Source organism: Neomonachus schauinslandi, chromosome 8 (assembly GCF_002201575.2).
Source record: "Neomonachus schauinslandi chromosome 8, ASM220157v2, whole genome shotgun sequence".
NCBI classification, from domain to species: Eukaryota; Metazoa; Chordata; class Mammalia; order Carnivora; family Phocidae; genus Neomonachus; species Neomonachus schauinslandi.
In genome coordinates, this window is record NC_058410.1 from 52,086,989 (window position 1) to 52,159,077 (window position 72,089).

Consider the following 72,089-nt stretch of genomic DNA (forward strand, 5'->3'; position numbering starts at 1 on the left):
AACAAAAAAAACCCACAGACATCTCTTTCCCTAGTGACTGTGAGAATGCAGGCCCATCCCAGTACGGCACTCCCCACCCACCGTGCCCCCCCATCCACAGGATGGAGCTTTAGCTTTCCCAGAGTGAGGCGAACTCCAGTCCTCTGGACTACCTAACTACAGTCTCTGGCAGGCTCCTCTGGGAAGGCCTCTCACTGGATTTGAGATGAAGGGGGTGGCATCCCCACACTCCTCTCCAAAGAAACTTCCTCACCCATCTTGCCCCTGCATTCTCTGACTTCTCACTTTTTAGCCTCAGCCTGGACCCTTTGGTCTATATATTTCTTTGTAACTTGCCCTAAGGAGACTTTGCCTCGCCTTCACTTTGGAACTGATGATTACTCACTTACCATCTCAGCTGAAACTGCAGTTTAAAAAGCTATTGTGCAGCCAATTACTAACTATGGTCTTGCACCCAGGGTCTTGGTCTAAAATAGACAAGTAAGCTCACTACTGGAACCGGAAGCTAGCCAACTCAGTTGGCTAGGAAATGTCTGCCAGGCAAATTAGAACAATTGAAAAGAGTGACAAGGGCAGAATTATAGGAAGCAATTATTTAAAGCAATAAATCTGCCCAGCTTACATTACTGAAAGACAAGACACAAGAAAATATTGAGCCTATCATAGCAATGGCCTATTATCCTGACCTGGCTATTCCTCCATGCTTACCTAATGACTATTTAACAGAATTTGACATAATGAAATTTGTAAGTGGAATTATTTTAGAAACAAAATTGCTATTTTTTATACCTTAGAAAGATTAAGGAGGAAAACAAAATATTAATTGTAAGCATCTGACATTTATAAAGCACTTTATAATTTCCAAATTGCTTCCATTTGGAGCATTTCATTTTCACTGTTTTATTTGCAGTTTACAACTAGCCTAAGAGGTGATTAGTTCAGGGATTGTTATCCCAATTTGAAAGTGGAAAAAACTGAGGTTCACAGAGGGTAAGTGATCTGCCCACAGTCACAGAGCTAGTAAAGTGATGTGAGACCTGGTGTTTTTGCTGCCCAAGTCCCAAGTGCCACCTGCTATTGTACATGGGTAAATACAGTTTTTCAAGCTGAGGCCTCTCATTCACAGCATTGAGAGGTACTTCCTAGGCTGCTGAAACTGTTAAGATATGCCCTTCATTTTCTCCTTTCACTTATCTCAGGCTACATCCTATGTGGGGCTACAGGGATCAAGAGGGACTTGAGAATCTTTACATTCACTTGAAAATGCCTGCTGCACTTTTGGGTTTTGAGTTAAGATGAGAATTACACACTCTAAGATGGAAAAATGCAACAAAATGTTGAACTCATAGATGGTTTTATCCACATACTACCAGGGGATTTTATAGTTTATATTACAGTCTATACCACACACATCTCATGTTTAATATCTGTAAGCTGATCTGGGCTTATATATTAGATATATTTTTGAGAAGATTATGTTAAATAAATAATGCTCACAATTCCCTCAATGATTTTTATGACCATAACAGAGATGGACTCACAGAGGAAAAAAAAATTGCTTCTGGCATGGAATAAAAATCACCGATTTAGAATTCCAACATTCACTTCAAGACACTTCCTGCTTTTGTCAATATGGAATCTCGGTGCTTTAATTATATTTATCACATAATGTCTGTGAGGAGTTCATCAAATTGATAGCCTACACAGTGTCTGCATACAAATTTAAAGGTACCAATACATTAAAATGCAACTTGGTGGAGATTTACAATGCAATGAAAATTAACTAACTTCATGGAACTGCATAGATACAAGACTGTAGAATGGTCCTAAAACTTACCAGCTGAAAAAAAGTACATGAAAATTCTCTATTTAATGGGGCTCAGCCTTTACCAGTGCATCTGAAGTATTACTTTGCCTTTAAGCACATTATCCCCACCACAGCAGCCCCACCACCCCAGGCCACGCTCCCAGGAGCAGTCAAGTCAAATTGTTGCTAGGGATGCTAATGAATGGGGGTTCATGTAATTACCAGTTTATTACAGAGTCTCTGACTACTTGGTATTTCGTTGGAGGGGAGAGGGTTCTAGTTTTCAGGGATTGAGTCAGTAGGAGTCTTAACTCTGAATTGCTTCATCTTAAACAACTGCTGAGGTCCTTCTTCTATGTTGGAAGAGCCCTATTGAGACAATCAGAAACTGGCTATTTTCTTTCTTTTTTTTTTTTTTGGTCAGCCTCACCTGTGAGACCTTTCTAAGTAAGCATGTCTGGGAGTTTGGGGCTGCAAATGACAGAATATCCCATCAAAAGTAGCTTAAATACCGACGACATTTATTATTTTAACAATCAGCCTCAAAGCGGGCTGCTTTGGGGTTGGTCCTGCAACTCAGGGCTGCCATTAAGAAGTGTCAGTGATGGTCACAAGATGGTTGTGGCAGCACTGAGCTGTGCCTTCTCACAGGATGGCGTCTCAAAGCAGGAAAGAGAGAGGAGGGACAGAACCCTCTCCATGTACACCTCTTTACGCGGGAAAGGGGGAAATTTCCCAGAAGCCTCACATCTCACTGTTCAGAACTGTGTCACATGCCCACATGCCAGGCCCTGCCGGAGATGAATGGATTGCTATTACTATGATCGACTCACATCAATCATGGCTCATCCTCTGGGGCTTGGGGGGAGGAGTCCATCTTCTCTGCGCTCTTTGCTGCTGCAACCTGACCCAAACTGAAGTTCTTGTCAGCATCTGTTGGGTAGATGCTGACAACATCCGCCACTATGGTCTGGGTGAGTTTAACCGAATGAAGAGTGTCTCCTAATAAGAGGTTTTGGAGTCTGTTCACTCTGATTGGAACAAGAGAGCTGAAAGTAATGCCGAGGCCAGGGGCTCTAGTCTGGTGCTAACTCCCGAGGGGGAGGCCCTGGTCCCTGGTCTCACCACTGTTCGATCCTAGCGGCCATTTGAATCACCAGGGGAACTTCAAAAGCCATCTCTGCCCAGCGCCCCAGATGTTCTGATTCCGTTGCCGGGGAGGAGAGCGCAGGGGAAAGGGTTTCGTGGTTTTTGGAGCTGTGGAGGATGCTGTAATGTGCAGCATGGAGAACCCCAACCCTAGTGAAGGCCAGGGCTCTCCTGCCTGAGGGCCTCAGCCAGGACCCAACAGGAAGCAGAGACGTAAAAAGAATCCTTGGCTTTAAGAGCAGAAAGACTAGAACTCTGCACAACTCAGAGATGAAAAAACGGATCGCACTGACTCCCGTGCTATCCTTGATATCCCTCCCTTCTGGTCCCATGCCATCTTGGGCACTTTTTATATCTACCCTCCAACTGGCCTCTCGGACCCCACTCCATTCTCCCCCCGCTCCGAGGCCACCCTACACTCAACAACCAAAGGAACTACTGTAGACCACATTCCTGGACGTGCCCGTCTCTGCTCGCGATGTCTGCCTGTTGGCCAAATTAAATCCCAGATCCTCTGCCGTCTGTCCTACCGCTTGTACTGCTACCTTATTATAATAACTAGGATTTATTCAAGGGTTCTAACAGACCCTGGGTTAAGTGCTTTTTTTTTTTTAAGGTTTTATTTATTTGACAGAGAGAAAGACAGCAAGAGAGGGAACACAAGCAGGGAGAGTGGGAGAGGGAGAAGCAGGCTTCCCACGGAGCGGGGAGCCTGATGCGGGGCTCGATCCCAGGACTCTGGGATCATGACCTGAGCCGAAGGCAGACGCTTAACGACTGAGCCACCCAGGCGCCCCCCTGGGTTAAGTGCTTTGATGACTTTAAATCAGTAAATCTTTCAACACTAAAAGCACAGATATTATCCTCCCTTTACATGCAAGGAAATTGAGGTTTAGTGTCCTCACTTGCTCAGGTCACACAGGTGGTAAAAGTGGCGGATCTAGGAGTCAAGTCCAGCTAGTCTGACTGCGGAGGCCATATCCCTACATGCACCATGTGCTCAGCCAAACCGACTACTGCCATCGCCCGGACTCTCCCTGCATCTCCCCACCTCTGTGCCTTCCCTTTGGTTGGTGCCTCTCTCCTAGAAAGCCTGGGCACTGGGCAATGATGTTTATAGAACCCTGGAAGACTGGCAAGGAGGCACTTGTCTTGGCATTGTCCACAGGAGAAACAAAGACGATGCAATGTATCCGCCCATTCCCTCCTGCCTCCTGTTTTTCACTGGTCAAGTTCATGGTGGATCTGGTTGGGACACGTCTATGGCTTTCTATACAGTGCCCCACAGCCCCAGAAGAAGAGCAGTGCCTAGGCCTGGGGAGGGCCCAGAGGGTACAGTCGGAAGGGGCAGGCTGCAGGCCTGGGCTGCATGGGGAAGTAGAGGGAGAGGGGAGTGTGCTGGTCTGGGAGGCCTGGGAGAGGGTGGAGGTCACACAAGGGCCCAGAGCAGATGACGTGGCTTAAGGCCGGAAGTGAGAAATGTGCTATGGTAGCAAGAGTCCTGAACTGGGAGTCAGGAGACCTTCATCCAAATGCTGCTTCTACCACTGCTCAGCTGGGTGCCTATGAGCACACCATCTAATCGCTGCAGTGAAATGTGGAGGTTAAACTAAATGACCCTTGAGAGACAGCCACGCTCTAGAACTCTCTAGAATGGGAGAGGCTGTCGTCAAAGAGGGGGCTGAGGGTTAGAGATTTTGGGGGTGGCTCTTTTGTGACAGCCAGATAATGAGGTCCAGGGTGTGGCTGGCTGGCTGCTTCCCTGGAGAAGGTCCGGGTGGTGGCGGGCACCGCCAGAACGGGAACAGAGGGGCAGAACCCGACCTGTCAGTAGTGCGTTCCTCAAGGCTCTTGCACTGCGCTAATGACACTTGTTTGCTGGTACCACCCCCCACAGAACCTGCCGCCCCGGAAAAAGCTACCACTCCCCAGGGCTCGAGGCTCCAGGAGAGAGAGGCCTCCTGCTTCTCTTGGGGGGTGATAGCAGGCAGTTGCCCTGTGAAGGAACTGACGAGTCTGGAGACCCTGTGGGCTTAGAGAGGGTCACCCAGGATACTGACTTGGCCACTCCTTGGGGTTCTCCAATTTTAAACAATATACTTATATACCATTGAGTTACCAGCCCAAGAATATATTATCTTGGCAATATTAACAAGAAGGAAATGTAAATAGAGAAAAGTATAATTTAACTGTGGAAATTCAGGTGATCCAGGAAATAGAGTCCAGCTTCAAGCTTAAATATTCAGACAGATGGAATCCTAGCAGGTCCCAAATCTAACGGAAAGTATTTGGGCTTCTAATAGCAACATCTTTAAGAGCTAAAGATGTTAAGCACATCTCACTGGAATGAGAATGGTCATACAATTCTTTATCTTTTTTTTTTTTTTGAGATTTTATTTATTTATTTATTTGACGGAGAGAGAGCGCAAGTGAGCACAAGCAGGGGGAGCGGGAGAGGGAGAAGCCAACTCCCCGCTGAGCAAGGAGCCGGATGCGGGGCTTGATCCCAGGACCCTGGGATCATGACCCGAGCAGAAGGCAGGCGCTTAACCGACTGAGCCACCCAGGTGCCCGGGTCATACAATTCTTTATGCTATTCAGACAAAAGTTATTACATAAATAGGGTATACACAATATTACCTACCAAGAATGCAAAAGTAATAGCCACAAAAAAATTAAAGCCTCCTGATATTCACTTGTGCACGCGCAAAGCACTTTTCTTCATCAGAGCTCAAAACACATTTCATAGAACTAAATACACATCTACACACATGCACATGTGAAACAGAGGAAATCCAAACATGGTGATGAGCTATCAATGTCAATGTCCTGGCTGGGATATTGTGCTGTAGTTCTGCAAGATGTCACCATTGGGGAAGGGGGGCAAGGGGTACGTGGGACTTCTCAGAACCTCTCTATATTATTTCTTACAACTGCATGTGAATCTACAGTGATCTGAAAATAAAAAGTTTAAAATAAACCACTTCACTCTCTCACTTCCTATTTCATGTCTGCAAGGCTCCTCAATGCAAACATAGAAGAAATGTGAGTTGGGAAATACACAGGATGATTATTTCACAATGCAGTCTGGATAAAACAATTTCTGTCTGGAACTTGGAAACCAGTGGACTGGCCTTAACTGACCAAAAAAAGTGGATTTCAGCACTGAAAGTCTCAGTGAAATTATTCTTTCCTGGCGTTTTTCTAAGTTCACACCCAGAGATTGTTAAAATGAGCACTGTGTCAATCACAGTTTTCTTAACATTTTGTTCTTAAAAATTTCAGCTTCATTGAGGTATAATTGACTTATAATTTTTTTTAACATTTCAGTGCCACAGTTTTTATTAGGGTATAGAAAGAAACAAAGTTTTCAATTTTTTAAAAGATTTTATTTATTTGAGAGAGAGAGAGCACAAGCAGGGGGAGGGGCAGAGGGAGAAGCAGACTGAGCAGGGAGCCCAATGCAGGACTGGTTCCTGGGACTCCAAATCATGACCCAACTCAAAGGCAGATGCTTAACCAACTGAGCCACCCAGGTGCCCTAAAACTTCGATTTTTAAACTACGTTTGATGTTGAGAGTTCAAGCTCAAGTTAAGAGAAGGAATTTTTGGCATAGACAGCAGTGTTCAAAGCAGCTCATTTTCTATCAGGAGTAGAGACCCCCTGACTCCCGCCCGCCCCCCTCCCCCACCCCGCCTCCTGCTGCTCCAGGCCGCACACTGTACCCACCTCCCACGCCCTTTAATTAAGCTGCTGGGGCCAAGCCCCCAGCCAACCGTGGCTGACCACGCCACGCACCACCTCCCATTTCGGCCTAGCACCCACATTAAAGCTCTGCCAGCCTTTTGCACTAAGCGGCTTAAGGTGTTAAGAAGCCACGTGACCGCATATCGTACCAGCCGGTCTCCTACAACAGCTCCTGGCAGAGTGCACTGCGGTTCCCCAGCCAGGACCCTCCCTGAGGTCCTGAGGAGCGCCAAGGAAAGCTCATCCTATCCTGAAGGGAAGTCATTTCATGTCCCCAAGCGCTCAGTACAGCAGTCCTATGCCAACGCCTAGTCCGCGCTTTCAAGGACCTTACCAAGAAAGATTATTGCCTCTGTGGGAAGTTTCACAAGATGCTCCAAAGCATCTCTTTCTTTGGTCATTGTTTTTTTCACTGTGTATTATACTTTTTGTTTATTTGGGCCACAGAGAGGAGAACCCTGAGAAGAGGATAATGGGAATGCTAAGCTAAATGGAATGGTAAGCGCCTGATAACAGAGATCTTGTCCCTCTTGCTCACCTTTGGGTATCTTCAGTGCAAGCATGGTAGCTGGAACATAGAGATGTTCAAGAAATATTTGTTGAATAAGGGAACAAATGAATGTGGGCTTGAGAATGTGATACTCGGGGTCAGAAGATCACAATATGGAACCCTTATGATCCAGGAGGTCTTTCCATTGACGGTCACCCCCAGTCTCCTGCCCGTTATTTCTGGGAGTGCCCACAGCTCTGCCATCTCCCTGTGTTTAGGAACGAGCCCACTCATGCTCCTGCATTCCCACCATCTCAAGGGCCTCTTGCTGCCCCAGCTGCAGGAACCCTTCCTTGGTTCTGCCATCCTCCCTACTGGTGCCACTTCTGGGATGAGGCAGGCTCCCCTGATTCTGTGGCACCTGTCTCAGTGCCCTGAGGCTCGAAACCAGTCCATAGGCCTGGCTCAGGATCAGACTCTCCTCCATCTCTCTCACTTCCCTGTCACTCCATCTTTTTTCCCTCTCCAAGCCGACAAATTCCTTCAGTTTCCATCAGCCAGAGCCAAAGTTCTGCAATCAACCTCTGCAAGTGGGTACCTGCAGAGGCCACCATCCTCCCAGATCTCAGCAGTCCAAGGCCAAGCCTCACATCTTTCTCTCAACCACTTTGTAATTGTGAGTGAAATCACGGGAGCTCCATGGCCTGTTTCGGGGTCTGCAAAATAAAATGGGTTTTAGCAGTCTATGGTGCTATGAGATTTATGAGAGAGAAGTGAAGACAAGAAGCACAGGAAGGAAACCTAGTGGTGGGAAGTCAGTGGTTAGCCAGGAAAGGCATGGGAGGGAGTGGTCCTCTGGGCACAGGGAGGAAACAGCCCACCCAGAAGCTAACAAGGGCAGCCCATGTAGCCAGTGCAGAGGTAAAAGACGCCTCTTAGGGTAGGTTCACCCCTTAGGTTCCAGGAGCTTCCATAGGTAGGAGAGCAGATGGGGCTCTTTTGTGCAGTCATACAGGATGGCTGGCTACACTCCAAATTTTCTTTTATTGCTTGTGCTTTTGGTGTGTATCTAAGAATCCATTGCCAAATCCAAGGTCACGAAGATTTTCTCCTGTTTTCTTTTAGGAGTTTTATAGTTTTAGTTCTTTAGTTAGATGTCTTCAACCCATTTGGAGTTAATTCTTTTTTTTGTAAGGTTTTATGTATTTATTCATGAGAGACAGAGAGAGAGAGACAGAGAGAAAGAGAAGCAGGCCCCCTGCTGAGCAGGGAGCCCGATGCGGGACTTGATCCCAGGACCCTGGGACCATGACCTGAGCTGAAGGCAGACGCTTAACCGACTGAGCCACGCAGGCGCCCTGGAGTTAATTCTTATATAGAATGCTGGTAATGGGCACGCTTCATTCTTTTGGGGGTAGTTCTCCAGTTGTCCCAGCTGTTGAGGAGGGGGAAAGACCTTGAGGCAACAATACATTGTGTCACTTCAATGTCCTTTGCTCCAGGGCCAGGAGAACCTGGGTAGGGTGTTTCAGGATAAGATCCTGAGGGCATGAGCTTATCAGAGTGCCGCCCCCCCCCCCCCCCCCCTTGCACTGAAGAAACGAAGACTGCTCCTCGCTCAGCCAGAACTGCTCCAGTGGACACCTGTGGCCGGCCTGAGGGTGGGGTGGTGACAGAGAACAGGTGGCTTTGGGGCAGCAACAAGGTCAAACGTGTGGAAGCAGCCGCAGTGCTGGCCTGAGACCATCAGGGAGGGCAGAGCCGAGGTGGGGAGCCCGTGGGAGCCCGCCAACCGGCCACCACCGCTTCGCAGGTTTTATCCAGAGAGGCCTCTGCCAGCAGAAGGAAGGATTTTGAGGACAGGAGTTTCAGCATTTCCATTGGTGGGCCCTTGGAGCCAAAAACTATTTTTGTTACTTTTTGCCTGTCCTCCCCCAGGATGGCGCAGCTTGGAAATGCAAGAGTTACAATTAATTTCCCTTTTCAAAATGTGGTTCAAAAAAGAACATTCTGTTTCCAGGACCCCGGCTTTCTGTGAGAAATTCTATACCAGCATTCAAAATTAAGCCACATTTGCCAGAATGTAAATTTCTCTCAATGGTTATTTTTTTTGTTTTTAAAGTGACTGCTTATGTCTCTAGCAGAGAAAACAAGAAAAAAGGAGGAGTAATTTATCTGAAAAATAGCGGTTTTATTTTTGGGAAGGGATTTCAGAGAGAACCCTTGTAGTTCTGTAATATTAATCTATTTTAAATTTTTCAAATGTCAAAAATACAGTTTACATTTGCTGCTGCAGATTCGGTGAACGTTTTTCATTATGCACGAAGCAGAAAATTTGAAATTAAATGTACAGCAATGTTCCGACAAATGAAGAAATCCCCTCCCCCAGGCCATCCCTTGACATAACTAGGACAATCCAATATAATAACCCTCTAAAAGGATTAATTCTGCCTAAACCAGCTCCTGAAAAAAAAAAAAAACCACATGGCACTGTCTGAAACATTCTTGATAATGTGCACATCTTTATTACATTTGCAATCCATGAGCCTGGTGCTGACTCTGGGAACATTCTATGACAATACTGAATGAGGGAGTCTTTACCCCCAGAATCATAGGAAAACCTCAATAATAGTTAAAATTACAAAATAAAAGAGCAATAAGGTTCCATTTTGCTTCTATTAAATTAATAAAATACTTAAAACATACTCGTTGCTAGAAGTGGTGTAGTTAATCTGGTTCACACATACATTGCTGTTGGCAATGCAAAACAGCAATTCTAGGCAAATCTATTCCACATATTCATAGGATTCAGTGATTTGCATTATCCAAAAGAAGGACAATGTTTTATACTTGTTTAATACAAAATTAATATAAGAATGTTTATAAGCTGGCAGCCTCCTAAATACCTAGTAGGGGTGGTTGGTGGTTAGGTAAAATATATTGTACCCACTTAATGAATATACAGGCCCAGTCGAGATGTGCAAATAATGCAATGTTAGGAGACAGGCAGCTCTGTTAAGGGGGAGGGACAGAATTGTAAACGCAGTTCCCTCTGTTAGTGGAGGTTGCATTAACGTTTCCATGATGGCTTTTTGTTTTGTGTGTGTGTGAGTTTTGTTTTTTTTGTTTTTGTTTTTGCTTAATAAAAATGTGAAATAAATTGCAGGCAAGGTTCATTTCCTTTTAGTTATTTGTAAGAGGATACAAAACGGAGCGTACACAGTACCTCATTTTTTCAACCTTTTTATTTATGCTTGGTTTGACTTGGCTAGACTGATCTGTGATGGCTCCCACTCAGTACTGAGTTACACGTACCAAGGGGTACGTGTACATGAGGCCAAGGGGAAAAATTCTCAGGGCATGAAGGCATTCACTGGAATGCTTAAGGAGAGCACTAGGAAGAACAGATTCATCCCGAAGGAAGCCAGGTTTGGCAACAGGGCACCACTTCTGGGGCATTGTTCACATTTTCTTCTCTGTAAGTGGGGTGCGCCCAACAGAATGCAGCCCAATGGTGCTTTATAACGCCAAGTACGTGCTGAGCCCCTCCTGGAGTAGATGTGGTGTTGCCCACCATCAGCATCCTCCACTTCTTCCTTGCAGAGTTCCTGGTAATAAAGAACAGGACCAACTCGAGCTAGTTTAAGCCAGAAGGGAATTTATTTAGGGACATAAGGAGCTCACAGGATTCCCAAGGAGGGCTAGAAAATCAGGCTCGAAAGCTACATAACCTGGAACAGTACCCAAATTATACAACCACACTGCTCCAGTGGAGACACGTGGCCATTGCCAACTATAACATGGACGCCGTGTGCAGAATGTCACCACACAGTTGTCTCTAGAAACCACACTGTCTTTCTGCAATGCTCCTCCACCTTCACTGGAAAAGGGATTCTGCCTGGCACCTAATTCCTTACTTTGTTCTATTCTGAATTTCAGTCTTACAGAGGTGTGTCTGATTAGGGGAGTCCAGGCAACATACCTGCACCCAAAAATACCTGCCTACTGGGGAGTTCTGCTTCCATCCTGGGTATCCAGGACTCATAATGTGGGAAATTTCTCAAATATAGGGAGCCACAAATAGGACAGATGTCCACAAAACTGTACCTAACTTTGTCCAGTGGACAAAAAAAAAAAAAAAATTTGATTAAGCCGTTATGGAAATTCCATTTTCCTTGATGCAAAAGAGGCACATGACCCAATTCTGACCAACAAGGCATGTAGAGATATCTGCTGAGGGACTTCTGAGAAAGATTGCTTAGCTCTTAAAAAGAGACACAAGGGCACAATAATCCCCTTGTTCTGCCTCTGGATAGTGGTGTGTGGGGATTTGAGGCCTGGAGCTGCCATAGCCATCTAGTGACTGACACAATTAAAATGGCAAGGCAGAAAGATGGAATTAATCTAAATCCTTGACAGCATTACTTAGCTACTGACTCAACCAACCCATCTTATCTTGTTATGTGAAATAATACTTTTCTGTATTACTTAAGTCAATGGAATTGAGGTTTTCTTTGCAGCCCGCAGGACCCAGATCGACCCACTCTGTCCAGTGTTGCAAGGATGGCTGAGATAAACAGGAACATAGGCATGATCATCTTTGGGGGCTGAAGGAGCCTGAGGATATATCAGTGAAAATGAAGTGGATGGGTAACACGGGGCCAAATTAAAAGAACCCCTTCTAAACAGCTTTCCCCTCTCAGAAGTGGACCCAGTCTCCACTCCCCTTCTGCAACAGCACCCTATTTCCTTCTGTGGCATTTCATTTCCTCCATTATGTTCAGTAATTGGAGACAACCTGCCCTATCACTGAGAAGGCTGAAGGAGTTTTTGGAAGTTCTTTCTGGCAGAAATTTCCCGTCACTCCCCCAGTACAGCCAGGGGCAGGCTCAAGACCTAAGCTCAGTCAATTACACTCTTTCCCTCAAGACTTTACATCTCCAACCACATGACTAGAGGACAGAAGATAGCAGTGGGTGTTCATTCATTCCAGAAAACTCCCACTCCAGCCCTACTACCTGGCCAGGTCAGCTGAGTTGTTCTGGCTGCCTGGTTGCCCAAAGTTGCCCTGGAGGAAGATCTGTTCCTTTTCTAAAACCACCACGTTCCCAGGAAACAGAGATTTCAAAACTCCCGGTAGCCCAGCCAGAGACATTCCAGTGTGAAAGTTTCCACACTTGAAGAAAATCTAAATTAGAACCTTGTGAAAAGTCAGTTCTACAACTGCACCTCTTTCTCTAAGGATTGCTTCAGTGAATTTTTATGGAAATATTCTTTATACATGGAATCCATCTATTTCTTCCTCTTGCCCCCACCCCAAAATTGGGGTTTTTAAATTATGAAATAAAAAGGCTTGTATGAAACAGGCTGCTAAACTTAAATTCACCTACAAATTTTACAGATGAATCAACTCTTCGTGAAACATTTATGTTTACAAATTTCAGAGAATATTGGTATCCCAGATCTTTGCTTGTTGGGGACTTGACAATTATTTGAAATATTTTTAAAAGTATTTTATTTCCAGGAACTCTAATAATGAGTACCATGTGACATCTGAGGGCAAGAGAATAAATATTGAGTATGTGGAGGAAAAAGAAAAACATTTCTTTTCTTCATGTGGAACTTTTTACTTACATAAATATTTTTAAATTGTGGTAAAATACACATAACATAAAGTTTAACATTCTAATCTTTTTTTTTTTTTAAGACTTTATTTATTTGTCAGAGAGAGAGAGAGAGCACAAGCAGGGGGAGTGGCAGGCAGAGGGAGAAGCAGACTCCCCGCCGAGCAGGGAGCCCGATGTGGGGCTCGATTCCAGGACCCCGGGATCATGACCTGAACCAAAGGCAGACGCTTAACCAGCTGAGCCACCCAGGCATCCCCATCCTAACCATTTTTAAGTGTCTAGGTTAGTGGATTTTTTTAAAAAAAACATTAGACAGTTTAATGTTTGGGGTTTATCAAACATATTCTCATACAGTTTGAAGCATGAAGACTTGTGAATTTTCTAATAAAATTAGATTCTCGAATCTGTTCTCTGAGGAAATGTTAGTTTTAAAGCCCAATATATAAAAAAATAAAAATAAATAAAAAATAAAGCCCCAAATACTTCCTTGCAGGGTTTGGCCTGGTTGAGTGACGACCTCTCTTCCATTTCCAAACATTGAAACAAATGAAGATGATCCAAGAAATAAAGAGAAACACATTCCTGATGAAAGCCACTTAATTTCTCATTTTTAACCTCCAGCTAATTACAAATACTAGATCATGTTCAGTGGATCTTGATATAATCGAAAGGAATTACACATCGATTATTATATTTTTAAAACTTTATTGTGGAAAATGTCCAATGCATACAAAGCAAACAGAACAGTATCATGAACCCCCATGTACTCACCCCCAGCTTCAACAATTATTAATATTCTGCCATTATGGTTTCATCTGTATCTTTAACCATCCCCCACACTACACCCAATTATTATAATTTTTGCTGTTAGTTCTTTTAGGTAATCTCTACACATGAAAATACACAAATGTCAACAGTATAATTTTGGCAAGTGAATACTCTCATATAACCTGCACCCCTATCGCAATGCAGAACATTTTCATCCCCCGGAAAGTTCCCTCACGTCTCCATCTAGTCATTCAGAGACAGCCACCGGTTTGATTTTTTCACTTTTGGTTATTTTTGTCTGGTCTAGAACTTCACATAAATGAAACCATACTCTTGTGAATCTGCCTTCTTTCGTTCAGCATAATGTTTGTGAAGTTCATCCATATTTTTGAGTAACTCCTTCTTTATTATTGTTGAGCAGTATTCCACTGTGAGAATACTGGTTTTTATGGTGGAAGAACCTTTGTAGGATGGTTCTTACTATCTGATGGAGGACACCGACTTGCTTCCAGCTTTTGGCTGTTGTGGAGAAGGCTACTATGAACATTCTTGTACAAATGCTTTGTATGTGTGTACATGTATATAAGTTTTCATTTCTCTTGGATAAATAAATACCAGGAATGGAATTGCTGAGTAAAAGTGCAGTTCTATGTTAATTGTATGACACTGCCAAGCCATTTTCCAAGTGGTTGTACCTTTTTATAGTCCAACACACACATATCCAACATTATACATCAACATATGAGAATTCCAGTTATTCCACACCCTTGCTAACATTTAGCTTTATCCATCTTTTAAATTTTAGCCACTATGATGGAGATAGGGTGGTACCTCACTGTGGTTTTAATTTCCATTTCCCTGATGACTAATGAGGTTAAACACTTTTTCATATGCTATTGGTTAGTTGTGTCTCTTCATTTGTGAAATGTCTGTTCCAAGCATTTTTCCTTTTTTAATAAACTGGGTTGCTCATTTTTTAAATTATGGAGTTGTAGAGATTCTTTTATATATTCTGATGCAAGACCTTTGTCAGAACATGTTTATGAATATTTTCTAGTCTGTGCTTTGTCTATTCACTTTACTAATGATGTCTTTTGACAAGCGGAATATTTTAATTTTGATGAAGACTAATTTGTTAATTATTTTCTTTTATGGTTATTACTTTCTATGTCCTATCTGAGCAATTTTTGCCAAATCCAAGGATGTAAAGATATTATCTTGGGTTTTCTTGTACATGCTTTTTGATTTTAGCTTTTATATTTATATCTATAGTCCATCTCAAAATAATTACTGTGTATTATGTGAGGTAAAGGTTCATTTTTCAAATGTGCATATCCAGTTGTTCCAGCACCATTTTGAAAATACCATCCTGTTCCCATTAAATTACTTTGGCACCTTTCTGAAAAAAATCAATAGACTGTATATGTGGGGCTCTGTTTCTAGATTCTATTTTGTTTCATTAATTGTTATGACTACCTCTATGCTAATACCACAACGTATTTATTGTATTTATTACAGTAGAGTTGTTTTTTAAATCATGAATGAGAGTTGAGTTCTGTCAAATGACTTTTCTATTGATCATCTGTTTGTTATTCTGTTACTACAGTGGAATATTTTTATTGAAATTTTAAATGTTAACCAATCTTACATTCTTTGGATAAAACTTCCTTTGTCATGATGCATTATTTTATTAAGAATTTCTGTGTCTTGGGGCACCTGGGTGGCTCAGTCAGTTAAGTGTCTGCCTTCAGCTCAGGTCATGATCCCAGGGTCCCAAGATTGAGCCCTGCATCAGGCTCCCTGCTCAGCGGGGAGTCTGCTTCTCCCTCTCCCTCTGCCTACCACTCCCCCTGCTTGTGCTCTCTCTCTAATAAATAAATAAAATCTTTAAAAAAAATTTTTGTGTCTTGGGGCACCTGGGTGGCTCAGTCGGTTAAGAGTCCAACTCTTGGGGGTGCCTGGGTGGCTCAGTTGGTTAAGCGACTGCCTTCGGCTCAGGTCATGATCCTGGAGTCCCGGAATCGAGCCCCGCATCGGGCTCCCTGCTCAGCAGGGAGTCTGCTTCTCCCTCTGACCCTCATGATCTCTCTATCTCATTCTCTCTCTCAAATAAATAAATAAAATCTTTTAAAAAAAAAAAAGAGTCCAACTCTTGTTTTCAACTCAGGGCATGATCTCAGGGCTGTAAAATCGAGCCCTGCATTGGGCTCTGTGCTGGGCATGGAGCCTACTTAAGATTCTCTCCCTCTCTCTCCCTCTGCCCCTTCCCTCCCTCCCTCTCTAAAAAAAAAAAAGAAAGAAAGAAAGAATTCTTCTAATATTCATGAGATATATTGATCTTTAATTTTCTTTTTGTTAATGCATTTGTCAGATTTTGGTATCAGGGTTATGCTGGCTTCATGAAAGAGTATTTTTTTTCCCCTTATTTTCTAAAGGATTTTGTATGAAGTTGGTATTATTATTTCACTAAATGTTTGATAGAATTCACTGGTCAATGGGTTTATTTCTTCTTTCAGTTCTTTAAAGATTGTATTCCATTGTCTTCTAGCTTCTCTTGTACAGGAAAAATGTAATTTGTATTAATGCTCCCCTTTATGAAATGTGTTGTTTTACTATGGAAACTTTCAAAACTTTCTTTTAATCTTCGGATTGCATGAGTTTTTGTATGATGTGCCTACATATGGTTTTTTATCCCACTAGGTATATATTTATTCTACTTAGAGTTTATTCAACTTCCTGGATCTGTAAATTTATATCTTTAACTAAATTGGGAAGTTTTTGACTTTTACTTCTTCAGGTATTTTTTCTTCTTCATTCTTTCTCCTTTTCTTCTGGGACTCCAATGTTATGTTAGACCATTTGATATTATCCTACAAGTCTAGCACTGTTTATTTTTCTTCAATATTTTTCTCTCTGTTCTTCAAAGGATTGCTATTAAATTGTCTTCAAGTCATTGACTTATTTTTCTGCCAGCTCCAATCTAGTGTTAAAGCCATTGAGTGAATTTATTATTTTAATTGTATACATTTCTGCTTTAGAATTTCCATGTGTTTTATTTGTATAGCTTATTTCTCCACTGAGTTTCCCCCAACTGTTCATTTATCATGTATTGTTTTCTTTCACTCCTTGAACATAGTTATAATAGCCACTTTAAAGTCCTTGTCTACTGTTACAACTTCTCAGCATTAGAATTTATTAACTTTTTTTCTTGAGCATGGGTCACATTTTCCTGTTTCTGTCATATATAGTGACTTTTAAAAAATGCATATGAACATTGTAAATGTTTCAGTGTGAGGATTCTGGATTCTGTTATGTTACCCTAAAGAATAATTTTTGTCTTAGCAAATAGTTAACATTATTGAACTCAAACTTCAAGCTTTATTTTCCCCATGATGGAAAGCAGTTGAAATACAGGTTGTTAATTTTATTTCTAGCTGCTGTTTTTCCATCAGGGCCCTGAGATCTCTTCACGAGTGCATCATCTAATGGTCAGTCTAAGATTTTCTTTTTCTTTTTTTACAGATTTTGTATTCACTGACTCTGGGTTTCCTTCTCTTCCTAAATCTTTCCTCTCCCCCAAACCCTGCCATCTGACTCCTCAACCCAGTGAGACTGGATTTCTGCTGCCCCTGGAAGAAAGCTGCACACAGATTGAAAAGTTATCTAAAACAAAAAACTCTTGCATGGGGTGCCTGGGTGGCTCAGTCAGTTAAGCATCTGCCTTTGGCTTGGGTACTGATCCCAGGATCCTGGAACTGAGCTTCTTGGTAGGCTCCCTGCTCAGCGGGGAGCCTGCTTCTCCCTCTCCCTCTGCCCATCCTCTTGCTCATGCTCTCTCTCATTCTCTCAAATAAATAAATAAATCTTAAAAAAACAAAAACAAAAACAAAAAAACCCTGCTGCAAAGAGAGAATCTCACCAGGATAGATTCTTGTCTAGTTTCTCTCAGCTTTGGTTATTCTTCAGTGCTTTCTAATAGTCATTTCTATTAAAAAAATTTCTCCCATATATCATTAGTATTTGGGACGACTTGTCTAACCAATGTTCTCTGTCACTATTGGCTATTATTTTTAAATATGTTCAAAATAAGGGGCACCTGGGTGGCTTAGTCAGTTAAGCATCTGTCTTCAGTTCAGGTCATGATCTCCCCCTCACTCTCCCTCTGTGCTCTCTCTCTCTCAAATAAATAAATAAATAAAATCTTTTAAAAAAAATATGTTCAAAGTAAGAAGAAGAACAAAATGGAAGTATCACAATCCCAGATTCAAGATATACTACATAGCTGTAGTAATTAAAACAGTATGGTACTGGCATAAAAATAGACACATAGATCAATGAAACAGAATAGAGAGCCCAGAACTAAACCCATGCTTAAACAGTCAATTAATCTTCAACAAAGAGGGCAAGAATATGCAATGGAAAAAAGACTTTTCTTCAACAAACTGCATTGGGAAAACTGGACTGCTACATGCAAAAGGATGAAACTGGACCACGTCCTTACATCATACACAGAAATAAGCTAAAAAATGGATTAGAGACCACATTTGTGAGAACTGAAGCTATAAAAATCCTAGAAGAGAGCACAGGAAGTTATTTCTCAGATGCCAGCCCTAGCGACATTTTTCTAGATATGTCTTCTAAGGCAATGGAAACAAAAACAAAAATAAATTATTGAGACTACATCAAAATTAAAAGCTTCTGCCTAGCAAAGGAAACAATCAACAAAACTAAAAGACAACCTAATGAATGGGAGAAGATATTTGCCAATGACATATCCAATAAGGGGTGAGTATCCAAAATATATAAAGAACTTACATAACTCAACATACACAAAAAACAAATAATCCAATTAAAAATGAGCAGAAGACATGAACAGACAATTCTGCAAAGAAGACATCCAGATGGCCAACACACACATGAAAAGATACTCCACATCACTAACCATCAGGGAAATGTAAATCAAAACCACCATGAGGTATCACCTCATACCTGTCAGAATGGCTAACATCAGAAACACAAGAAACAACCAGTATTGGCAAGGATGTGGAGATAAAGGAACACTTGTGCACTGTTGGTGGGAATGCAAACTGGTGCAGCCACTGTGGAAGACAGTATGGAGGTTCCTCAAAAAATTAAAAATAGAATTACCATATGATCTAGTAATTCCACTACTGGGTATTTACCGAAAGAAGATGAAAACACTAATTTGAAAAGATATATGTACTCCTATGTTTATTGCAGCATTATTTACAATAGCCGAATTATAGAAGCCCTTCAAGAGTCCATTGACAGATGAATGGAAAGAGAAGAGGTGGTATGTACACACACCATATGTAGATACAATGAACTCTATATGGACTATTACCATAAAAAATAATGAAATCTTTAGATTTGCAACAATGTGGATGGACACAGAGGGTATAATGCTAAGTGAAATAAGTCAGTCAGAGAAAGATAAATACCATATGATTTCACTTATATGTGGAATTTAAGAAACAAAACAAATGAACAAAAGAAAAAAGAGACAAACAAAAAAACTCTCAAATATAGAGAACAAACGGGGGGTTACGGGGGGGGGGGGGGGGGGGGGGGGGGGTGAAACAGGTAAAGAGGATTAAGAGTATAGATAAGCACTGAGTAGTGTATAGAATTGTCAAATCACTATAGTGTACACCTAAAACAAATATAACATTGTACATTGATTATACTGGAATTTAAAAAATAATAAATAAATAAGATATATTCAAAATATTGGGAATTATTTACTGAGAAGTTTGAAATTAGCCAGATGCTCATATCTGGAAGCTGGCTATATATAGGACAAACTAAAGCAAAATTTGGGCCTTGATACAAAAAATCACACAGAATATATGTATCCCCACAAGGTGCTGTCCCTTGATAATTGCTGCTGACAATTCTACTGCAGGTGACATAGGACAAAGCAGTCTGGGGAAGGGGGCATGGGCCACCTTGAGTGGTGAGCAGTGAGTACCCCACATCTAACCCCTTGGCACAAGTAAGCTGCCCTCGGGATTATAGCCTTAATTATGAGACAACACCAACTGGAACGGTTTATGTGGAGGTAGGACAGTGGAGTGATACACGGGCAGACACTATACTGTCCAAAATCAGAGCTGCTTTGGGAATGGTGTAAAGAAAAGTGCTTTCAAGGACATCCAATTTCAAGCATGAAACCAGTTGTTAATCAGGTTTGCCTTTGACAAAGGGATGAGGGAGGGAAGATGAGTGACAGGAAAAGAGGGAAGAGAAAGCATTCCTATTACTTTCATGTCCAAATTTCCTAAAATGACTTCTATGGTTATTCCCCTTTATAAATTAAGATCAAAGCTTAGTGAGGTACCTGGCTTAAGTGACTCCCGTATGTCTCATGTACTGCTAGGGCAACAGTTGTGAATTTTTAGAAGTTGGAGGTCAAGTTGCTACATCCTTTGCCTTTGATGTCACTGAAGCGGTCACTGAAATGAGCAAGAGAAACAGAGAAGGTGTCATTGTTGTAAAATCTCTAACTCTGCTCTACATACTCACAATCTATTAATCAGTCAATCCTCGAGTCAGGTAATGAGAGTTTTAAGTGAGTTAAAAAGCCAGTCTTAAAAAATAAAATCTGGAGCGCCTGGGTGGCTCAGTCGTTAAGCGTCTGCCTTTGGCTCAGGTCATGATCTCAGGGTCCTGGGATCGAGCCCCGCATCAGGATCCCTGCTCCGCGGGAAGCCTGCTTCTCCCTCTCCCACTCCCCCTGCTTCTCCCTCTCCCACTCCCCCTGCTTGTGTTCCCTCTCTCGCTGTGTCTCTCTCTGTCAAATAAATAAATAAAATCTTTAAAATAAATAAAAATAAGTAAATAAAATAAAATAAAATCTATTCCTGGGAGGCTTACCTATCAGTGCTGCACATCATCGTGGCTTTCCTCCTAATAGCCATCTGAGGAAGAATTTGTCATCGTTTCCCCCCTTTGGAGAAGAAAGAGGCAGTTGCGGAGCCGGGGCGGGGTTGGGGTGGGGTAGCTGGCTGAGGAAATCGAGAGAAGCAGACAGGGGTTTTCAGCACCATAGAATCTCATCTTTTCTGGAGGGTAGAAACAGGAAAGTTATCAACCATCAAGAATATGTTAAAGACTCTTTCGCCCCTTTCGACTTTTCTAGGGTCTCTCTGGGGGTAACTCTCACTCCTAGGACCATGGCTGACAATCCTGCCCATGACACTGCCATGGAGGAGTGCTTCTCTTTCTGACCTTTCTCACAAGGCTGGCCTTGTTGGGTTGACTCATGGAAAGAATGGGCGTGGTGCTGACAGAGTGGCCCCACAGGTGACTGTGACACAGGTGACACCGAGGGCTCCCCTCTATCCTGCAGTTCCAGACACACTGATTCACCGTGGCAGGCACCAGATTAACCCGAAATGGAGAAAACCACTGAGAAGTAGGGTGCAGTATCTAATATGCGAACACAAAAGAACTAGGTTTGATTTTTAAACACACTGTGAAATTCATCACCAGTGCTATTCCCTTCTTTGCTTTGGTCCCCAGGAAACTCAGATCCAAACTGAGAAGTTCAAGAATTTTTTAAAAATATTTTATTTAAGAGAGAAAGAGAGTGGGAGGAGGGGCAGAGGGAGAGGGACAAGCAGACTCTGCACTGAGCCCAACATGGAGCTCAACCCCATGACCCTGAGATCATGACCTGAACCGAAACCAAGAGTGGGTTGCTTAACCAACTGAGCCACCCAGGTGCCCCCAATTTTTTTTGTAAGTAGGCTCCATGCCCAGTGTGGAGTCCAACACAGACCTTGAACTCAAAACCCTCAGGTCAAGAGACCTGAGCTGAGATCAAGAGTGGGATGTTTGATCGACTGCGCCACCCAGGCACCCTGAGAAGTTCAAGAATTTTTAACATATGTGTCTGCATACTAACTTTATCCTTGTCTTTGTCTTACTATTCCTTTTTTATTTTCCTTTTTCCCTATCTCTGTTTGTTCATTTTTAGTTTGCTATATTGTGTATATTTGTATAAAGCCAACTCAGATCCTTTTGGGAGTAAAGTAGGGGAAATAAATAAGTCCTCTTTAGATTGTCTTTTTTTTTTTTAAGATTTTATTTATTTATTTGACAGAGAGAGACACAGTGAGAGAGGGAACACAAGCAGGGGGAGTGGGAGAGGGAGAAGCAGGCTTCACGCTGAGCAGGGAGCCCGATGCGGGGCTCGATCCCATGACCCTGGGATCATGACCTGAGCCGAAGGCAGATGCTTAACGACTGAGCCACCCAGGCGCCCCTAGATTGTCTTTTAATAGACTGAGTATGCATCGTTATTTGGCACAAAGAACTAGAGCTTTTCGTTATGCTTTGTCAAATGAGTTATGGAGTAAGCCTTGCTTTTAAATAGGAAAACAATTTTTAAATGTGCCCTGTGGTCTCCTGCCCAGCTCAAAGCTCAGTCTTTTTTGGGTTTTTTGATTCCTTCCTACTCAGATCAAATTGCTCTACTAGCTTTTGAAAATTCTGATTTTTATCGTGCTCCAAGTTTATAAAGGGTCAACTAGCATCTCTCTAACTTTATGAAAGTTAAAATTAGAGAAAATAAGAAAAACTGCAGAAACATACTCCAGTGCCAAAATAATAAAAGCTTGCTTTGAAAAGTGATTAAAAATGGGCTTCTCTGGGAGGTTGTGGAATTCCTATCCCCTATGCCTTACACAATTAGCACAATTTCCATGAATGGTTGAGGTGCCACTTTCTTGATAATGTCCTTATACAAAACTTGACCCACCATCAATCAACATGTATTTATCAAGAGTTAGCTACGTTTGAGATATTAATCTCAGCATCCAAGGAATTGCAAAGATCAGTAACTTCAGTTCTTGCCCTCCAAGAGCCTACGATGTAGGAGTTGCAAGATGGTATAGATGGAGAGGTAGACATAAAAATAAGTAAATACATATATTGCAAGATAAAATCAGAGAGATCATATGGAGAAGGACAAACATTTGTGAATGTGGAAGAGGAGAGAGTCTGGTTTGGGAGCTGGGATGAGCACTGGCTTCTTGGAAGAAGATTTGTTATTTCCACTGGGGAACAGAGAGGAAGAAGCAATGAGGCCCTCTGAGGCCTGCCATAGCGATTCTTGAATGTAGGGTAGAGGCATTTACTCTCAATTTTGCAGTAAGTGGTGGGGGGGGAGGGGACATGAAAGAATTTGCAACTGGAGAATTGTGTGTTTGACAGCAAAGAGATTTTTATTTAATTTTATTTACACCACATACTTCCAGATTAGGTTTTGTGGTAGCTTATGACAAAACCATAAAACTATTAAAAAAAAAAAAGTGGAATGAAAACGGACACTTCTGCAAACTGATAATGAACCAGTTTATTCTTGAGCCATCATGGCCTTGTTTTGATTCTACACGGTATATAAATAACCTGAATCATGGCGAGAAGTAACCAGAAGTCAAATAGCATGTTTGGGAGGGCAGTTCCCCTTAGCTAAGCAGCGTGACATTTTAACCAGCCGGCCTTCATCTGGGCTGCGTCGGTCCACCTCCAAGAGGAGTGCTGACATTTTCACAGTGTTGGTACCCAACAAGCCTCCTTTGATTTTACAGAATTCTTCCTCAGACTTGCAGCTTTCCTGACATGACTGAATTCCCCATCAGGAATAGCCCTTAAATTAAATTGCTTCCTTCACTTCTCTGGCCCCTAAAGTTAAGCAGACAATATCTTTCCAATTTCTCTTTTGGGTTCTCATTCTCCAGTCAGACCTTCTGCTCCAGTTATATGATTGATGTGGCATTTTAGGTCCCCCAAATGCCTCTGTGGCTTTCCTACAACATAATACCTCTACTAACAAAAAGGATGATTTCAGGGACATTCTCTTTGCAGACATTTTATTAGTAGAGGGAACATTAACATAGAGGTAGAGGAGAGGAAAGGTATAGGAAATAAGGCTAGGAAGTTTGGTCTAAAATGCTGTCACTTGTATGATAATGTCTGTATCTAGGAGCCTTGGCATCAAAGACGGGCAAGGCAGGGACCCAGGTGAGGAGACAGGAGAGAGGTGGGTCTGCCTTTAGATGGAGAAGTGAATGTGAGCGTTCTCCTTTCATCGGCTCCTTTGGGATCAAGCCCCAGGCTGCCTGGGCCACCCTGGTTGGAGGAAGCAGAGGACCCCTAGGCTCTGGCTCCCTACGTCAGGGTTCCCTGAGGGCCAACCAATCACCATCTGGGCCTGGGACAATCCCAGGAGCACTTACTGACCCAGGGCCATTGCCCCTAAAATGGAACATCTCCCCTACCTACTGAGACCTAAAACCCCATTAAGGAGAGAAAAAGCCTTTCATTTCAACTAATGATAGAAGGCTTAAAATGCAAAGCCTACAGCGTTCACATTTCTTTTTTTTTTTTTTTTTTTTTAAGATTTTATGTATTTGCTAGAGAGAGAGAGAGAGAGAGCCCTAGCTGGGGGAGGGGTAGAGGGAGAGGGAGAAGCAGACTCCCCGCTGAGCAGGGAGCCCTATGCGGGGCTCCACCCCAGGACCCTGGGATCATGACCTGAGCCAAAGGCAGACACTTAACCGACTGAGCCACCCAGGCGCCCCAGGGTTAACACTTCTTATGAATAAGCGGGTTACCTTATCCTTCCCTCTAGCCAAAGATGGCAGCGGGGGACTCGAGACTCACCTGGGGGTGTGCTACCTACAGAGAGGAGGGAGCATTTGGAAAGTGAAGAGTCTGCCTCCAAAGAGGGACCTGGAAGGCATCACGACTCTGGGGAGTCACCCTGTTACCTTCGGTGGACCTGAGACAGAACACGCTGTGCCCGGGGTTGGCCCAATGAAGGCAGGGCTGGGTTACATGGCCCCCCTTTTCTTGGTTACATAAATTTACCCATTTATTACAGCTAGCCATGTTTCCAGTGGGGGAGCTTCTCTGGTTCCGATTCATTCGTCAGTCACCTAATGCCCGGCTTCACAGGGTCGGCAGAATTGGGGGTGTAGGTCCGGGCACCCCGGTTGCTCTTTCACACAGGAACCTCGTCTCTTCATTTTGATTTTGCCACAGAAGGGGTGAGTGTACTTGGTGCACAGGTTGATTTCAGTTTTCTTGGTCACTTTCCTGAGAAAGGAGCCCTAACTGGGCCTGTACCTGCAGATGCCTGGGACCTTCTTGGTGCAGTCAGCCATGTCTCTGCAAGCTGCCTCCGAATCCCGAGAGGAAGTGACCCCTTTTTATTGCAATGTCGACCAGTCACTGTATAAATTGATTTCACCCCCAGGAGATTTGGTAATTGAGGCAGCATACAATTTGCTATTTTAAAAAAATGGCTTACTGGCCAATCGGAGAGTGGTACTTCAGTCACTGAGACATCAACGAACAGGTAACAGAAAAAGCAGAAACTGGGCACATGGCCAGTTCAGGGTGCTGCGTGGGGACGGCGCGGGGCTGAGGTGAGAACTCTTAGGGAGCCATGTGGCCACCCCCTGCTTCACTAGCAAAGGGTGCTTCTTTCCTCTCCACCCCAGCTCTCCTGCCTCACACAGGAGAGGAGCTGCTCGCTTGAACACAAGTCTCCTTGACCATGACCACACCCCTGTGGAGCGGGTATTGTTCTGGTTAGGCAGTGGTCAAGGCCCTGGCCTAAAGCCACACCAGTGCTAAGTACAAGGATGGAGAGGAAGCCAGACCCATGAGACTGTGGAGCCCATGCTCCTGGCCAGAGTGTTCACCCCCAGGACCTCTGCTGTTCCCCCAGGGCCTGACGAGGCAGCACGGCCACCTCTGGGAGGACATCCACCCCCTGCACCCCACCCCCAAGATGTTTAGCTCACAGGTGGAGAAGAGTAATTGGCATCAGGGCCCTAATATGGCTGGGGGCAAAGTCACTCTGTAGCCAAGGCTCTGGGGGGGAAAGCCTGGCCAGGGCCCAGAGGGAGAGGGTGACAGGGACTCAGAGGTAGTTTGTGATGACAAAAAGAGGCAAGGGGAGCCCAGATCCATGGGGAGCGGCAGTGGGCCCCCAAATAGGCTGGGAAAGAATGGAGTTCATAGGCAGCTGAGAATAAGAGGGCACCACCCCAAGCCAACCATAGCTTGGGGGTCATGGAGAGTGGTCACACACACAGACCAGCATGAGCCCGGGGCACCTTCCCCACCCCCAGTGGCCATGACAGCCTGCAAAGCCTTTTCTGCTACCCCCTCCACTAGACACCTTCTAAGAGAGGAGCAGAAGAGGTGGGGGGCAGGGCGGGGGAGAAGTCTAGAAAACTGAGCAAGTGAACCATGGAGGTGAAGTAACCCTAAAGACAGTACTTAAATCATTGCATCTCAGTCTTAAAATCATTGCATCTCAGTCTTAAACTAGTCAGACTCAATCTGGCTTCTCTCTATCACCGTCCAGTGCATAGGGGCCTCAGGAGGACCAGGATGGACATTTTCTTTGCACGTGTGAGTGTAGGAAGTAAATCAGAAGTCATTGCAGTTGTTTCCTGGGTACCACCTAGGCTATACTTGGCAACCTCATCCTGTTTGTTTTCCATAAACTGTGTCACGTGCCTCTCCTAGAGGAGGCCCAGCTGACATCCAGGGTTACAGTGTGGGTTGTCAGGCCTTCTTTGATGCCATCTGCAGGATCGGGGCAGATGCCAGGCTCTCTCAGCATCCTTGCGTTCTCCCCTTACCAAGATAGATTTGCAAAACATGGTCTCATATGAGACCCCGAGGCCTCTGTGCTTACCTACACTTGGGATTCCAGAGGGCGAGGGTAGAGGGTATAGAGCAACTCCAGGTTGGGAGGCAGTTAGTTGTAGGAGGCAAAAGCACCAAGAATCTCAAACCTTAGGTTTGAGGTTTGGAGGCTTAGGGCTCATCTTCAACCCTCTCGCTTGAAAAGAGCAGGAAACTGAGGCTAACCAAGTTGTAAAGTCAAGACTTGAGCCCCTGTTTGGGGGCTCCCTGTCCTTTGGGACGGAGCGTGAGTGGGGGCTTTCCAGGAGGAGGACCACATGGAGGAGACTAATTCTGCTCACCTTCTAGTTCCCTCAGGCCAGGGAATCTGCTTACTGTTCCAGTTTGTTTTTCATCTTCTTTTTTAATCAAACTTTAAAATGAACTTTACAATGTTAATTAACCTTTTCCACTGTTTGGCATCTTCCTAGTCCCTGTGCTCTGTATTCCCCCAACAACAAATCATACTGTTTGCCTATTGATCAGCTGTAAATCAAACCTTTTATAGCCTATTAAGTCACACCAGATCGACTAGGCCAGTTTCACAAAGTCAGCGTTTTAGACAAGCATTGTTCCTTTCTGATAACCAGCTCTCGAGAGGGGGAAGAATTCTCTGTGTAAGGGCCATGGACACTCTAGAGCTGACCATTTTTAAGGCTCCAAGCTAAATTTAGCCCTCCCAGCTGGTTGTTATTCCAGCAATTCAGTGTGGGCTTGCCCAGCTGTATTTTAAGCTGAGCCCCAAATTTCCCTCCGTTTGGCTTTGTTGTGTTCTACAGGATTTGGGTTTAGCTACCAGAAATTACAAAGGATTTCCTTGTGGGCCTTTAAGTGAGTAAGTTCAACCAGAGAGAGTAAGTGCTGACATGGGAATTTTGGTTTTGGGGGCCTGTCCAGCCAGTGAAGGACCTTCTCTGACCCTCCGAGTTTAGACCAAGGAAGAAGGAAGGCCATGACTACAAATTTACATAGCCAGAAAACTTACTTTTTGTATGTTAATACAATAAAGTGAATTTTTTAAAAAAAAACCTCAATAAACTGAATTTAAAAAAAAAAAAAGCTTATTGTTAGGGTGCGTGGATGGCCCAGTTGGTTGAGTGTCCGACTCTTAGTTTTGGCCCAGGTCATGATCTTGGGGTGGTGGGATCGAGCACCGTGTAGGGCTCCCCACTCTGCAGGGAGTCTGCTTGAGATTCTCTCCTTCTCCCTCTACCCCTCCCCCTGCTCACGCACACGTGCTCTCTCTAAAATAAATACAATCTTTAAAAAAACAAAAAATAAAAGATAAAAAGTCTTACTGTTAAGAAAACTTCCCCAAATTTCAAAACGCTATGCTTATGTACAAAACACTATATATAGGATGCTACCAGCTGTGTAGGGAAATAGGAACTATATGTTTGTATACGCAAATAATATCTCTGGAAACATTCACAAGGAAGTGGTGATGCTGGTTACCTCTGAAAAGAAAAATTGCAAGACTAAAGGCCAAAAGGGTCATGTTAAAGTTTTTTCCAGTGTGTATGGATTACTTACAGTTTTCATGCTTTAAAAATGTATTATTTGGACAGTGCACTCTACATTGACATGTTAAGTCGTGGCTTCATCATTCCTTTATTGCCACAGTGGTTTGTAACATAGCCCTTTCCAACTCAGAAACTCTGGGGAAGAGTAAGCAAAATGCCACCAATGTGTGAGCACGGATTTGTGAGTTCACACTGTGCACACACGTGTGTACACAAACACTGACACGCTTCATATATTTTTCAGCACATCCTTGCACTAACATAGGTTTTAAAAAACAGAGTACCAAATGTAAAGGCTGGAAGCAAATATGCCCAAATATTAATAGTACTTAATTCTGCATGGTGAGGATATGGGTCATTACTATTTTCTTCTCTATATCTGCATGCCTTTAAAAATTTTCAATCCAGAGTTTTCTCTTAAAAATAGAGCCTGACTCTGTGTCTTTAAAAAGCAGTGTCTTTTCAGGACACCTGCATGGCTCAGTTGGCTAAGTATCTGACCCTTGATTTCAGCTCAGGTCATTAATCTCAGCATCATGAGTTCAAGCCCTGCATTGGGCTCCATGCTGGGCATGTAGTCCACTTAAAAATAAATTTATAAATAAATAAACAGATAGGTAAATAAATAAATGCAGTGTTTCTTCAAAGCAGGAGACAGTAAAGGAATCCACATAGCAGCAACTCACCAAGCATTAATATTAAGTATAAGAAGCACCAGGATTTCTTTTCATTTTCACTTATTTGACATCATTCAGGAATAACTCATATTTGCTACTGTCTCACCCTTCGAGCACTCATTTCAGCACAACAGATGCTTCTTGAAGGAGTATTTAAGGCTTGCAATGGGTTGGGTGCTAGGGGTACCAAGATGAATGAGACCCAACATAGCTCTCTTCATGTGGGAAGTAATTCTCCTTTCTCTAAGACTCTTCTGAAGCAAGAAAATCTTTACATTGACTCTAAGCCTTAAATAAAACACTTCTCAATCATCAGAGTTACATGTAGCCAAGGGCTTATGTTCTCCTGAAGTCTTCCCACACAGGATTATTATCTCTGCTACCATCCTTGCTCAAAGTTAATTCAGGGAACAGAGAATGAAAATTCTTACCAAACCAATCAGAGTATCTTCTCCTTACTTCAGCATTTTAACCTCTTGGCAGTGTGAATTCAAGGTCGGGGTACTGACTGTCAATAACTCACTTTACACTGCCTGGAATGGGGCTAACCATCAAAGGGAGCTTGGCAAACACTGGCTGAGGTAGAGGATGAGGAAGCAGAAGGCACAAGTGAGAGAGGTCTTCGCATCTGAGGAAGGGTTGATGGAGCCACGGGAAGCACCGGGAGGTTCTTGGAGGTAGGGCGGGGGCTTCGGGGCCTCCAAGGGAGATCCTGGCTCCACAGAGAAGCTTCTGCATTGCAGCGTCCCCAGTGAGGCTGCTGGGAAGCCCTGTGGCAACCTGACCCTGCATCATGGCAGACTTTTGCATCATGGTAGACTGCTGACCTTCACAGAGCCAGGCTAGCCTGGGCACCTCCACACTTACTTTGGCTTAGTTGGTGAAGTAGAAATGTGGAAGTCAGAAATAGAAAAATGACTCTGAGTCACTTGAGTTTTTTTCCTTACCAGCACCACAGAGACTCTTGATCCTGACCTTTTAACACACCCTTTTACTACACTCTTGACCCTGACTTTTTGACACAACCAGCCCTGGGCCAATCCCTCCATCCATTATTTTTCAGACTGAAAATAGGGCACCTTATATTGCTGGAGCAAATCACTTAACTGCCAATTGGCCCCAGAGCAAATCCACACTTTCTAATCTGGCTGGCCCTGCGGCGCTGTTCAGGATTCATCTACTCAACCTACAGACTCCCTTTGCTTGTCACATACATTTTCCCCCCATTTTCTCCCCATTTTGACCTTTTCTCTCTCAAGGGGTGACATCATCTCTTTTTTTCACTAGGAGAGGGGCCCTCTATTTTGTTTTAGCTTCCTCACTTTCCCTTTTTTGTATTCAAAAATACACTTCATCCGTTTCTCCTTATCACAGATAGACTCTAGAATGGCTCCCAATAATCCCTTCCTCCTGGTATTCAGAGCCTTGTGAAATTGCCTTCCCTTTGAGTATGGGTGGGACCTGTGACTTGTTTCCAACTAGTAGAATATGGCAAAGGTGATGTCACTTCTGTGGTCACGTTACTTAACACCGTAACTTCCTTCTTGCTTGCAGACTCTATTGACTCTCCTTTGCAGGACATAATTCACTATATGGAGAGGCCCACGTGGCCAGGAACTGAGAGAAGCCTCCAGCTGAGAGCTAGCAGGAAAGGGAGGCCCTCAGTCTCATAGCCCATGAAGAACCGAATCTTGCCAACAGCCATGGGAGCTGGGAAGTGTACCCTTCCCCATTCAAGCCTCAGTGAGACCCCAGCCCTGCCTGACACCCCACTGCAGTCTCGAGAGAGACCCTGAAATACAGGACCATGCCCAGATTCCTGACCCAAGGAAACAATGGGATAATAAATGTGTGTTGTTTTAAGTTGCCACGTTTGTGGTAATTTGTTACACAGCAGAAGATAACTAATACACTCCTCCTTCCTCCTTTCTCAAAATCATAAATGCCTCACCAATTCCTTCCCAGCCCCCCAACCCATTCATCCTACTCCTCCCTCTCTCTCAGGTTATTTGTCTAGCTTCTGAGTTATTTAAATCCACACCTCCATCCATGCTGTACCTGCACACCCACAGTGGAGATTAGCTCACAACCCTGCTGATCATTTAAATCCATGGCCACTGGACTCAGGGCTGACACTTCCACTGTTTCCCTAGTCCCCATGTGTCCCTCCCTTCTCAAACCCCCAGGACCTCTTCCTCCATTCTACCTTTCAGCTGATGATCTTGCTTCTGGCTTCCCAGAGGGAAAGAGAAATAATCAATAGAGAATGCACACATTTAAACATTCCTACCACTGCTTCTGCCAACTTACCTGCACCAGTGTCCACGCGCGCTGGTCCCCATTTGGTTTCTCCCAACTATGGCTGGAGACCTTATCTAAGAGCAGCCTCTCTGTGTGCAGTAGATCCCACTTCCTTGCATCACTCCACGTCCATAGCACCAACATCCCCATTAGCTCTCCTGCATCGCCAGTTTGTCCCTCCCCAATGGGTTCTTTGCATCAGTATACAAACCACTATAATTTCTCCCATTTTAAAAACAAGAAAAAAAGGAAGAAAATACTTTCTTGGTCTCATATCTCTCTCTAGCTACCATTCCATGCTTCCTCTGCAGCAAAATTCCTCCAAAAAGTTCTTTAAACCCACTCCCTATCTCTGATTCCTCTCTTCTAATTCTCTTTTGAACCCCCTTCGGTCAGGCTTCTCCACCCACTCCCCCATTCCACTCCATTGCTCCCGTCTGGTCATCAGTGACCTCCCCCTGGCTAAGCCAGCAGACAATTCTCAGCCTTCACCTCTCTGGACCCTGTGCAGCTGATCCTCCTCTTTGAACCACTTTCTTCACTTCTCCTGGGAATGCTGCTCCCCTCTGGTTCTCCTCCTCCCTTGCCCGTTGATCTTTTTCTCACCTGCTGTCCGTGTTGGGGGCGCCAAAGCTCAGTGCCCAGATTCCCTTTCCTGCTGTACTTTTTCCCCAGGTGATCTTCTCCATGCTCACAACTTAAATACTTAATACTCACCTGTAGAGAACTCTCAAATGTATGTACACAGCCTGGCTGACTCCCCTGAGCCCAAGGCTCCGGCTTCCAATGGCCTACTCCACATCTCTACCTGGATGTCTAAGGGCATCTCAAAGTCATCCTGTCTAAAATAGAACTCCTAACTGCTCCTCTTGAAGTCCTGCCATCTCAGCAACTCCATCATTCACGTTGCTAAGGCCAAACACCATGGAGTTATCCCTGCTTCCTCTCTTTCTCTCAGACACCATATCGAATCCCTGAGTATATCATATTGGCTGCACTTGCAAAATATGCCCAGGACCCAACTTCTCATCTCCTTCTTGGCCACCACGCCAGCCCAAGTCATGCATCACCTAATACTGCAACAACTTTCTTCATGTTCGCCCAGGTTCTACCCTTGCTCTTTATCCCCCTGTTCTCAATAGAGTAACTACACTGGTCAGTTTCAAACACAAGGCAGATTATGTTACTCCTCTAATCACATTTCAGGAGCTTCCCATATCACTTAGAATAAAAATCAAAATGCCTTCCACAGTCTACCAGTGAGGTCATAGGTGATCTGTCCACTGCCCCTCTTTGACCTCTCATTATTTCTCTGAACTTTTCTACCACTGACCCCCTTACTCATTCTGCTCCAGCTACTGACCTCCTTGCTATTCCTCTAAACACAAGCACGTTTCCCTCTCAAGGCCTCTGCCTTTTCTGTTCCTCTATCTGGACTGTTCCTCCCAACAGATACAGAGATAGCTTGCCCGTCTTTAAGGTCGTATGTCATATCCTCAGAAAGGCCTACCTTGACTTACCCTGTTGAAACTTGCAACACCCCCCACCCACGTTCCCTTTCCCCTTCCATGTTTTACTTCTGTCTTTATCACTATAGGATACACCCCATATTTTACTTATTTGTTTTGCTATTGGTTATTGTCTGCCTCCTACCATAAAACATAAACTGCTTGAGAGTAGAGACATTTTATTTTCTTGTTTACTCCTGTACCATGAGGACCTGGCACACGGTAGGTGTTCAGTAAATAATTGTGGAATAAATGTTGTTGACAAATATTTGGAGTTGGTTTTGCAGGGATGATTGGGGACGGGGGACTACAGAAAAACCCAAAGCCCATGCTCCTTCTCTACCCTCACTCGACCAATCACCTTTACTTGGATGAGCCCCACATCTCTATCTCTGATCTCCAAATTCATATTTTCAGTGCCTATTTAATTGATCCGTGAAAAACTCTGCATGCCCGTATTCTAAGTTTGTAGTCTATGTAGTATCATCTTCGGGTTTTTTATCTCAGAAATAGTGCATCACTACTTGCCATTCACCCTGTTATCCAGATGAGAAACTGATGAGTTACACTTTTTTTTTTAAATGATAATTTTTTTTTTTTAAGATTTTATTTATTTATTTGACAGAGAGAGACACAGCGAGAGGCAGAACACAAGCAGGGGGAGTGGGGGAGGGAGAAGCAGGCTTCCCGCCGAGCAGGGAGCCCGATGCGGGGCTCGATCCCAGGACCCTGGGATCATGACCTGAGCTGAAGGCAGACGCCTAACGACTGAGCCACCCAGGCGCCCCGTGATCAGTTACACTTACAGAAACATATGAGGACCTATCCTGTGCCATCCAGCGGGCCACACCCTACCACCACAGGCAGTGCACAAAGCCCCTTCCTTCAAGGAGCCAAGTTTGATAATCATTGTGATAGAGATGCTATTGTGTATGGGATGCTATTGTTCATTTCTTCCAAAGTGGAAAAATCTCTTTTTTATGATTAGTAAGGTAGTATATATTCAAAAAATAGTATATGTTCATCATAAATAATTTGATTAAAGACATAAGTGAAATGGAAACTGTAAGTCACCTATAATCTCACATTCAAGACACAACTATTGTTAACAAGTTGGTGTATATTCTTCCAGACATGTCTCTGTGCATATTTAAAGATAACAAACACTTACTGAATTCTTATTATGGACTAGACACCATGAAATGTGCTTTAAAATTAACTCATTTTAACCTCACAGTGATCCTCCCAGGCAGGTACTATTATTATCCCCATTTTATAGACCAGGAAACTGAGGTTTAAGAAGGTCAAAGAAGATCCCGTAGGTTGTAAGGCACCTATCAGTCAAGGTAGGCTGAGTTATACCACGGTAAAAGCATCTTCAATATCTCAGTGGCTGACATTAACAAAGGTTTGTTTCTTGCTGATGCTAATGAACCGTGTCAATCATGTGTGGCTCTGCTCCATGTTGTCTTGTCTTCATCCCAGGACACAGGCTGACCCCCAAAGAGCACCTTCTATCAGGGACTTAGCTAATCATCAGAATACAGAGAAGAGAGAACATAATAGAAGCAAATGATGGCTCATAAAGGGTCTACTTACAAGGGGCCTGCCTCACTTCGCCTCTGATTTCATTAGCCAAAGCAGGTCACACGACCAGCCTGGTATCAATGAATGGGAAAGCAAAACCTTCCCCCAGGGAGAGACAGTAAATATTTTCTTTTCTTTTCTTTTTTTTTTTTTTTAAAGATTTTATTTACTTATTTGACAGAGAGAGACACAGCGAGAGAGGGAACACTAGCAGGGGGAGTAGGAAAGGGAGAAGCAGGCTTCTCGCGGAGCAAGGAGCCCGATGCAGGGCTCGATCCCAGGACCCTGGGATCATGACCTGAGCTGAAGGCAGGCGCTTAACGACTGAGCCACCCAGGCGCCCCTGGTAAATATTTTCAATAATAACACAATCCACTGAAAGTGCTGAGTTTACATTTTAATCCAGTCTGCCTGTAGAGCTTAAAAGCTTGACTACTAGGCATCTATCTATTTTTGAACTCTAAAAGTAAGAATTCTACACACATTGCTGAGTAACCACCTTTTGTATGTAGTCTCTATCAGACTGCGGGCTTCTGTGTTGGTCTAGACTTGGAGTATCCCCTTTTCAAGACAGCAGAATTTCATAGGGGAAATCTTTCACTCTGCCTGTGGAAATCCTCTTTATCTCTAATCCACCTCGGAGGCCTCAGTCCTGGAATGAATCACTGCCTCCTGAGCCCCTTGTTGATTTGGTTTACACTTTACCTTTGCCATGTAGGTGCCCTGTCTTACAATTATTTGTTTACGTGTCTGTTTCCTTTGCTAGATTTTGAGCACCTTAAAGCAGGAATTATGCCTACCTAGAGCTAAAGGTTTTTTATCTTCCTGTGTCTGGGCTTGCTTGACAGAGATGAGATACTGTCCGTTGATTTTGCAATATCGTGGAGTTATACTCTTTGCTGTCTCTGTCACTTCATTACCTAAACTGGTTCTTTTGTGTCATTTAAATTTAGTGACCCCTGCAGAATTCACGCAGATTTTGTTGGTTAAAGGGGTCCTTGAATAGTTCTGCCTTCCCGTGCTTGTTAAAATTGCAGCAGTAACAATATTAGGGAAGCAAAATGGCAAATAGATATTAATACCTCCCTGCTTACTCTTAAAGGAGGAGTAGCACGGGAGAAACTCAAACCCAATATAATAATCGCTCTGAACTCCTTATATGATCATCAAGTTTTGCCCTCTCCTCTCTGCAGCGAAAGTAACTAAATGAATGGGAGCTCATCTGTAAGAATAGAGCTGTGGGACCGGTGCTGGAGGGGGAAGCATGTGACCCTTGCTAATTATCTAAGAGAGGGGCTTGCCACACGTACTTCAACAAGCGCAACCCTCTCAGGGTTGCAAAGCGCCCGTTATTGTGCCCAGAACGTTTATTTTTTAAGAGTGGCAAGTAAAAATGGATTCCTAATCTGCATCACAGCCAGGAGCACCAGACTTTGAAGGAAAGCCCTTCTCCGACAAAAGGCCACGGCCATCTGGAAGAAGAGGCCCCTCCTAAGCAGATAGGGGGTAGGTTCCATCAACTTGGGGCGGGGTTGCCCCGAGACACGTCTTGCAGTTACTAACTTACTCTGTCATTAACAGTAACCAGGGCATCCTCTCCACCTCATTCTTTTTGAGCACCTGCCTAAGTGGTATTGTGCAGTCTCTCCCTGAGAGACCCTAAGGACAAACATTGCATCCCTTTTTGTCCCCGAGCCAGCTTGGTCTACAGCAGGTGTTTTGGAAAAGTAGGTGTGAGCGGAGCCCCAAACAACCAAACCTGACACAATTTTTGAAAGTGTGATGTGTGTAGAGGTGATCTGTCAAGTCCTTGCTGGTAAGAAGGTGCTCTTGGGGGCCTCACCCTCCTTCCTCATGGCCTGTCCCCCGCCCCGGCCCCTCGGGGGCATGGCATGGCCAGATTTCCGCTCTCCGCCTGCAGTCCAACGGGGCTCCTGCTGCAGGGGGCTCGGGCTGGGGTGGGAAACCAGCTCCCTGCCTGGCCCCAGGGCCTGTTATCTCCACTCCGCACGCTGCTTCCCGTCACATATCCTGTGCCAACGCTGCGTCAAGCCCATCTTACATTTTTTCAAAATGTCTTTAGCATCATTTCCTGAGCGTGCACATTTGCTTGTGCTGCAAAACGAAGTCCAAGCTGAGAACTCTGTTTGCAGGTTTCACGCAGGGTTATTGGGACCACAGACTTCCAGAGGCAGGAGCAAACGCTTTTGCCCTTATCAGAGCGAAAGAGGGCCCAGTTTTCCTGTGAAACCCAAGCAATTTGCAGACCAGAGCGGGTTTGCGTGTTTTTTGTTTTTTGTTTTTTTTATCTAAGTGGAGACCTGCTCCTCCAGTTGGAAAAAAAAAAATCATGGAAGAATGAATCCCTCCCCCACATAATTTAGCATCGGGTTGTTCTGTGCAGCCATTCCTCCTTTCTGGAGGCTAGTTCGAGGCAGCATGGAGGGCTGGGTGCTTGGCTCAGGGCACACGTGGTGGGTGCTTTAGTCCCCGCTTAGCCTCGGCCCAGCTCTCTGTAAATAATGCAGCCTGATGAGATTTCTCCTTTCCTTTACCCTTTCTCCTAACCCTTTCAGCTCAAAGAAAAAAAAAGAAATAAAAGATGGATAGGAAATCTCTGGAAACTGCAGCCTTTCTCTTCTCATTTTAAGGATAAGTTAGCTACATCCTTGGGGCAGTAAGACATTGCATAAATATCAAGCTGAGTTTAACTTCACTGTGCTCAACAACGAACGCTTTTAATTATTTTAGTGTTTTTTTTTTTAAAGCAATGAATTACGAGTTAAGCAGTCTGCGAGGCTATAGTCATCTTCAATAAGAATTCTTGCAAAGAAAAAGGCTGTAAGAGAAAACTGAGGAAGGTAAGAGTGAGACTAATGTAACCCACCGGAATCATATCATTCTAGAATTTTAATTAAGTAAATTTAAAAGCACTGGAGAGCCATCTACACAAATAATAGGCTGAAAGTTAGCAGGCTGTGTTTAATACAGCAATCATCATTCAAAGGAAAACTGGAAAACCTTAACCTTATCCGTGCAGCCTGCAAGTAAACTGAACACAATGGAGCAAGGGATGGGCACGGACAGAACCCCTAGCTTCCTAGTCAGAAAAGCATTATTAAAATCTTTGCAAAAGAAATGAGGTCTGCAATAAAGTATAATGGAAATTACACACACACACACACGCCTTTACAAAGAGATTAAGCCACAATCAATTTAAAAGATAAGAATAAAATGGAGAGCTCATTCCATTTTATAAGGCACAAAACTAATCCCCATAAAGTCACTCGTATGGCTGGATTCTTGGGGTAGACTCTATGTGATCAAAGTAGTCACTTTTTAGCTAATTCAGGGCTCTTCCCAGACTCACGCATCATCAGGCCAGGCCTGGGTACTCGCACTGCTTAAGGTCAAGCACGCCAAAGAATTATATTCAGGAACACACAGGTGATGGTTTAGAAAGAATAGTCCACTTTGGACGTCAGGGAGGCCACTAGATGGAACACATTTACCATCCTAGTAGCATCTTATCCCAAATCTTTAAGGTATAACCCGTTAGTGAGTGACTTTACACTTTGCGGTTTCCTAAATGAAATGTGATTTTCCTTGTTGAGATGAAATACTGCTGGCTGGAGTGTTAGTCACATTAATCTTTACACTTTTTGTATATTTAACCTGTTTTGCAGCGCTTAAAGTGTACATACCATTTGATCCAATAATTCTACTTATAGTAATGTATTCTATAGATATGCTTATATGTAGGCATTGTTTGAAATAAGGACAGATGGCAAACAACCTAAAAGCTCTTTAAAAAGAACTGGCAGGGATGATCTGCTATATCCACACAGGGGAACACCATGCCGCTCATCAAAAGAATGGGGTAATCCTGACTGCATGACATGGAATCGTCTCTACAATTCATTATTGAGAGGACAAAAGTGGGACACTTGGTTGGCTCGACTGGTTGGGTGTCAGACTCTTGGTTTTGGCTCAGGTCATGGTCTCATTGGTCATGGTCTCATGGGTCATGGGATGGAGTCCCGAATCAGGCTCCATGCTGGGTGGGGAGTCTGCTTGAGGAGTCTCTCCCTCTGCCTCTCCTCCAACTTGCATGCACATTCTTTCTCTCTCCAATAAATGGATAAATATTTTAAAAAAAAGAAGAAGAAGAAGGTAAAAGTGAGGATAAGAGTGTACACAATACTGCCATGTGTTTTTTTTTTTAACAAAAGATTTTAAGTGCATGCAGGAAATATCTCTGGAAGGCTACTCCCCAGTCCCTACCTCCCAAAAAGATAACACTGTGGCCTCCAGGGAGGTGTAGGAATGTGAGAGGAACTTGCTTTAATATCATAGCCTGTTTTTTCCCCCCAATTTAAGTCAGTTTTGTTGAGATATATTGGATGAGTTTTGACAGATGAATGTTATATTCTCTTGTACTCTTTGATTTTGCGCACTTTTACAAAAAACAATTTCGAGGAAAAATATCTGAGCTAGATTCTTCAGAACTTCTATGGAATAAAAGATTTACATAAGATACTTTCTTTGGTCTGTGAACTAGTAGTAGAAGGTGGCCACGGTGGGAAGATCAGTTATTCTGATCTTATAGGTAAATGTCCCACATGGTAGTGAATCACCTGGGAAGTCGTGGAGGTCCCAACAGTGAGGAAGTGGAGGGTGGGTTTAGGAAGGTGAGAAGGAGAAGCCAGAGGGCTGCTCTCGCTTCTATGAGCTGAAAGTACCTCCTCCTATGTTATGGTCTGAATGGTTGTGTCCCCAAAACATATATGTTGAAGCCAAAACCCCTGATGTGACAGTATTGGGAGGTGGGGCCTGGGGAGGTGATTAGTTTTAGATGAAGTCATGAGAATACAGCCCATGATGGGATTAGTGCCCTTATAAGAAGAGGGAGAGACAGCAGAGCTTCTTCTCTATCCTATTGTGAGGACACAGCAAGAAGATGACTGTCTACAAACCAGGAGAGGGCTCTTACCAGAACCCAACCATGCTGGCACCCCAATCTCAGACTTCCCAGCCTCCAGAACTGTGAAAAATACATTTCTGTTAAGACACCCCGTCTATGGTATCTCGTTATGGCAGCCCAAACTGACTAATACAACCCAGTATAGAGGATGAGACCAGAAAGCTCTTTATTTTATAATCACTCTATCAATATTTAAGGAGGTCTTTTTGAAATGCTCGCTTATGGCCCAATGGCTCCAGACCCTTCTGAAGATATTTGTGAATTAGTGTGCTAAAACCAATTTAATGTTCTTATTGTACCTTCTGTCAGCTTGAGAGGTGGAATTCCATTTCATCTCAAGTGGTTTGAAATTTACAACGCCAATTTGGTTAGGTTACATTGGCCCCAGCTCCATCAAGAAGGCCATCTGAGGTCCAAGCAACAAAGGAGGGAGAACCGTGGCAGAGTCAGGCAATGGGCTGGGAAGGCCACAGAGCAGAAACATGGTACATTAACACCACCAGAGGCGAGACTAGAGGCCAAACATGTATGAGGAAGAGGCTGGAGACATTGAAATGGTCCTGCCCGAGCTACCTAAAGTGTGATCAGCTTGTGACCAAACACTGTCAAGTCATTCTCTAGTTGTTTCATGTGTATGCAGCCTGTTTCCTGACCTACAGTGCAAGGTTCCCAAATGAAGAGAATCTTTTTTCCTCTATCTCCTCCTCCTTTTCCCTCTTTTTATCCCTAAGCACTCAGCAAATGTGAAGAAAGGAAAAGGAAGGAGGGAGGGAGGGAGGGAGGAAGGGAAGGGGGAGAGGAGGGAGGGAAGGAGGAGAGGAGGGAAGGAAGGAGGGGCAGAGTGAGCAGGAACTATTGCCTAAGGGTCAGTGGAATTGTTCAGATAAGTATAGATAAGGTAAGGTAAGGTAAGTACAAAACTGAAATTAAACAGAGCTAAAATTTCTGAATTCTGGCCTTTTGGACAATATATCTAGAGTTATCACAGACTAGACTGATAGGTACAAGCATGAGGCTGACTTTAGGAATCACTGAACATAGAGAAGCCAGCCCTTTGCACCTGTTGAGTCTCCCCACAACCACACGGTAAAGATAAGTCAACTTTCTTCAATGGATCCAGCTTCACCGCTGCCTAGTTGTACAACTTTGAGCACTTAACTCCTATGTTTCATTTTCCTCATCTATAAAGTGGGGTTAATAATAGTCCCTCTGGGGGCGCCTGGGTGGCTGAGTCGTTAAGCGTCTGCCTTCGGCTCAGGTCATGATCCCAGGGTCCTTGGATCGAGCCCCACATCGGGCTCCCTGCTCTGCAGGAAGCCTGCTTCTCCCTCTCCCACTCCCCCTGCTTGTGTTCCCTCTCTCGCTGTGTCTCTCTCTGTCAAATAAATAAATAAAACCTTTAAAAAAAAAAAATAATAGTCCCTCTGTCTCATAGTTACTATGAAAACTAAATTTAAAATATATACCTATAGATATGTATTAATATATGTATGCTGAGCATAATATCAGACACACAGAGACTATATGATAAATATTAACTATTATGATTACTAATATCACTAAATTATTTAAAGTTTCCCCACCTTAAATAGCTTAATAATATTAACAATGGGATCACCATTTTGCCTGTGGCTCAAGCATTCTCTGGGCTCTAGGTAATGATGGCATTTACAACAGTGGGTTTCAGATAATAGGCTAATTGATCTTGTTTAATAAAGATGGAATTTATTCTACATTCTGGTGTCTGTACCCATCCATGAAAAGACCTAAATACACTACATGTATAGGGATATTAGTCATTAAAATGTGCTAACAGGAAAAAATCCCATTTCCTGTCATAATTATCATTAGGGAAAGAATTCTTGAGAGCAGCCTAGTAAAGGCAAAATCTGCCATCATACCCTGAGCACGAGGCAGCCTCATCTTTTGGAGATACTGAGTGCCCCCACCAAAGGCAGAGTAATTCCTGATCAATATATTATGTTCTTCCAATGGACTCATCTATCTAATGTGAATCCAATTTAGAGGACACTGCCAGACAGAATTAAATATCTTAGTTTGAAAAATTACAAAGAAAGTGTGTTTATAACAGTTCTATTTGATTGAATCCATTTTCTAAGCGTTTATCTTTTAAGGGTCCTAGAGGTCTTGCCTATAGGGTGTGTCTCCCAGATATACTTTGCAGGACACCATCTGCTGCAAGAAAGGACCCTACAATGTTTTATTCTGGGCCTTCAATAGCTGTCCAAGGGGACTGCTGCAGGAGAAAAGTGCGTAAAATATCACTTACCACAGACATTTCCACAAGCAATTATTCTACCCCTTACCTAGATTAATTATTAATCTGTATATTTTAGGGAGATCAGAGTTACAGCAAAAGGGTTATGATGGGACATGACTAATGAGACGATCTCAAATACTAAATGGGGATAACCCACATAATGGCACTGGTTCTGATTAAGATTCTTATGCAAGAAATAGTAATACCCCTTTATGAAGCACTTGCCATTAGCCACACTTTGCACAAGCCATTTTATATATATCTTATCATTGGTTTCTCATGTTGATGCTGATGGGTTTATTTTACAGATGATGAAATTAAGATTCAGAGAGACTCAGTGAGGTTAAAAGAAATTGCCCAAGTCCCACAACTGATTAACAACAAAGCTGGCACTGAAACCCAAGTTCAGCTGACCCCAGAGTATATGCTTTTTTGCATCCTACTGATCTGTCAGGTTCAGCAGCTAAAAGTATAAAATATGCTGTCTTTTCTCCCAGCTATTTTCAGAGATATTCCCCTAGCACAGATCCAATCAATTAACCAATATTTCTGTTAAAAGTATTATAACCACTGTAGGACTATTCTCTATTTTTAAAAGGTATAATTGGAGAAGGTATAGTGTCTTTATGGGATTTTTCCCCCCTGGATAAAATTTCAATCCTCCTTTTCAGATTTAGTATTCTTTTTGAGGAGAGTTAATCCCCTTACTTGGTATTAAGTCAAAAATCACAAGAAAGAAATAGAATATAGATCTGAAAAGTATTCAAAGTGCAATTCAGAATGAGATTTTTATAATGACAAAAATAAAGACAATGAGAGAATAAAATGAGAAAGTATATTCACAGGAGTTGTAGAAAGAGACTAGAGCCTACTATATCCAAATGGTAATAGCTGAGAATATTCTAGAATTAATAAGAAAAATAAATCCTCTGATTGAAAAAGCACAGGGGGCGCCTGGGTGGCTCAGTCATTAAGCGTCTGCCTTCAGCTCAGGTCATGATCCCAGGGTCCTGGGATAGAGCCCTGCATCGGGCTCCCTGCTCTGTGGGAGGCCTGCTTCCCCCTCGCCCACTCCCCCTGCTTGTGTTCCCTCTCTCACTGTCTCTCTCTCTCTCTGTCAAATGAATGAATAAAAAAAAAAGAAAAAGCACAACAAATATTGACTAGGCTAAATAAAATAAGCCTCACTTAGATATATATGGTGAAACTGTGGAACTTCATAAATAAATCCTAGAAAAATGTAAAAACAGCCAGTAAAAAAAGCACATTGTCTGCAAAGGAACAACAATTAGACTGAAAGTTGACATCTCAGCAACAAAAATTGAGGCCAAAATAAAATAGGAAAATATCTTAAGAACTGCTGACCTAGAATTCTATACCCATTTAAATTACAATTCAAGAATGAGGATGAAAGGGGCGCCTGGGTGGTTCAGTCGTTAAGCGTCTGCCTTCGGCTCAGGTCATGATCCCAGGGTCCTGGGATCGAGCCCCGCATCGGGCTCCCGGGAGCCTGCTTCTCCCTCTCCCACTCCCTCTGCTTGTGTTCCCTCTCTCTCTGTGTCTCTCTCTGTCAAATAAATAAATAAATAAATAAATAAATAAGAATGAGGATGAAATAAAGACATTTTCAAACAAAGACTAAGAGAATTTTCCACTCACAGATTCTAAATGAAAGAACTATATAAAGAGGGGCACCTGGGTGGCTCATTTGTTTAAGCATTTGCCTTCAGCTCAGGTCATGATCCCAGGGTTCTGGGACAGAGCCCCACATCAGACTCTCTGCTCAGTGGGGAGGCTGCTTCTCCCTCTCACTCTCCCTGTGTGTTCTCTCTCTCTCAAATAAATAAAATCTTAAAAAAAAAAAAAAGAACTACATAAAGATGTACTTCGGGGAATAGGAAAAATGAACCCATGAGAAAGGATTCAATAAGAAATAAATTAGCAGTGCACAATCTAAAAAAAAAAAAAATTAAGGAAACAATTCCATTTATACTAGCATCAAAAAGAATAAAATACTTAGTAATAAATTTTTTAAAAGTATAAGAAAGTACAATAGTACAAAACTTGTGCTCTGAAAACTACAAGATATTTTTAAAGAAAATGAAAGAATTCCTAAATAAACAGAAAGACATCCCATGTTCATGGATTGAAGGATACTATTGTCAAGATGACAATACTCCTGCATTCATCTACAGATTCAATACAATGCTAACAAAATCCCATCTGACTTTTTGTGCAGAAATCAAGATGATATTAAAATTCATATTTAAGTACCAGGGACTCAGAATAGCGCTCTGAACAAGAAGAACAGAGTTGGAAAACTCACACTTCTGGACTTCAAAATTTATTACAAAGTTACAGTAATGAAAACAGCGTGATAGTGGATTAAGAATAGACATACAGATCAACGGAATAGAGTCCAGAAATAAACCCTAGAGTTATGGTCAATTGATTTTCAACAAAAGTACAAAATATTCAATGGAGAAAGAAAAATCATTTTCAGGGCGCCTGGGTGGCTCAGTCCGTTAAGCGGCTGCCTTCCGCTCGGGTCATGATCGCAGGGTCCTGGGATCGGACCCCGCATCGCATCGGGCTCCCTGCTCAACAGGGAGCCTGATTCTCCCTCTCCCTCTGCCTGCCGCTCCCCCTGCTTGTGCTCTCTCTCTATCTCTCTGTCAAATAAATAAATGAAAATCTTAAAAAAAAAAAAAAGAATAATCTTTTTCAACACTTGGTACTGGATAACTGGATAACTATGTGTAAAAGAATGAAGTTGTACTTCTTCCTCACTCTATACACAAAAATTAACTCAAAATTAATCATAGATGCAAATGTAAGAGTGAAAGTGTAAAATTCCTAGAAGAAACATAGGGATATATTTTCGTGACCTTGGATTAGGCAAAACCTTCTTAGAGATGATATTAAAAGCAGACGCAACAAAAGAAAAACATATAAATTGGGTTTCATCAAAATTAAAAACTATTGTGCTTCAAAGAACACCATTAAGATAATGAAAAAGACCCCACAGAATGGGAAAAAATATTTGTAAATCATGTATCAGGTTAAGTGATTTCCATCTATAGCATACAAAGAACTCTCACAACTCAATAAGAGAAAGACAAATAACCCAACTTAAAAATGTGCAAAAGATCTGAATTCCAAAGAAAATGGCCAATAAATACATGAAAAGGTGCTTACTATCATTAATCAGAAGAGAAATATAAACCAAAACACCAATACTACTTCACACAAACTAGGAAGGCTATAATAAAAAAGACACACAATAAAAAGTGTTGGTAAGGATATGGAGAAATCAGAATTCTCATATACTGCTGGTGAGAATGTAAAATAATACAGTCTTTTTGGAAACATTCTGGCAGTTTGTCAAGAGACTAAACTGAAGGTTACCATTTGGCCCAGTAATTCCACTTTTAGATATATCCCCAAGGGAAATTAAAGTATGTGTCCAGACAAAAACATATACACATGTTCATAGCTGCATTATTCATAGTAGCTGAAAAGTGGAAACAACCCAAATGACCATCAATTGATAAATGGGCAAATAAAAAGTGGTATAGCCATAAAATATTATTCAACCATAAAAGGGATGAAGAACTGATACATGCTATAACATGGATGAACCTTAAAAACATTATGTTAAACAAAAGAAGCCAGACACAAAAGAGCAAATATTCTATAGTTTCATTTCTATGAATGTTTAGAATAGGCAAATCTATGTATATAGAAAGCAGATTAATGGTTGCCTAGGGCTGGGTGGTTGAAGGCAAATGGAAAGAGACTGCTGATGGATATGAGGTCTCTTTTTGGGGTCATAAAAATATTCTAAAGTTGATTCTGCTGGTAGTCATAACTGTGAATACAGTAAAAACCACTGAGTTGTAAACTTTAAATGGGTGAATTGTATAGAATGTGAATTACAGTTGACCCTTGAGCTATATGGATTTGAACTAGGTAGGTCCACTTATACATGGATTTTTTTTTTAATAAATACAGGGCAGTATTGTAAGTATATTTTCTCTCCGTTAGGATTTTCTTATTAACATTTTCTTTTCTCTCCTTACTTTCTTATAAGAATACTGTATATAACACATATAACATACAAAATAGGTGTTAATTGACTGTTTTTGTTTTGGTAAGGCTTCCAGTCAACAGTAGGCTATTAGTAGTTAAGTTGCAAACGGGCAAAAATTATACATGGATTTTTGACTGTGTGGGGGGGGTCGGTGTTCCTAACCCCTGTGTTGTTCAAGAGTTGACTATATATTTCAGTAAAGATGTTTTTTAAAAAGCAATAGAGGGTAAAGAATTTGATAAGTATATAGTCAAATCTAAGCAAGCATTGAATGTATCAAATGGTAACAAAAGCACTCACAGAAGTTATAAAAAATGATGGGACTAAAATGCTGCAACAGTAATAAATGAAAACAGTGGAAGAAAAAAATGACTACATCAAAAACTAGTGATGTATTGTATGGTGACTAACATAACGTAATAAAATTAAATTAAAAAATTAAAATTAAAAAAATGATTAGAGATAAAGCATCCCAAGGTCCTTATTTTGTTTGAAAGAAGAGCAAGGGCTACTGATCAACCTACAAGATCAGAGACTAGTAGGCTTGCTAAATTTAAAAGTAAATAGGAAAAAATAGCAATAGAATCACTTGAAGGAAAAATATTGATCAGTTCTATAGCAGAAAAGGAGAAAAAAGAACCACAGGGTGAGCAGAAATCACACAATAAAAGAATAAGTCCATCACAATATGTAATCACAAAAATGTAAATGGATGAAATATACCAGGTAAAAGACTGAGACTCAGATTTAAATAAATCCAGGTGCACATAGTGTTGTTTTTTTTTTTTTAAATTACATTTTCTGTCTGTTCCTGGTAATTAGGATGAAATTACATTTGAATATTTTGCCTTGTCTTGTTCCTCACTTTAAATGGGATGCTCTTAGCATTTCACCATTAAGAATCATACTTGTTGATGGGACGCCTGGGTGCCTCAGTTGGTTAAGAGTCTGCCTTCGGCTCAGGTCATGATCCTGGGGTCCTGGGATTGAGTCTTGTGTTGGGCTCCTTGCTCAGTGGAGAGCCTGCTTCTCCCTCTGCCTGCCGCTCCCCGTGCTTGTGCTCGCTCTGTCTCTCTCTCTCTCTCTCTGACAAATGAATAAATAAAATTTTTTTTAAAAAGAAGAAGAATACTTGTTGAGGGATGGGCTGAATGGGTGATGAGTATTAAGGAGGCACTTGTGTTGAGCACTGGGTGTTGTATGATGTGATGAATCCCTAAATTCCACACCTGAAACCAATTTTACCATATATGCTACTAACTAGAATTTAAATGAAAACTTGAAATTTAAAAAAAAGAATAATATTTTTTATGGCTTTGGTAGATACTCTTTTTCAGGTTAAGGAGTTTTCCTCCTATTCTTAGTTCATTAAAAGAAATTATATTCAGAATGTCGAGAGAATTCTCTACACAGGTAAATGATCATTCAAGAGTAAGGCTGAAGTCAAAAGATTTCAACGCTATAAAAGAGCTATACGGTGCCTAGATGTAAATCTAACAAAAGACGTGATAACTTTTATGAAGGAAACTCTAAAAGCTTATGGAGAGACATAAAGGATAACCTGAGTAAACGGAGTGGTATGTTCATATATGGGAAGACAAGAGTTTCACAGTAAGTGTTCTCCTAGATATACACTATAAATTTAATAAATTCTATTAAAAATCCCTGGGGAGTTTTTTTTTTTTCCCTTCACTGACCTGGATAAGCAGATCATAAAGTTCATGCAGCTCTAACAATAAAGGCCCAAGAATAGACAAAACAATACTGAAACAGAGAAAGGACTCACCCTAACAAATCTCAAGACTCATTGTAAATTAATAGTAATGAAAATACTCTAGTATCAGTATCCGAGTAAACAGATCAATGGGACAGATTTTCTGTAAAACCTAGAGACATTGCCATATACATAGGAACTTGGACTATGACAGAGGGGACATTAGAGATCAGTAGGGAAAGGATGACTATTTCATAAATGGCATTGGGACTACTTGCTAACAATATTTTCAAGGGGAAAAATTATATTCATACCTCACAGCATGTGCAAAAATAAATTTCAGATATGTTAAGGGAAAGTTGTAAACATTTAGACAAAATATAGGAAAATATATATGACATCCTAGAAGGGCAAAGCAGCAAAAATCATGGAAAAGTGATAAATTGAACTACATAATTTTAAAAAACTTCTCCATGGCAAATGACAACAATAACAAAGTAAAAAGACAAGCACTTAGAGAAAATATCTGCAACCTGCATTTCTAAGGGAAGATAAGTATCCAAAATGTATAGTAAGTTCCTAAAAATAAGAAGAGAAATAACAAAACACCAAAAAGGCAAAGGATATGAAGAAGCAATTAACAGAGGAGGACATTTAATGGTCAAGAGACACATGAAAATATGCTCGACTTCACTAGCAGTCGAGGAGAGGCAAATTAAAACAAAGAGATATTATGTCACAACTATTAGAGTGGGGAAAAAAATGTTTAATGCTGACATTACCGACAATACCAGTTGGCGAGAACAGAGAAATAAAAACTTTCATCTGCTGCTAGTGGGAGTGTAAAATTATATAACCACTGCAGAGAGCAATCTGGCAATATCTGGTAAAGTAATGTATAACCTATGAACAACTCCACTTTTATGTATCTAGAAGTTCCTGAGAGATACATGGGCCCAAGGAGATACAAACGGGAGAACATTCTTTTCAGCACTCCGGGCAATAGCTGAAAAGTGGAGACAAGCTACCCGACCCTCAGGGGTAAACTGGGGGGATAAAATGTGCATTATTTATACAATGCCACATGCACAGTAGCTAACATGAGCGAGCTACCTCCCTGCCATCTGCGTGGATAAATCCAAAATATATAATGACAAGCTAAAAAGATGCTAAGTAAATATTATATGCGATATCATTTATATAAACTTTAAAATAAGTGAAACAATAGTACATATTACTTACAAATACATTAAAGATACCAAAATATTACCGGTTATTATTCACACCTTTGAGGGTGGAGAGAGAGGAGCCTCCTAACCAGGTGTCCTGGAGGTCTTTGAACTCACACATAAAACATAAAAGGATTTTTTGAGAACTGAGCCACTAATGAGCACTATTTGTGTACTTATGTACAAAGAACCCTAAAGACGTTCGTGGATTCTAGTATCAATGGCTAGTTCCTCTTCACTAAAGAACCAAGGAGAATAACCCTCCAGCAGCGGGGCTAACAGAACGGCTCTGGCCTAGCTCCTGTCTTCTCCTACAGCTTCTGGATTGTTCCCTGGCACCCAGCCTGGTTTGCACTGGGAAATCCCCTTGTTGTGTTTTCTTAGGCATCCACCAGCGGTACAGCCCAACACCCTGAGTTTTACCTGCTGACTTGTGTAGAAGATTCTATAGCTTCGCTCTGCCTCTGACCCATAGGCCCAGGGCCTATCCTTGTGCTTTCAGGGTGTGCTGCTTCCCTGGGTGGGCTTAGCTTTCCTCTAGGAGCTGCAATCCCGGGCAGGGGGCCCTTAAACTCCCTTCGGCCTGGAGTTCCAGAACAGCGATCTTTCCTCAGTTCCTCCATTCAAGATGTGCACACACACACACTTCCATATTCACACAAACACCCTGGTACACACGTGCACACACGCGCACAAACTCGCACGTACAAAGAAACACACAGACGCACCCACACTACCCCCTTCTCTGCAACAGAAACCGGGCTTGCTGAGTCACTCAAAATCCACTATTGTGTGGATATCGTGCGGCAGATCTGATTTTATAATGGAACACAATGGGAAAATAGAATTCACTATTCACGAACACATAGATCTCAAATATCAAAGGACAATTGGATGATACCACTGGGACCACTACAACGCAATAGACCCCTCCTCTCACACAAGCTCAAATCCTGTGAGTTTTCTTTTCTTTTTCACTTTGGGAGCAGAGTTGATTCAATTCCACCCTTCAGTTCTTAGCGCATTACCATTACCAATCTGGGAGGCCCCCTCTCTAGCTCTATGTTACTTGATTTTATTTTTCCCCTCTGTGCCTGCTTCCACTCTTCGGCCCTCCCGGCCCTCACAGACATCCTCTGTAATGTCTTTGATATTTGCCCGATTGTTATTTATCCTATTGCTCGTCTACCAGGATGGCACAGCAAGATGATGTTTATCTCTGATTCATTACCCTGATTCACTTTTATTAAGCAGCCATAAAACTTTAGGTGTTGTGCGGGAGGGGCCTCTGCTGGGGCATCTAGCAGCCAGATGATGTAAACATCTGTTTAATCTGATGGTGGGTCCAGAGGTGTCTGTTACATTATTTTCTTTATACACAGAACACAGCTCACAAGTTGATGCTCTTGCTGGAAAAGAGTGCTCTTTCAATCAGGAAAATGCACATTTGTCCCGAAGGAGTGTTTAGGTCTGCAGGCAGAGGGTGCGGTGACTGCGCCACAAAGACCCCCTTCTGTGGGGAGAGAGCGGCCTGCCGAACCCCGCGTGCGGGCTCCCCTGGAACCTGGCCCGTAGGTGGCAGTCTCCCATCATCGTTCCTGGACCACAAGCCTCAGAAGGGCAGACCGCAGTCTAGGTGTCCTTTGCTCTTTTCTTCTGGCTTCCTAATATTTAATGTGCCCCCCACCAACTTCCCCTCGTCCCCCCCAGCAGGTAGAGCCCAGAGTAAGGGAGAGCAGCAGTGACAAAAGAAACTTCGTCTGGAACCAGCCAAAGTCAGAAGGGCCCGGTTGTGACCCCCTCTTTGCGACTGTTTTGGAATTGCAGGGCAGCCCTCTTGCAGAATTGCCCTGTAAATGGCAAGAAGGGGTGTCTTTCACACTAAACAGAAAATAAAGCCTTCTCAAATTGTCATAATTTGTAAAAAGCAATCATGCTAATGCAAGTCTTTATCCTCCCTGTTTTGTCTTGCCCCTCACCTCTCTGCCAACACACACCCACAGAGTTGGGATTCATCTTTGGGAATGAGCTGTGATCAGGCATTCTTCCCCAAATATGCCCAAGTCCTCACCTCGCCCCTCACAGAGCCTATCTGACAAGATAGAGAATAGTCATAGGCAGAGATGAGGAGTGTGTGCATGTGTGTGTGTGCGTGTGTGTGTGTTGTGTGTGTATGTGTAAAAATCCTCCTACCCCTCTTGTGGAGAGAATTCTAGACAGGAAGTCCGAGGGAAACCAAGAGATCAAGAAAAGGGTACCACCTTCTCACCTTTCTTCTACCCACTCATTCCACACCAGAGAACAGAAGGCAGGAGGAACACTAACCTAGCCCCAGGCCCTTTTAGGAGAGCCTGCCCAATGGGCTTCTAATCAGCCTGCCCCTCTTGTCTGCCACCCATTGTTTAAGGAGCCAAAGGGAGTTTCAAGCATTAGCAAGTGTCAAATCGCCTGAGGATCCTGTTTGTCTAAGAGGCCACATGGAGTGGGTCATTAGCATTTGTAAAACCCGCCTCAGTAGCAACGTAGAACCTAGTGCTGGGGTGGGTTTTGTGTATTCCACTTGAATTAGCAAGCAGAATATGTTTGTAAACTTATGAACACCTGGGTTCTGAAAAAGACACTGCTAAGGAAAGGACTTCCTTGGAAGGGGGCTTTCTCTGTTTCTAGGTGCTTCTCCTCCCCAGACTAGAAACCTAGATGCCTTGTCTTCTCCTTCCTCAGAGGTGGTTAGGACTCAGAGATTGTTGGTTAGGTTTGGAGGAATCGAAGATACAGGAAGTCCCAAGTGTTACAGAAAGCATTCCTGAGTCAGAGGTAGTCAGCGGTCAGCCTATTCTAAAGGGGGGCAAATGCATGTTTCTCCAGAGGACTAGAGCCTGGGGTAGGTGGGCTGTCAATGGTGGTGAAGGTGGTGAGGTGAAGGTAGAGGGGGTAGACAGAGAGGGGTAGTGGAGGTGGAGGTGGCCGAGGTGGAGGGGTCAAGATGGAAAGAGTGCAGGGGGTGGAAGAAGGACTAGGAGAGGCCTGGCAGAAACCTGGGTCAAGCTGGAAACTGACGGAGCCGCGGCCATGACAGGGAAGCCTCTGCCAGCCCCGGGAGTCTTCCGATACTGTCTTGGCTGCTTGGCCAGTCTGTGCCATGCACTGGACTCACCAGGACCCAAAACCGGTCTCTTCTTGCTCGGGGAGACAGTCCCTGCAGTCTAGCTGGGGGTGTTAGGATGTGCCTGGTGGCTAGAAGCCTGTGAGGGGGCTGCCCTCTGGCACATACCCACAAGGGAGCAGAGGTCACTGCATTTTCAACCCTGGTTGAAAATTTCTGAGATGGGAGGATCTGGTTATTTAGGAGATAGACTCTATCAGGAAGGTCCATTGTCTCAGTGGCTATGTTCCTTTATGACACAGGAAATCATTTGTTGAAACCAACATGGCAAAGATACTGTGGATGAAAAGGTTGTAAAACAACAACAACAATGGGATTTCAGGTTAATTTCTTCTATCTGGATCAGACCTGAGTTCATTATACTTCCATGATGATTTACCATTCTGCATCTTCCTTTGACCTTGGGGGTACATATCAACATGGGGAATGAATGCAGAAGATCTGAGAATATAGGATCTTTCCTCTCTTTAGACTCTTTCCCTTGAAAAGCTCTGTGAATTCAGATTTTCTCTCTCATGTGGCAAAAGAACTGCTGAAAAGCACCTCCAACCCTCAAAATCTATACAATGAAGCCTTAGCAGGGCATTTAAATTCTGCTGGAACAGGAGCCCAGCAGCCTTCCTACTTCATCTCCTACCACTCACCTTTTATCAGACTCATCCCAGTTGTCTTTGAAACACCAGGAGCATTTCCACACCTCCGTGTGTCTGCTGGGCCCTCTCACCCTACTCCACTTGCCCAGAGATCCTCCTTATTCCTCACGGCCTGTTTCAAATTTCACTTCCTTCCTGAAGCCTGATCCCTCTGGAGAAAGCGGCCCAGCCCCATTCTGTGCTCTCGTGGGCCCTGGGAGTCTCCAGGGCATCGTCTTTGCTCACAGCCCGGTGGGTGGGCAGGCTGCACGTGTGGCCTGCCTTTCTCCTTCACAATCGTAAGCTCCTGGAGCGGGTCATCCATGTCTCCGTGTTATCTCTTCTAATACCCAGCCCAGTGTTGCCCAGTTCGAAGGGCTCAACAATTGTTGGTGGAATTTGCAGTCAAACCATGTTAGCTTACAAAAATAAACACAAATGTCAGGCCTAATCCTTCCCTATTCAATGTAAGAGGCACCACTAATTCACTTTTAACAGAAGAAAATGAGTAATTTAAAACTAGAAATGAATCACCTAATGAAGAGAGAGACAAAGAACGTTCAGCCCCTCTGAAATTCAAAGACTTGACTGTGAAAATAAGGAAATGCCAAATTTGACAAATCAAATTAACAAATTTAGAAGGAATTACAGTGCTCGCTGTTGCCAGAGTCACAGTGAGACGTACATTCTCAGGGCTGCTCGTGGTGCAGCGAGGACGGCCTTTCTCAAAGTAATTTGACAAAATGTCTCAGGAGCCTGAGAAATCTTCATTCACTTTGATCCAGTAACTCCAACAAGAATGTTTTGTAAGGTGACAAGCTGTGATGCAAATGAAGAGTTACGTTTATTATGTTCATTGCAACCAGCACAATTTATAATACTGAAAAGTTGAAGATAACCTAAACATCCAACACTACGGAAATGTCTCAACAAATAACAGTGGATCTGTGTAATAGTCTGCGGCGGTGCATTAAGATAATTTTTTTTTTAAGATATTATTTATTTATTTATTTGACAGAGAGACACACAGCGAGAGAGCGAACACAAGCAGGGGGAGTGGGAGAGGGAGAAGCAGGCTCCCCGCCGAGCAGGGAGCCCGATGTGGGGCTTGATCCCAGGACCCTGGGACCATGACCTGAGCCAAAGGCAGATGCTTAACTGACTGAGCCACCCAGTGGCCCCCATTAAGATGATTTTTAAAAAACATCGTCACGGGAAAATGCATGTGATATAGTGTTAACTGGAAAATAAGACATAAAACTGAATATGTATTAAGCTCTCAAATGTGATGTTACATATACATGTACATACATATTTACATACCTATATATGTGTATATAACCTGTTTTATCTAATACGATCGCCACCAGCCACATGTTGCCATTGAGCGCTTGAAATTTGGCTAGTCCAAGGTAAGAGATGCTGTAAGTGTAAACTACATATTGGATTTCAAAGACTTAGTATGAAAAAATGATGTAAACTGCCTCATTAATAATTTTTTATTGATTACGTAATGAATGACAATATTTTAGACATATTGGGCTAAATCAATTCTATTATTAATCTCACCGGTTTCTTTATACTTTTTTTTTAACATGGCTACTAGAACATTTAATATTAAACACAGAGTGCACATTCTATTTCTTTTAGGCAGTGCCGTATTAAATGATTGCATTTTTTAAAATGAAGAAAATTTCTAGTTGAGGTTATCCCTGGGTTTTAGAATTACAGGTGATTTTAGTTTTGTTCTTTAAATTCTCCTGTCTTCTCCCTGTTTTCTGAATATGCATATATTTCTAGTGTCTCACTTCTTTTGGGGAGCTTTCTCCAGCCTCCCAGAGTGGTGTTAGATGCATGCATGACTTACAACACTTCTGTACAGCACTTACTAGAGTTTGAAATTACATGCTGTCTGATCATCTGATTCATGTCAGCCTGCTCAGTAGACCATAAGGTCCACGAGTCTGGGACCCACGTCTGTTTTGCTCACCTTTCTGTCCCTGGCACTTAGCAAAATGCATAGTACATAGTAAGTACTTAATAAAATACTGGTTGGATGGATGAGTGAATGAATGAACAAATGAAAGAGTGAATGATTAAAGAAAAAAGCATTCAACACCAGAAACGCCCAAGTCACCACAACGATAAAATCAAAGTAATTCATCACATAAGAGAAATATTGGCAGACTTGGAAAAGGAGTGGTCCGAACAGATTTGGGAGCTGCTGTGGCCAGCCGATCCGTGGCAGGGAGCACAGTGATCAAGAGCCCCACCAAGAGCTCTGAGGCTGCTTTTCCACGGGCTCCCAACCAATGACCAAGTGCAGCGGGGAAACTAAGGCACACCCATTCCTGCATGAGGTGGGACTCTCCTGACTGGCGTTTTAGCTCAAGGACTCCCACCGGCCTTGCCTGAACTTCCTTCCTTCCTTCCCTCTCTTCTTCTCAGGGGTCAGACCTTCATCACCATTTGAGGGCTTTCCCTGCCACCTTGGAGTCCCTCCCCATTTCCCCCAGTAAATCACTTGATTGTCTTATCTCATTTGGGGTTTGCTACTCAGAGGACCCAAATAATGCATTTGCTTCCAAAATTTAAAAACGTATGTTATTTACTTATTTGAATGGGCAATCCATACACACTCTATAAAATTCAAACAGCACAACATTTACAAGGAGGTTGTATTATAAAAGGAAAGTTGCTCCCATACCCCTTTCCTACAGCCACCTAATTATCTTCGAAATTCCCATTTCACTCCCAGAAGTCAATCTCTGTTCTACTCTTCCATACTATAGATACACTATTGTTACATTGCCTTAGTCACTTGAGAGTGTATCTTTTTTTTTTTTTTTAAGATTTTATTTATTTGACAGAGAGACACAGCAAGAGAGGGAACACAAGCAGGGGGAGTGGGAGAGGGAGGAGCAGGCTTCCTGCCGAGCGGGGAGCCCGATGTGGGGCTCGATCCCATGACCCTGGGATCATGACCTGAGCCGAAGGCAGACACTTAACAACTGAGCCACCCAGGTGCCCCTTGAGAGTGTATCTTGACGAGTGCTCCACGACTATATATATTGCACCTCATTCTTTTTATGGCTTTATCGTATTCCATTGTATTTCCCTGTTTCCACATTGATGAACATTTAAGTATTTCCAATCTTTTGCCATGATTATTATACCGTTGTAGTTTGTCTTTTCATTTATGTACAAGTATATTTGTACATAAATTCCTATAGAAAAAGTCCGGAAGTCAATTTACTGGATCTAAGGATAAGGATATGCTAAATTTTACTGCTGAATTGCTCTCCACAGAGGTTAGACCAAGCTACACCTTTAAGAGCATGGCCTCACACACTTGCCAACACGGTAGTTATCAGTCTTTTCCTCTGTGCCTGTCTGACAGGTTAAAAATGTAGTTCGGCTTTCCTCTTATTGTAAGCAAAGTCAAGAATCTCTTCATACCTTTAAGAACCATTTTATTCCTTTTCTGTGAACTGTGTTTTCCCATCCCTTGCTCATTACTCTATTGAGTGTTTTGCTCTCCTAAAACTGATTTGTCAGTGCTCTTTACACTTCAGGAAATTTATACTTTGATTGAGATTTCAATGTGCTAGATTTTTTCCAGTTCGAATTTGACTGGTCTTTACTTTTTGATGGTGTTTTGTTTGGCTGAGAATTTTTTTAATTTTAAAATTAGTTAAATTTATCATTCTTTTCCTTTAAGACTTCTACATTTTGAGTCATACTTAGAAAGGCTGTCTTCACTCAGATTTTTAAAAATAATTCCAAAAAATATTTCTGCAATTTATTTTTAAAGTATTTTTTTAAAAATCAGAAAAATTCATCTATGTTTTCTTCTTCTTCCCTTCCTTTCTCCCCCCTTCCCTCCCTTCTTTCCTTTTAAACATTTTGCTCTTTCATCACAATTAACGTTGGTATAAAGTGTGAGTTAGGGATTTGTGCAAGAGACTAATTAGTTATTAACCAAATCCATTTCCCCTTCTTGGCTAAAAAGCTAGACAACATTTTTCCTCTTCCCTTGAAGTTAGGCGTGGACATGTGGCTGAGTCCTGGCTAATGGGATGTGAGGGTAGGTAAAGTGACCCCCTCATCCTCTCTCTTTCCCTATCTGCCACGTCGATTCACCATGGAGAAGACTCTGGGGGTCTAGAGCAGTGCTGTCCAATAGAAATAAATGTGAGCCGTAAAAGCGAGACATATTTGTCATTTTACATGTTCTTAGTACCATATTAAGTAAACCAAAACAGGTAAACTTAATTGTAATAATATATTTTATTTAACCCAATATATATCTAAAGTACTATCAGTTGAACAAGTAATCACTATAAGATGGATTAATGAAATGTTTTACATTTTTTTTATACTATGTCTTTGAAATCTGATGTGTATTTTATATTTACTGCACATCTCATTTTACATTGGCCACATTTCAAGTGCTCAACAGTCTAATGAGTCTTGTGGTCAACATATTGGACAACACAGCTCTAGAGAATATCCGCATGAATAGAGCTTGGGTCCCTGAATGGCCACACGGAAAACCGTACAACAGTAACAGCCAATTGTATTTTATATACACAAGAACAAACCTTAATTGTGTTAAATCACTGAGAACTTCGGGTTTGTTATAGCAGTTAGAATGACTTTATATAACTAATTTAGGATCCTAATCTACTTTTTCTGGCTGGCTACCAATTTGTTGCAATACCACTTATAGAATAATTGATTATTTTCATCAATTACTTGAAAATCATCTTTCTCATATTCTATGTATTCATGTTTTAGGGATTATTCCTGGACCTTCAACCTAGATCTATTCATCAATCAGTATTGATCTATTTATTCACTAGTATCACACTGTCTTAACTTTACAGATTTCTTGTTCCCTGGGATGCTAAGGGGATATTCTAAGGCAGAATTCTAAGTTGACTCCCAAGATTTCTGATCCCTGGTATATATCCTTTATAATCCCTAGGATTTGTGAATTATGGGGTAGTCGCCCCCATGATTAAATTATATTGTTTGGCATAGTTAAGTTTAAGCAAGGGAGCTTATCCTGGGTGGGCCTGACCTAATCAGGTGAAACCGTAAGTGAGACTGGGCTCTTTCTGGAAACAGATTCAGAACAGGAAGGAAATCAGTATCAGGGGGATTCCCCATTACTGGCTTTGAAGATGGAGGGGTCTCTGTGGCCAGTAGTATGGGAGGCTTCTAGGAGCTAAAAGCTCCTGGCTGACAGCCAGTGAGGAAACGCAGTCCTCAATCTTAAAATCACAAGGAAATAAAATCAGACAACAATCAGAATGAAATTGGAAGCAGATTCTTTCCCAGTCCATCCTCTAGAAAGGAATGCAACCTGGTGGACACCTGAATTTTAGTCTCACTAGACCCTGAGCTGAGAACCCTGTTATGCCACTCCTGGATTTCTGACCTGCAGAACTGTGGACTCATAAGTAGGTGTTATTTTAAGCCATTAGATTTGTGGTGATTTGTGATGCAGCAATAGAAAACTAATACACCTATTATATCTATTCTTGTTTAGATTTTTTTTTCTGGTTACTAATTATTTTTTCAGATAAACTATGTAATCAGCTTATCTAATTCTAAAAGAATATTCTGATAGTATTTTTATTGTCAGTGTTTGGCACTTAGAGATCAATTCAGGGAGAATTGACATCTCTATGACGTGGGAAGCGAGAATATACTACCCAAGAATATACTATGAATATTCCTACCCAAGAATATACTATGTCTTTCCATTTTTTTAAGGCCTTCATTTGCATTTGAAAGTTTTCTCTATATAGTCCTTGCACAATTTCCTTTAAAATCTATCCCAATTTATGTTTTGTTTCTATTGTACATGAGGTCTTTTTTCCATCACATTTTTAACTGGTTATTATTTCTATATAATTAGATTACGAATTTCCTAATGTTAACTCTGTACCAAACTTCCTAAATAAAATTTCCTATTACCTTTTTTTAAAGATTTTATTTATTTATTTGAGAGAGAGAGAGAGAGAGAGCATGAGCAGGGGGAGGGGCAGAAGGACAAGCAGACTGCACGCTCAGGGGCGAGCCTGACACAGGGCTTGATCCCAGAATGCTGAGATCATGACCTGAGTCGAAGCCAGACACTTGACCAATTGAGCCCCCCAGGTGCCCCAAATTTCTTATTACTTTTAATAGATTTTTAATTGAATCTCTTAGATTCTTCAGGTAAATGCTATTACCTTCAAAGTGATAAATTTACCTCCTACTTTCAAGTTTTTATACCCCCAATTTATTTCATCTCGTTCAATTATGTTGGCTAGTGTTTCCAACACATTGTGGAATAATAATGATAGCAATACGTATTTTTATCTATTTCCTGGCTTTAATAGAATTATTTCTTTTATTCTGAGTTTTTACAGCAGTATTCATAGGTAGAATTGCGCTATGATTTCATTGATTTGGGGGTATCATTTTTGTTGTGTTTTAATATCAATGTTATACTGCTTTCATTAAAAAGAATATGCACCTTTGATTCTCCTTTTTTTCTGAAACAGTTTAGTTTGCATTGATGTTACTAGCTCCTAAAAAATTGCATAGAACTTGCCTAAGAAACTATATAGGCCTGTTGCTCTTTGTGGGTTAGTTCATTAATAGTTTCATAATTCCTTCATGTTAAGTGGTTTGTTTAGATTTTCTTTCTTCTCTGACCAATTCTGGCAATTTATATTTCCTAGGAAAACATCTATTTATTCATTTTATTTGCATAGAGTTAAACAAAGCAGCTATTTATGATTCAATTTTATTTAAAAATGTTCAATATTTGTCTTTTCACCCCCCTTTCCTGATTAGATTACCTAACATCTATATATATCTTATGTTTTTCCACTGAAGAAACAGTTCTTGATTTGCTTTATTCACTGGTGTTACAATTTTTCTGTTTTTTAATGTAATAAGTTAAGCTTTGATCTTTATTATTCCTTCCATCTGATTGCCTTGGTTTTACTGTTCTTTTGCTAACTTCTAAAACTGGATCTCTAATTTATTTTTATTCTTTCTTGCTTATTAATATAAATGTTTAGGACTTTGAATTTTTTTCTGAAGTTCACTGATTTAGCTATATCCCATAGTTCTGACATGTAATATATGTATTATTATTACTTTGTAGATTTCCTACACTTTAATTTCCTCCTTGATCAAAGAGTTGACAGAGAGTTTAAATTCTCCAAATGATAAGGTTTTTAGATTTGTAATTATTTCCAGTTTTATTGAAATAGTGTTAGAGAATTTGACCTGCACTCTTTCTGTATTTTTCAAGTAAATCAAATATTCTTTCAGTTTGATATAGAGTCACATTTTTGTGACTATTACATGGGTACTTTTACTTTAAAGAAGATATATTCTCTAATACAGTGTTTGCATATATATTCATGAGATCTATCTTATTAATTATGTTATTTAGGACTTTACTATTTTTATTTTTATGTATCTGTGTGGGTTCAGATAAAAAAAAATTTTAAATCTCGTACCATCAATATTTTTCTTTCTATCTTCTTTATGTTCCGTAGCCTTTGCTTCATGAATTTGTTGGTATGTTATTAACTACATATTTATAATTGTTAGATGTCTATTGTGACTTATACCTTTATCATTCTAAAACAGCATGCTCTGTTTTAATGGTTAATTTAGTGCTGAACTTAATGCTTTCTGCCTTAAATTCAACCTTGTTTGATTTTTGGGATGTCAATCTCATTTTTCTGTTGTCTTTGTTTCGTGTGGTTTTACCTACCTTTGTTTTCAAGTTTCAAAGACATGTGTGTTTCATATATATACACATATCCATATTCCACTGGGGCATTTTACTTTAATAGCTGGTGTTGAAGGCAAGGGGCAGAAAGCAGGGAGGAAAATATCCCAGTGGTTAGAAATGGCCAGGCTACACCAGCTCCCCTATATTCATTTCTTGAGCTATTTCTGTTCTGCCTCCATAGGAACTAGCATGTGAGCCTCCCTCACCACAGGCATCACACTAGACCATAATAAACACCCTTTGAGCCTAAATCAAAATGCAGAACACTTACTTAAAAACTGGGTATGAATATGTTATGTGTGTGCTCCTACTTCAGTCTCATGAGTAATGTTTATATAAACACTACAGTACAAAAGTACACGTATTTGGCTATTTGGGTCGAGGCCCTGGAAGGAATATTGTATTTAGGAGTTTTCCATTTGAGAAGCCACTGAAATTGACTTTTCATTTTATCTAAAAGCTATTAGATACTAAATAGACATGTATTTGAAACAGAAAAGCAACTTGTTTGTTCATAGTAAGCGTAGTTACTGAAAACTATGTTCTGATAAAAGTTCTATGACTGTTTAAGTAACTACTTTTGTGTAACTATTCCAAAATTCAGCAGTAAAAGACAATCACTGTAGTAAAGATTGTGTGGGTCAGGAATTTGGAAAAGGCCAGACAGGAACAGCTTGTTTCCACCTCAAAATGTCCACAGTCTCAGCTGGAAGGACTTGGAGGTGGAGCAACCCAGCGACTAGGGACAGAAGTCCTTTGGCGGCATCTTCACTCATGTGTCTAGTGGGCCCTCAGGTGGGCCCGGTAGCCAGAACACCTACGCCTGGGCTCTCAGTGCAGCTGGGACTTCCTCACAGCTTGATGACCTTGGACTTCTTAATGGCAGGTCAGGGCTCCAAAGGCAAGAATCCCAAGGGAACCAGGTAGACGCTGCATTGCTTTTATGACCTAGCACCAGAAGACACCGAGTGTAATTTTGGCCTTACTCTATTGGCCAATCAGTTACTGAAGTTGATCAACTAGTTACAAAGGCCCAGGTTCAAGGGGAGGAGATTGTCACCCTAACTCTCAACGGGACAAGCATCAACGAATTTTCAGACATGTTTTAAATTCACCACATTGGCACTGCTCATCACTGGGCTCTCTCTGTGTCTCTGTCTCTGTCTGTCTCTGTCTCTCTCATACACCATCGCACCCAGTCACACCCATACTCACAAACTTACCTGGCTGCTTATTGACACTAGCTGTCAGTATAGGTAACTAAACTACAATGGTAGCTGTGGCGCTTCGTAAGCAAAAACACCAAGATCGAAAAAAGTGAAATATATTGGTTATCTGCAAATAACACATCTAAGATTATTTCCATTCACAAAATATCTACAAAACACAAGGACAGAAATTTTAAAGGGAGTTACACAAGGTAAAAGGCCAGAGTCATCACCAGAGTATGTAACCTGTCTCCTGTTTAATTTTCTATGTGTTGGGCTGGCTTCAGAGCTTCCCTGGCTTCACCCTCATTAACTTTTTCCTCAAACCTGCCAGGCTTCTTTCTTCCTTGACATAAGGATTGTGTATCTTTTGCTAAAATTTACTCTAGACGGATGCAGTGTTTTCTTTCTCTGTGATTCCATGACTGCTACCTTTGCTGTCCCCACACCAACTTCCCATCCCTTCCCTATTACTTTGTTTCTCCCACTCAATTCTTCATTTAGTGGGCATTTATCAAGCACTGATGGTGTGCCAATCCCTGCAGTAGATCCTCGATAGACCAAGCCTGGCTATACTAGAGTTCTGGACATCTGTAGGCAGCTGGTGCTGGGGGTCTTCCAGGTTGCTAGTGGCAGACACCCCCAGATGATAGATAGGGAAGAGTTAGCAAGGCATGGCGGTAGATGGGCAGGTAGCATCAATAGACTGGCCAAAAGGATGGGAAACAATGGCTGTGAAGGAAAAGGAGGGCGTCATCTAGAGCAGAGGAATGGTTGGGTCTCTGGCAGTGGCAGAAATTTTATGTGATCCACTCCTCTTCTGGATGGAGGGTTCCTAGAGCCAGGCAAGGGAGGGAGGGACTTTGCCATTTGGTTGATGGAGGCTGTTGATTCCAGGGACAACAAAACACACTATTAACATGATCTGCTTTAACAAGGATTCTCAAGACTGGTGGGGTCTTAATAGTAATATCTATTTGAGAGAAATGTAACTTTTTGTCTCAAAAAGAATTAAGTTAAACAACTGAAGAGAAGATATATAACAATTTTAAAAAATACACAAGACAAGCATGGGGCAGTTTGTCCTCAATTTCCCTATTTCCATGTACCATATCCATGACCCATGTCCTTAGACTTTATTAATTGCATCTAATGAGAAAGAGCTTATCATCCCTGAAGATGGGCTCCTCCCATGTCTTTGACTTTTCTGTGTTGGTCTTCTTCTCTGGTTCCTCTTTTTCCCTCATCCTTTGCCTAATGATATTTTTTATGGCTCTTGTGAGGCTCGCCTCTCTTCATATTCTGCCTATTCATCAATAGCCTTGGCTTCATCTACCATCTATCAGCTGCTGTCTTTGATCAGGTTTCTTCAAAAACAGAGCCTGAGGCAAGGATTAGGTACCCATGCTTTATTTGAGAAGTGAGGCAGGGAAGAATGTGAAGCAAATGCAAGATGATGCATCACCATACTAGTCATTGCTTTGCAATGAACTGTGAAGAGACACCCAGGTTATTAGCAAATATGTCTGCTTGACCACATGGATATTTCCAAATAGGCTATCTGGACACACTATACCTTGTATCAGTTCATAGGACATAGGAATTTCCTCTGCTCTCCTATTAGCTCTTCGTCATCATTTACTCCACAAGGAGTTAGATCCCCTACATTTTCAGGTTATATCATTGACCTCTTTGGTGGCTGTTTGGAATGCCAGGACCCATGAGCTGTGATGAGCCATTTCATCCAAGTCTGGAAGTGTCGGGAGGAGCCAGAATCTACAGTATGTTGTCATTTGGCATTACTGTGTGGTGGTGACCAAGGAGGAGGGCCTGGCATAATTGCCTAAGTGAAAGATACAGTCAACTGGCAATGACCCCATTTAGAGCAGAACAAGTGGTTGAGGGTCCAACAGGCAGTGGTGGCAAGAGAATCTGAGGAGATATGCAATATGTATGCCCCCTACACATGGTAACTCCCAGATCTATATCTCTGCTTTGATTTCTCTCCTCATCCCTAGGCTACATCTCCAATAAGAGGTCCCAATGGCTGTTCAAAAATCAATGTGCCCCAAACCTAATTCATTATTTTACCCCTCCACCAAAATATGCTTCCTACCATGTTCCTTAACTCAGTGAAGAGTGCCACCATCCACGGATAATTATTAGAATTATATCTAGAATGGGACTTCATTCTCTCAGAGATCCAATCCCCTTCAATCCTGGGTGCCTCAACCCTTCATGCTGTCAAACAGCTGTATTTTCAAGACAGCTTTTATGGTTGTTCTTGAGAGGAAGGTAGTCTGTTAGGAGCCACTCCCTTACAGCCAGAAGCAGACGCCCTTTGCAAACCTTTGTAACACAATTCCATTAAAAAGAAAGAAATTTTGGGGTGCCTGAGTGGCTCAGTCGTTAGGCGTCTGCCTTCGGCTCAGGTCATGATCCCCAAGTCCTGGGATCGAGCCCTGCGTCGGGCTCCCTGCTCTGTGGGAAGCCTGCTTCTCCTTCTCCCACTTCCCCTGCTTGTGTTCCCTCTCTCGCTGTCTCTCTCTGTCTGTCGAATAAATAAATAAATAAATCTTTAAAAACAAAAAACAAAAATAAAAAAATAAAAATAAAAAACCACCAATTCTATAAAAAAAAGAAAGAAGTTTCATTATAAGAAATCTATATGACAAACATCTACTCTGTAGACAGTTTATGTAAAGTTAAAGTCTTACTTTATGAAGCAGGACCCATTTGACTGCAGTTGAGAGAAGACATGTCCCAAACTGGATTAAACAAACAAACAAAAAAATTTTTTTTGCTCTATATGCTGAAAATTTCAGGAGGAAGATCATTGTATACAAGATTTCAAATGAAGTTTATCAGGATCCAATTTTATCTTCATCTCTGCTCAGCTTCATATAGAATGGTAAAGCCATTTTTAAATAGGCTTATGACCATAAGATGGCTGTCAGCAACTCCCTAAACTACACCCTTCCAGGTCCACACCCAGCAGAAAAGGAACGTGGAAAACCTCATTGGCTCTAATTGGGTCACTGCCCATTCCTAAACCAATCACCTTGCCTAGGGAAATTTGATAGAGTGATTAATCTAGACCCAGGTCAGCTCCCTGATTCCCAGGCCAGGGCTAGATTCAGTTCCTCCAGAAATCCGTAGACTGAGCAGGAGGTTAGGATGTGGTTACCAGGAGAAAGCAAACTGATGTTAGACAATGGAAAGAACAGTTGTCCACTTCCCTGGCCAAATCCAGTCTCTAAATCCACATTGCCTAAAGTTACTTGGAAGATCATAGTCTTCCTGCTTTGGTCCTCTAAGGCCATTTCTGTGATCCTGCTTCTGGATCTGTGACACCACCCCCCTCACACAGCCATGTGCTTTATAACCATCCTTCCAGGACACACATGCAGCTATTCCAACACTAGCATATCCATACCCACGTGTTCCCCTTCTCCTGTTATTCTGAAATCTTAGCAAGAGCTGGGACAGGAGTAGCAGGAGGATGACACGGTTTCATTCCCTCACTGTCACCATTTCCTTTTCTCTCATTATCTCCTCAACAGAACAAGAGTCAGATGACCAGATTTCGCTCCCTAACTCTGCCACTTACTGCTATAATTCCAAAAAACTCACTTCACCACACGAAGTCTCAATGCCCACAACTGCAAACAGGGCTAAGGATGTTCACTTTACCTCCTTCCAGGCAATCTCTCTAAAGAGTTGTATAAAAGAGGAAGAGGGTGACAGGTCTGGAGACGTCATCCTTTTGAATGGCTGTTGCGGATGGTGGTGACGCTTCTGATAGAGACATCTTCAAATGTGGGATTTTTCAAGCATTTCAATGATTGTGAAGGTTAAATGAAATATTTTGAAAATGTTTATCTACTCTAAAGCTCTTCAGAGATGCTGAATTGTATTATGGGCTGCCGATTGATCCTTGAAAAGCTCTTGCTCCACATTAAGTGTTGTTTGTGTGTAACACTTGTCAAAGGTTTCCACCCCAGGAAACAAAAGCACAAAAGTTTCACTGAAGTCCTCTGGCCTAATCCTCTTAAGAGTCATTGAAGCCTCTCTGAATTGATCCAAAGGTAGTCAAGTACCTTCTTAAAACAGGAGGCTCTTTCAAATTTTCTTGCCATTCTTATTTGTGACAAATTCACTCCAGTGTTCCTTGCTACCCATCACTATTGTTCACACACACCGCCGGCAGCCAGAGATTGCCGAAGGTCACAGTGCCAGGAAGTGGCACCACGGGGATCTTCCTAGAATCTGCCCTCCCTCCACATGGCCAGGGGAAGTCAAGACTCATAACTACAACAGATGCAGGCTGTGGAACATCCAAAAAACACAGATTTTGACCCCATCTTGTGGGGAAAAGGGGAAGAAGTGTCTGAGTCAGGGTTGCATGCCCAAGGAGCGGCAGGTGTGGAAGTGGAGTCAGGAAGATTAGCTCTTGGACTGGTGCAGGTGCATAACCCAGAACTGAAATCCTATGACCAAGGGCCTTAATGAACTTTGCATATGCAGAGCCTAGCACAGTGTCTGACTCAGTGGGTGTCCAGTTGGGCTGTTGGTTGGGCTGGACAGGAACAGATAGATTTCAGAGATGTTCTGGGTGGTAGGCAGATATCATTTGTGAGTGGGTCAACATGAAGGATGAAAGGTAAGAAAGAGCAAACTATGGCTTTGGGTCTAGGGAACTGGCAGACAAGAGCTGTTCGGGCGGAATGATTAAGAATCCAATGTATGGCTTTAGTTTGAAGTGATGGTAAGTCAGCCGTGGAAACCCTACCAGAGATTTCACAATGTCACATGAAAAATTTATATGATGTTCAAACAGGTTTTGACGATAAAATATTAAGTGCATAGAACGTTTCTTTCTCTCTCTCTCTTTTTTTTAATATTTTATTTATTTATTTGACAGAGAGAGCGAGAGAGAGCACAAGCAGGGGGAGCAGCAGAGGGAGAGGGAGAAGCAGGCTCCCTGCCAAGCAGGGAGCCCAATGCGGGGCCAGATCCCAGGACCCTGGGATCATGATCTGAGCCGAAGGCAGACACTCAACCGACTGAGCCACTCAGGCGCCCCCATAGAATGTTTCTTACAGAAATGTTTCTTTAAACATAGAGCACAGACTGCTGGACCCCCCTTCCCACTTCTTTTTTGCTAATAGAACTCTGATTTTGTCTGAGGTGGCTCTGAGCCAGGCTTGGTAGTTCCGTATTCCTGCCTCCCCTGCCAGATGACCATGGAACTAAATCTAGCCAATGAGATATAAGCAGAAGCTATTGGGTGGGACCCAACAAAATGGCATGCACATTGTACTCTTGGCCCTTTCCCTTTTTCAATTTGCAACGTGGCCCTGATGGCTCGCGTTCCGGTAGCCATCTGATGTCCATGAGGATGGAAACCACATGCTAAGGATGGCAGATGGAAGGAAACTGGGCCGTGAAGCTACCATACCAAGCCCTGGATGCCACCCGAAGGTTTCTTTTTAAAACGAGAAATAAAGCCTCTCACTTTTTATGTCTCTGTTTTTCAGGTCTTTGTTACTCACAGCCAAACTCCATTTCTTGTTGAAACACCATTGTCTTAAAAATATAAAAGACAATCTCAGAATGAGTTTTAATGTTTTGCAAAAGTGATAACGAGAGTAAGGCATTAGCACCTGAATCAAAATAATGAGCATCAGCCCCATAAGCAAGCCTATCATTTAAAAAACCTGAAAGGAAGCCTTTGGGGAGTCCTGTGAGATTAGTCACTAACATAGCCCCTGGCCCCTAACCTCTCAAAGGTTAAGAAAACAGCATGTCTCAAACAGTTCAAGGTCATAACAACTGCTTGTGACTTTCAGTTTGAATTCAAAACCACCTATATGTACTTCCCATGACCCAGAGTCTAATAAATTCCAAGAGTATCCAGGTTCTTACTGTGGTGGAATCCAGTGAAAACAAGCTCCCTCTTAGCAATCACATCCCAGGAAAATCACAGTTAGTGAGGGTAAGGAGAGAGGCACCCATGTCCACAGCAGGCTCTCTCTTAGCTCTTACAACTGAGTGGGAGGTTTTTGTTTGAATGAAGGCACAGGTCAGAAACGGCTGGTTCAACCCTGGCTCCATCTCATGCCCAGCTCCAGCCAGCCACTGACCACCGGACTGGCCGGGCCCAACGCCATTTTCTAGGAGACAGTCTCTGCTTGGTCCAGCCCAATTTGTAGATGGGTTCTCCCCAGTCAAGAGTGGGGTAGGGCCTTTGGTTGTAAACCTGGCTCAGAAGCACACCCTTGGCCAGGGGCCGTAGTAATTCTTAGAGCGAGGTGTCTATGGGCTCGGGGTGGGAGGTAGTCCAGATGAAACCCAAGTGTGGGTAATGAAGAACAAACAGCATGGGTGTGCGTGCCGCAGATATTTTCCTGCCAAAATGCAACTACACCCTCTGGAAGGTACCACGGGCAGAAGCCTATCAGGTTTCACCCTGAAGCTTTGGGCATCACTTCCACAGGGTTCTCTGCCTAAGACGTGAGCTTCATTTTGCCAATAGCTTTCAGTTCATCACTCATGCACCTAAGTAGTTCTGTTTGAAAGATACATTTCTTTTCTCCAGACTAGTTCAGCTGATCTATTAGGTAACCAAACAAAACCTCTAAAAAGAAAAAGAAAAAGAAAAGAGAAAAACCTCAACCCTTAATTCTATCGCTCCTCACAAAAAGGACACCCCAATGAGTTCATGTTCACAAAGCTTCCAACTTACCTGATTTACCTAGAACAGACTCACACTCGAGGGCGAGCTCTTGTAAGAGCGCCTCTGAATTTCTTCCCCAACTGGGAGTTTTTGGAATTTCAACGTCCTCAGTGGTGAAATGGAAATGAAACAAACTCGAAAGTCTTGCCTAAGCAACAGTATTGTCTCCAGGCACATCCAGAGGGACGGGCAGAGCATACATAGCAACTGATTCTAAGACTAGTGAAGAGTGAGTGTAGACAGACACCTCTCTCTTTACCTGGGAATAACCGAAAGTGTGTGTTGATGAAGGCAGGCTCAGGCAGCCTCTACGTCTCCTCTTTCTAATGGGGCAGCCCGCACCGAGCATTTATATTTTGTGTCACACACATTCTCTCATTTCCTAGATGGCTAGTGTCAGTCAAGTGACCTCCCTTAGCTCCAATCCCACATGGTGTCGGGAGCCGCACACCAGTCCCTGCCAGGAAGTCAGGCTGCTGCCCGTCTGATGGGAAGGAGCTCACCGCCTCACCAGGCCCCCCGCCCCCACCTCTGCAGCTAATCTCTACCTCCCTCGAGTTTCCATTCACTGGCCTAGCTCTGATCCTGCAGCTTTCCCCTTAGACTCGGCATTTTTTTCATCTCCCTGACCATTTAATTATATAAAGACCACCATCAAGTCCCCCCAGGGAGTATTCCCCTCCGATCTGTCAATGACTCTCTTAAAGAGCATTCTTTTGGAGCCCAGTGCTCACACAGCTATGCATGCAAACTCAAGGTGAGTCCTTCTAGGCCCTACACCTCTGTCGTAGAGCCTCTGGTTGCACTGACTGTCAACCCCAGTCGTATTGAGCCTCCAGTCAACCCAGACCATCAATATTCTCCAGTCCAAGCGTGTGACTTGAGCTTTCCCAAATCCTTTCCAAGAGCAAGAAAGCTGTCGGTCAATAACCCGCCGGCACAGCGCCATTATCGTTAAACCTGGGTACGGTTCTGCCCATTTGCCTTAGAGGTTTCATTCCAGTGTTCCAATCAGTCTCCATATCTTCTAGAAACCTGATCCATCATGTGTCATTATTTGCTACACTCTCCAGTGGCGTGGCATTCACAAACTCGATGGGTCTGCCTTTTATTTCTATATTGGATACATTGCAACAAAAGCTGGCCGGATAAACCAAGGGAATGAGCAGATGTGATCACATTTGTCTTATGTGGGGTTTGCTCAAGGTCACACAACTGACCTAGGCACTGTGGAGCTGGCACTGGAATTCCGGTCTCCTGAAGCCCAGGTGGAGATTTTCCCACAGTGCCATGGGGCTGCCATGGGGGATGTTACCTCCCACAGGCCCTGCTATACCTGAGTGGATGCTCATCATCCGCTCAGCAGGTAGGGTCTCCACACAGATTTCAGGACAAGAATCTGTGTTTATTACCTTGTGTTGGCTGACACAGAGGTCTATAGTGAATAACAAATTTGCTTTCCACTCACTTTCACTTCTAGACTTCGAGAGTTTCTGACCAAACCCAGCCAGATCCTTCCCCTCCATGGACCTCCCTATATCTGCCCAGCTCGCCACAATGGGATGGACATGATCTGATCTAGGCATTAAGAGACTTGGGCCCTAATGCTCATTCCACCATATTTAATTCCTTGACCTTGTCTGACATTTAATTTCTATTTATCTCAGTTTTCTCACCTAAAATAGGGGACCACTTTGCCCTACCTTATAGGGTTGAATTGAGCATCAAAGGAAGAGAATGAATATAATTTTTTTTAAAAAAGCTATCCAATGCTTTGCAAAGTTTATTGTTATCAAGTGGGTACAGAGAACTCCAAAATGACTCAGTACCACTTAAAATTCCTTTTTAAAGCAGTTCATTGTATCCTAACCTATTTATTCATTTCTTTCTCTTTTTTCCTCTTAAAGTCCCAACAAAAACTGAATACTAAGAATGCATGCAGGGAGAGCACTGAATACAAATTAGCTATGCAATGTTCTGTAGTCACTTTGGCAGGGAAATGATACACCTATTAAAATACCCCAGTCAGAGCTGGCATGTACTCTGCTGATAACCCCAGCAGGCAACGACCTTGGCACCATTACAAGGGCAATATTTTCAAATGGATGAACTATTCCTGAACAAAGTGTCCAGTGTACTAGGAATAAACAGGCTTTTCATCCACCAAGCATGTGTGTTTTCTGGTTCCAACAACCTTCCCCAGAGACAGTGTTGGGGGGCTATGGGGGGGACCAGGAAGCCACACCTCCTAGAAACCTGTCCAATCTTGCTCATCCCTCCTTAAGACTGTTGACTGAATTGGCCTCCAAATCTCCATCCTCTCTTCTGAAGGTTTCACGATCTCTTGCCTGCACTTTTTCAAAAGTAGAACCCAGTGCTGCCCATTGTTCTCCTGGTCAGATCTCAAGGTATTCCCGGTAGGAGAACAGGTTGGGGGATCAGCACCTCCCACCCCATTCCCCTTTCCCCCCAGTGTAAAATGGGAGCCTCACGAGCAAGAATCTGTGCTGGAGACTCACACAGGTTGCCACCAAGCATCTGCAAGGTCAACTCTAGGAGAAGGTGGACCAGTCTCCCGGGACAATTCAAAGTTGAATACACAAGAGGCTTTGAAGACAAGATTCTTAAGACAAAATTTTCTGGGAGAGCAAGAAAGGGCTCCAGATTCACCAGGAAGGAAGCACACATGCAAAACTCAATTGGTGAGGTTTACTTCCTCACCTGGGCCAACAAGGCTATAGCTGGCCATTCAGCTCTTCACCTTTCATTCATTCTACAGTTATTTCCTGAGCATCTGCTGTGTGCCTAACCTTATTCTATGTCCTGAGGACACAGAATAAGCAAAGTTCCTGCTCTCCTTACATTCTGGTGGTAGTGGGGAAACAATAAACAAATAAATAATTGAATATAGGGTGTGCCCGGTAGTGGTAAGTGCTAAGAGGCACAAGGAGTGCAGGTGTGGGTGAGCATGAGTTTGAATCAGGGAAGGCGACACCATTAAGGTAAATGTGACTGGGGTTCTGAAGGAAGTGACACAGTGAGCCACGACTATCTGGGCATGTGTGTTCCGGGCAAGACCGTGCTTGAAACAGCAAAGAAGATAGTGTTACAGGAACGGAGCAAGCCAAGAAGGGAGTCAGAGGAGATGAAGTCAGAGAGGTAATGGGGAGCCAGCTCATGCAGGGCCTGAGAGCCATTTTAAGAACTTTGGTTTCAATACTGAGTGATCTGAGAAAACACTGATTATCAGGGGAGGAGGAGAGGTTGGAACCGAAAAGTGAGATAATTTGATTATATGTATAAAGCTCTTCCTGGCTGTTCTGCTGAGAACAGAATGAAGGCAGGAAAGAATGTGAGTAGGGACAATATCAGGGGACCATACAACCATGTAAGCAAGAGGGGCGCCTGGGTGGCTCAGTCGTTAAGCGTCTGCCTTTGGCTCAGGTCATGATCCCAGGATTCTGGGATTGAGCCCCGCATCGGGCTCCCTGCTCCGCGGAAAGCCTGATTCTCTCTCTCTCCCACTCCCCCTGCTTGTGTTCCCTCTCTGTCAAATACATAAATAAAGTCTTTAAAAAAACAAAACAAAACAATGTAAGCAAGAGATGATGGTGGTGGCTTGCACCATGACAGAGCACTGTGAGGGCGAGGGGAGGAGCTCAATATTTTTAAAGCAAGACCTATAGGAATCGATAAAAATGGGATGTGGGAAATGAGAGACAGAGTCAAGGATTAGTCCATGGCTTTTGGCTTAAGCAGTTGGAAGAATGAAGTTAGCATTTTTCTGAGAAGAGGAAGATTATGGGTGAAGTAGGATGAAAGGCATCAGGAGAATGATTTCAGATATGCGAAGTTTAGACGCCCAGTGGAGAGGCCTAGCAGGTCACTGGATTAGCAAGTCTTGGGTCCAGGCAAGAGATGTAACCTTGGGAATATCTTTGTAGAGAAGGTATGTAATGCCAAGAGCAAGAATGCTATTACCAGAAAAGTGAGTACTGATAGAGAAGAGGTGTAAGGACTGAGCTCTGGGGTGAGCTAACACAAGGGAAGATGAGCAAAGGACTTATTAAAGGGAGTTAAGAAATTTTTTTAAAAAGAGAAGGCCTAAAGAATATGTGAAGAAAGTTTCTCAAGAAGGAACCACTGATAAACTTTGTTAAATGCTGCTATTTGGTCATACGTGAAAATAACTGAGAATTCACTATTGGACTTAGAAATTTGGGACTCACTGGTAATTTTACTAGGATAGGCTTACTTCGGTAGCAAATAACTACCAAATCAGTGACCTAACACAATAAAAACTTATTACTCAC